Source organism: Microtus pennsylvanicus, chromosome 19 (assembly GCF_037038515.1).
Source record: "Microtus pennsylvanicus isolate mMicPen1 chromosome 19, mMicPen1.hap1, whole genome shotgun sequence".
NCBI lineage: Eukaryota > Metazoa > Chordata > Mammalia > Rodentia > Cricetidae > Microtus > Microtus pennsylvanicus.
Window position 1 is genome coordinate 9,346,918 of NC_134597.1, and position 60,948 is coordinate 9,407,865.

Consider the following 60,948-nt stretch of genomic DNA (forward strand, 5'->3'; position numbering starts at 1 on the left):
GAAGGTACAAGAACAGGATTTAGCATCACCAGTACTTGTCAGAGTCAAAAATGACTTACCGAGGGTTTCAGCTACTTAACCTGTAATCTCCTCTGATAAACCATCAAGTACTAAATGCACAAAATGATTCAAAGAAGGTAGATGGAAAAATTTAAGTATGAACAATCAAAAAGAAATTAATTCAGCAGTAGTATTTTATGGCTTGCATTCACCTTTTATTAAGGAGATGGTGAAGACATGGGCTTCCAGCAATAAGGCCGCCCTACACGAATAGCTTCAATTTGTCTCATTGGTCCTGTAAGACTCTATGGAAATGCTATTAGAAAAGGCAAATTTTTTAGAAAAACATTGTCATTGAGAGGCTACTGGACACAAGTGTGGATGTGACTCCAGGATCTTGGCTCTGAATTTGCCTCTTCAAGAGACAGATATTCAATACCTAGAAACTGGAACCCAATCTCAAGTGAAACATGGCTCAAGATGGGTTAAATACATAGGGCCAGAAGGCCATAGAGGAAGGCTGAGGTCATATGTGGCTAATATTGCAGTGAATTTATGGGGTCATGACCAGCTGCAGCAATGAAATACTCAGATTAACATCCTGCAGTCTCAGAAACTCATATTTTTGGGAAGGACAAGATACTATAAAAAATAACAAGGTCATCAACTCTTCAGGCTGTACAGGATCATGAAACAACTAGCAACTCTTCAAGGTACCAATGGCCCCACCTTTAAAATGGTTAACTGAGAAACCAATATGGGTTAAACAATTGTCTTTAACAGAAGAGAAACTGCAGGATTTAAAACAGCTGGTACAGGAGCAACTAGATGCTCAACATATGGAAAACTCAACCAGCCTTTGGAATTCTCCTGCATTTGTTGTTAAAAAGAAATCTGGAAAATGGAGAATGGTGACAGATCTAAGAGCTATCAACAAGGTTATTCAACCTATAGGCCCGCTACAATGGAATCTGGAATTCCTTTGTCTTCCTTGTGCCTAAAGGATGGCCTCTTATAGTTATTAACTTATAATATTGTTTCTTCACTGTAAGTTTGCAAGAAAATGACAGAGAAAAATTTGTCTTGACAGTGCCTACTTATAATAATTCTCAGCCTACTAGGAGATATCAATGGACTCACACAGGGAATGCTCAATAGACATACCCTGTGTCAATACTTGTAAGTCAGTCAGTAGAAATAATATGTGAACAATTTCCTGAATCTGCAATTTATCATTACATAGATGACATTGTGCTATCTGATTCAAATGGAGATACTTTAGAAAGAATGTTTAAAGAAGTAAAGAAAGTTTTGCCTAAATAGGGGTTATAAATTACTCCAAAAAATACAAAGAGTAGATTCTATCAATAACTTAGGTTATAAGATAGGTTTGCATAAATTTAGAACACAAAAGGCTTAAATCAGGAGAGATTTATTGCAAACTTTTAAAGATTGTTAGGAAATATTTCCAATCTATGGCCTACTGGTTGAAATAATACCTATCTAATTGTTAATTTAAACAAAACCTTAGATGGTGACAAAGGCTAAAATAATCACAGGGAATTAACATCTGAAGCTAAGAATTACTAGCTTTGAAGAGAAATTACAAAAGGCACATGTGGAACAGGTGGATCCAAATCTTAATTGCATTCTAGTCATATGCCCCCCCCCAAATTTGCCCAACAGGAATTTTAATGCAGAGAAAAGATACTATCTTAGAATGGATCTTTTTACTACATAAACTGAGCAAAAAATTAAAAACTTATGTGGAAACTGTCTCTGAATTAATTATAAAAGGAAAATTGAGACTTTGTCAACTAGCAGAAATGGACCCAAAAGAAATTATAGTGCCTTTTTCTACTGATGAAATTAAAAAAAAATATAGGAAGACAATGAACATGGCGAAGGGCTTGTGCTAATTTTTAAAGGGAGATTAATAGCAATTATTCCAAAAGCAATAGAATTAACTTTATAAAGAGAACAACTTAAGTTCTCCCCCACATTATACATGACACACCATTACCTGGAGCCCTTACATTCTATACTGATGCAAATAAATCAGAAAATACAGGATATAAATTTAAAAAATTAAGTAAGGTGCATGAAACAAAACCCTCACAATTCTGTCCAAAAGGCAGAATTATATGCTATTCTCATAGTGCTAAGGGATTTTAGAGAACCTCTAAAAATAGTTACTGATTCACAATGTGCAAAGAGAATTGTTTTGCATATTGAAACCACTAAATTTACACCAGATAATACAGAATTGACTTCATTATTTATTCAGGTTCAAGATATAATCAGGAATAGCCTTTGTCCCATATGTGAAACAAGCGTTTTATCCCATATGGGTCTGCCAGGTCCTCTGGCACAAGGTAATGCTAAAATTGATCAATTACTGATTGGAAGCATGCTGAAGGCCTCAGAATTTCATTAAAAAATCATGTCAACAGCAAAGGTTCAAATAAAGAGTTTTCTATTGCATGACAACAAGCTAAGGGGATTATAAAGAGATGTCCTACTTGCTCTTTCTAAATAGCACTACCTAAAGGGAGTAACTCAAAGTGTACTCAAATGATTGAAATCTAGTGTATGGATGTGTTCCACCTTGCAGGTTTTTTGAAAACTAAAATACGTATTCCACACCATTGACACTTATTCAGGTTTTCAATGAACAACTGCCCTGAGCTCAGAAAAGGCTGATTCAGTAACCACACATTTATTAGAAGTCATGGCCGTCATGGATATACCTATAAAAATAAAGACAGATAATGGTCCAGCAAATGTCTCTAAGAAAATGAAACCATTTTTTTCTTATTATAATATAAAGAATATTTATTATAGGTATACCAAACAATCCTACATTTCTATAAAGTGTATGTTAAACAAACAGAAAAAGATGGAAGATAACCCCATAATTGATTATATGGTGCTTTATTAACCTTGAATTTTCTTAACACTAATAAGAAAAGAACAATGGCAGCAGAGAGACATTGGATAATAGAAAAAAAACTTCTGAATTAAATCAACAGGTATATTTCAAGTATATGTTGACCTTACAATGGAAGCCAGAAAATGTTCTTTATTGGGAAAGGGGTTTTGCTCGTTTCACAGGAGAAGAAAAGCTATGAATACCATCAAAATTAATAAAGATTTGGTTTGAAAAAGAGAAACCTCTTGAGACAGAGAAATGGCAACTCATTCACAGAGGTGACAATCAGAACTTCAGAAAAGCCCTAGTAAAGACTCTTTGCAATTATACCAGACAGTATCTTGAAACTTAACCATCATTTTAGCTTTACAGCATCCCATAGAAAGAACATCACTTCCATGGCAGCTGGAAGTAATTCTAGAAGACAATGTCCCCTCTCCCAACAAAGTTTGTTCTCAGAGTTAAGTTTATCTACTCGGAGTTGATTACAAGTGGTATAGGGTTTGGGAGTTGAGGTAAAAATTATGTAGGCTCAGAGATCTCTTTGAAAAAAAGGAAAATTGGATGGGATAATAGGTAACAGTAATAGCTTATTTATACTAATAATGATAGTGAGTAATAGAGTGAATGCTTGTGAGATATTATTTGTAGACAATTTACATTGGTATAGATTTTTGTATATTAAATTATATTTGTTCAATTATAATTCAAATTATATTTGTTATATTGAATATGCTTCTATTTCTTTTTGTAATATTTCTACACCTAAGCAAAATTATTTTGTCATATTGTATCCTTGCATGCTTCTATCTCTGCTTAAGACATTTTGTATATTGATACAATTTTAGGATACATTTATCATACTGCACTATACATTTCTACCTCTGATTAAGATACTTATACATTGTTTACATTTTGAGGTCATTGTCCTCATTTGCTGTGCAGTTGTTTAAAGATTGTTTATCATCTGATATGAAGTCTTAGTCTTTAAGCTATATAAGTATTAAAAATTATAATTCAATAGTCATATTGAAGTCAATGGTCAATAGTCATTCATATTTATTATACTTCTAGTTAGAGTAATCAAGTTCTTTAGATACATAGAGATTGTATTCCATATAGATAAGTAATCTTGACCCACTTCAAAGATCTGTAGATCATGGCATTTAAATAACTTAGGGTTCTGTTGACATTAGATACAATTGCTCCTGGAAACACCAATCTATTCTTGAGAGAATGTTGGGCACTGAAGACATTCCACTAGGAGCTTGTTTTCTTCTTGTCACAACTGGACTTTGGACAAGAAACTGCCCATGCCTTGATCACTGACAAAATGCACAGTGTCCACACAGGACAAGCAGGACACAAGAAGAAATGCTGCCAAACCTTGCCAATACAGGGTAAAACAGTTTTAAATTTTGTCCTGCCTCTGAAAATGGACTATCAGTTACTTTAGGCCTTAGTTAAAGTTGGTTGCTCCAGCATTGAAAATGAGACTCTGGGTGATGGGTCAATTAGTCAATTGCCTCTGTCAATTATTGCACATTTTGGAAGTTGCTTGATTTTATACTTCCTGTTTACTTAAGTAATATTATTTCCCTTCTCAGGTCTTTAATGGGGTTAAAGACTAGATAGCCATAGTTACTTTCCTCTCATGACTTAATCAAGTCATTTCTAATACAAGACTTAGACTTCTTAGGATAGGATAACTATTAAAACGTTTAGCATTTGTCTCTTGCTTGATATTGTTTATGCTTGCTGTTATTCTAATTTTTATACTTGATATTTTTATTGCATATAGTTTTGTTTTAGGCTTAGAACTCTCTTATTTAGACAAAAGGGAGTAGTGCTGTGGGAGTTCCTTCAGGCAATAACCTTTAAGATACTAGCCCACTTGTATGTCAAGAACTTCAAGTCTTTGAAGAAAAAAATAGAGAAGATATCAGAAGATAAAATTATCTCCTACGCTCACAATTTGGTAGAATTAACATAAAGGACATTTCACCAAAATTAATCTACAGATTCAATGCAATCTTTGTTAAAAAACCTGACACAATTCTTACAGATCTTGCAAGATCTATATTCAACTTCATATGGAGAAACAAAATACCCAGGATAGCTAAAGCAATCCTGTACAATAAAAGAAGTTCTGGAGGTATCACCATCCCTAATTTCAAGCTCTACTACAGAGCTATATTAATAAAAACCACAAGGTATGGAATAAAAACAGACATGTAGATCAATGAAATCAAATCAAAGACTTACACATAAATCCACAAATGCATGATCACCTGATTTTTGACAAAGAAGACATAATTATACAGTGGATATAAGAAAGCATGCTCAACAAATGGTGGTGGTATAACTGAATGTTGGCATGTAGTAGAATACAAATAGAACTTTATCTATTGCCCTGAACAAAACTCAAGTGGCTTACCAGGAAACTTGAATCAATCAACCACATTAACCAGAGGATGTACACATACCCTAAGGATGTACAATTATATCACAAGCACACTTACTTAACTATGTTCATAGCAGCTTTTTTGTAGATAGTCAGAACCTAGAAACTACCAAGCTGTCCCTAGACCAAAGAATAGATTTTTTAAAATGGGGTACATTTATACAATGGAGTATTACTCAGATTTTAAAATCAATAACATCATGAAATTTACAGGTAAAATGGATGGAACTAGAAAAAAATTATCCTGTGTGAGGTAACTCAGACTCAGGAAGAGAAACATGTTTGGTGCCTAGTAATCAAAAATTGTCATCAAAAAGCCTTCATCCTGAAACAGATTGAAACAGCTGCAAAAATTCACAGTCAAACATTAGTTATAGGTTGGAAAATCCTGCAGAAGAGGAGGAGAAAAGATATTAGGAGCCAGTGGAGTCAAGGACACCACAGTAAAATCCATGGAGTCAGCTAGTGTGGGCTCCAGAGGTTCCTAGACACTAAACTGACAACCAGGGAGCCTGCATGGGACTGACCTACATACTCTACATATGCTACAGTTGTGTAGATTGGTCCTCTTCTGCAACTTCTAACAGTGGTAGCCATGAGTGTCTCTGGAATCTTTTAGTAGCTTTTGGGACCCTATACCTCAGACTGAAATGGAGGAGGACTGACTTGGGAATGGAAACAGAGGGAGCATTTGAGAGAGGTACTTGGAGAAGAGGAGGGAGGGGAACATACAGTCAAGATGTAAAATAAAGAAAGAAACAGATTTATACCAATAAACAAAATACAAAAAAAGAAAGAAAATGGGGAGAGATCAAATACTAGCAACTTAACAGCACACACAAAGGCTCTAGAACAAAAAGAACCAAGAGCACTCAAGAAGAGTAGACAGTAGGAAATAATCAGACTGAGGGCTGAAATCAATAAAATAGAACTGAAGAGAGCAACACAATGACTCAATGAAACAAAGAGCTGGTTCTTTGAGAAAATCAATAATGTAGAAGAATCCCTATCCAATCAAAAAGTCAGAGAGAGATTATATTCAAACTATCAAAATCAGAAATAAAAAGGGGACATAACAACAGACACTAAGGAAATCCAATGAATTATTAAGTCATATTTCAAAAACATGTACTCTTCAAAACTATAAAATCTAAAAGAAATGGACAATTTTCTCTATAGATACCACTTACCAAAGTTAAATTAAGATCAGATAATTTACATAGACCTATGGCCCCTAAGGAAATAGAAGCAGTCATTAAAAGTTTCCCAACCAACATAGACCAGTGTCAGATCATTTTAGCACAGAACTCTAAAAGAGTTTCAGAAATACCTCATACCAATACTCCTCAAATTATTCTCAAAAATAAAAAGAGAAGGAAAATTGCCAAATTTTTTTAAAGAGGCCACAGTGTAGGAAAGGTTAGGCCTATGTGGCCCAGTAATGAGTCAAGATGTCTCTCTACAATTGATACCCAAATCACACAAAGACTCGACAAAGAAAAAAATTACAGCCCAAACTCTCATTTACACTGATGCAAAAATACTCAATAAAATGCTGACAAACCAAATCTGAGAACACATCAGAAATATCATCCCACCATAATCAAATAGGCTTCAGCCCAGAGACACAGGCAGGGAGGGTTCAACATATGAAAATCAATCAGTAAAATCCTCACATAAACAAACTGAAAGAAGTAAAAAACACATGATCATGTCATTAGATGCTGAAAAGGCCTTTGACAAAGTCCAGCACCCCTTCGTGATAAAAAATTCTTGGAAATATTAGGGATACAAGGGACATACATGAACATGCTAAAGAGTTTCAGCAAGCGTATAGCCAACAACAAGTTAAATGTAAAGAAACCTCAAAGTTGAGTAATCAACCCAGTCAGAAAAAAAAAACCTTCTACCTACAATCTGTCCTCTTATCTGTCTGCCTTATATGTTTGTGATATAAAGTTTTATTGTAACTTGTTAAACCATGTTTGGTTGATATCCCTGGGAGGCCTGCTTTTTTTTTTGGAAGGGAAATAGAGGAAAAATGGATCTAGGGGAGAGGGTAGGTGGCAGAGAAAACTGGGAAGAATGTAGGGAGGGGAAACTGTGGTCTGGATGTATTATATGAGAGAAGAAGAAAAATAAAAAATAAGATAATGGTGTTTCTGGTTTCTGCTTTTGTAAACATGCTTATCGCTGTGGGACTGGGATGAAGTGGGTTTTTTATTACTATACAACAGGAAAAAAACAACCAAATCAATATTCTTGCCCAGCTGTGGGTTTCCATAAATAATTGTATGTTCACCTTTTTAAATCCTTCCTTAGTACCCTTCAGCTGGGCATACTATTTACCTTTAAGACTGTCATCCTTCTATTAGCAGTGAGAATGAATTCATATAATCTAAATTACAACTAAATTAATTGAAATCTAATTTAGTCTAAATTATTGGTCTTTCCCTTGTATCCCAATGCCACAACAATGAAATCATTTCCTCCATTGAGGTTCTTCTTCCAAAATAACTGTAGCCTTGTGTCAAGTTGACAAAAAACCTCCACAAGACACAAACTAATGATTAGGTCTATTTTAAAGTGGCTAAAGTTTCCTACACACACTAGGATTCTTCCAGATATTCTCCTGAGCTTTGGATGTAAGAAAGCACATTACTCAATGAGAGCACTTACACTCAAGGGAAACTCAATTGTAGAGAGACACCTTAGCACGGGCTTGGAACCTTGACTCATTACTGGGCCACATAGGCCTAACCTTTCCTACCAAGTGGTCTTTGCTGATTTATTACCTCATTTTACCTCTCTGCCTCATTTCTCATCTACAAAGTTTAATAATAATAGTAGTAATAATAATAATAATACCTCTTTTCATAGACTTGTTAAAAGGATTGCAGTAACCTATTCTAAGTGTTTAGTGATGGGATACGTATGACTGGCCGATGCATGCTGGTAATCCCAGCACTAAGGACGGTAAATTTGGAAGATCATTTATATTTACCTCAAAAATGAAAGAAAAAATGGAAATTTTTAAAGAGTTAACCTGTTGTAAATAATGAGCTCCAGGCCAACCTGTGTTACATAAGAAGACTGTATCTCAAAAGCTAAAATAATATGAACATCAGTGAGGTCAACCTGTGTGTTTTACTTAGCTCCAGAAACAACAAAACTAGAGCTCTAACACAATTTGCTACACTGATGATGAGCAGACTTATACAGGGCAGAAGATCAGACTTTATGCAAATTAATAAAAAAAAAAGAAATATATGGAAGCCCCAAAATGTGAATCTATTCCACCTTTTCTGAAGGTTGGAGAGTTTGAGCTTGCTTGACGTTGTTGACAACAATTGGGGCTGCACACCCTGACCTAGGGTGACTTACTGGGTCTTTTTAACATTAAGGTGGTTAAATGGCGAGGTAGATCCCCTCCACCCTGACCAAAGGTCAGAGAATTCAAGCATACTTCTACCCCTTCTTTTTAAATAGGAGGTTTGACCTAGGGAGTAGTGCCTTCAGGATACTTGGGCTAGGTTGGGTTCACTGCCTAAACAACAGAATGCCTTTCTTCAGAAATAATATCTTGATGTCTCAAAGAATTGAAGCAAGTAACTGTTCTGGTTGTCATTTGTAGCATGTTGCCTTTTCCCCCCTATTGTATTGGGATATAAAAGTGTATGGAAAAATAAACATGGGTGAATTCAAGACTCAGAAAAGAAATTCAGCATTTAGTATCCACCGAGTTGACCTCCTGTTACAATAAGTAAATAAATAAATAAATAATGAAATAAACATTTTTTAAAAAAGCTTACTTTCTGGGGGGTGAGAAGGATGGTTCAGCAGTTAAAGGTGTCTGCTGTGAAGACTAGAGACCCAAGTTCAATTCCCAAGGAGAAAACTAGCTCCTGCAAATTGTCCTCTGACAAACACTTTTGCTATCACATGGCACTTGTGCGCCTACACACACGCACAAACATGCACACATACACCCAATAAACTAAATATGTTTTAACTTTTTCTACATATGGTGCTTTTAAAAATTGCTTCCTATTAGAAAGGATTAATTATTCTCAATAATTCTACAAAATTCATTGGGTTGTTTCACATGCCACAGAATTGTCATTTCTAGAATTCCTTTTGAAAACTAGTGTATTTGGCTCATTATGATCTGCTTTGTTTTGACATGCAGCAACTCTCAAATATGTGTCTTTCTGTCCATAATAAATCTGTTGTGATTCAGAAGGCATATCTGTGTATTGCTAGGAACCCACCCTGAAGAGTACCATGGGACTACAGTAAAGGAAAGCAATACGAACTTGCTTTCCAGAAGTATGCTTTGTAGTATGCTGCTGGTTTTTAGGTCACATCAAATAAAGTGGCAATTTTAGCTGGCACATTTGATATTTAATAATTAGTAATTTGCATCACAAAACAACACTGGCTCATCAGCTTTCTGCTTCTCCTCTGTGGATTGTTCTTTGAGAGATGCTTTAAATAGATGATGCAGTGAGCATCATGATGTAACTAGTTCATGTTATTAGGCTTAATTTAAAATGTATATGAAGACCTAGGAGGCTCATAAATAATGAGTCCAAGCATTAAAAATCAACTATTGATGGAATCTATGCATAAAGTTAACAAGTTGATTCATGTTTTCTGGTAACTCTTCATCTCTTGTATGGGATTTTCACCAGAAACAGGGATTCAGATCATTCTGTCCTCATTTATTTTTTTCTTGTGATAACTTTTCTTTCTTCAACGTGTTCTTTTTTAATGGTCTTCAGAGAATCTAAGGTCGCATCACCATTAAATTGCATATTAAGATAATTGCATATTAATCTAGCAATCATTATTAGTACAAACTAGAAACTATTAGGACCTGAGCACGAAAACAAAGAAATAAAATTTAATGTAAAGGGAGTATATATGGATGCACCTGAATATAAATGACCAAAAGGAAACAACCACCATTCTCCCTTTTTCTAGTTTAGACTCCAGAGTTCTCATTTTGTGGTAACTAGATAATGCAATTCTCACTCCTGAAAGAACATTAAAAATAGATCGAATACTTTTAAAAAGCAATATGGTTGGAAGATAACTATGCTCTGTGAGGAATCATAGCCAACACTAGTTTCTTCATGAGAATTCATTAAAAGGAAATTGATTAGCAGGTTTGATATTCTTTAGAATAAGTTAGATTTTATTTTGCACAAATTCTAGCTGGAAATGAAGTTGTAAATTAGAATGTCCCCTAATGTAATTACATTGTCTTCTATTATAAATCATTTTAGAAATGAAAACTCTACTTTTTAATCAAGAAATGAAAGCCTGATTTTAGCAGAATTAAATGGAGAACTAAGCAGAACCTGAAATGCATACACATTGTGGACCACAGATGAGAAAATAGGATGCACAGCCTGGCCATGAATACCTAATATGAGAATGAGGAGATATATCCAGGATATAGGTTAAGTTTAGTGTGTTCATTTTGAAGATATATTTTTATAACTTGAGAAATCTCAATTTTTGCATTTAAAATAAAATAATTTTGTGGCAAAAGGTTTGTCCATCTGTTTCCTCTGGATAATTAAGAACTTAGGATATATTTGGGCATGACTAAACTGAACGGTATTGAATGCACAATTGCTCCAGTGGGATGTGTTGTGTTTCTGGGTGATATAGATCTGGTTTGAATGCATGTTTTTTTCACTTACTCTCAGAACAGTATTAGGCAAACCTTACCTCTAAATAGGGGCCTCAAAATCTACCATGAAAGTTCCTGTGAGCACCAAAGGACATTATGAATACAGATTTTTCTTCCAGATTCTTAGTAACTAAAGTGTGTGCAAAGTAGCCTCCTTTGAAATGCTATTCAGGAAAACTTATTGTAAAGAACTCCTTAAGACAAAACAAAGTGAATGCTTGTCTGTAATTCTTTTTCTTTGTTGTTTTAAATAAGACAGGCTGTCAAGGTACATTTTACCTCTTTGAATACAAACTCTTCTGAGTTAAAAAAAAAATTGTGGTTACTTTAGGCCTTTGTCTTTTCTAGTTTCACCTTACCTTAAGCTTGTGTGTGTGTATTCTTTCTAGAAGTAAAGATTTTATATATTCATATATATAATATATATATAATTTTAGAAAGTCAATGTTTATTTAGATGTACCTACTTATGAGTCTTTGTTGTTGTTATTCTTTCCTAACTGATATATATGCATAAATATGTATATATACATATATGTATATATATGTATAAATGTCATCCTTGCCACTCTCTGTTATCTCTTTGGACATATAAGTGAATTTAGAAGTTCATTCCTAGTTGTTAACATTGTATTTATACACAAAACAACAAAAACAAAAGCCTAAGAAATGGTCACACTATGGCTTCAACACTGGTTATGCCTACATACTGGTTATGCATACACACACAAAAAAAAAACAAATTTCAGTACTTATGGAATATAAAAACACCAAGTTCTTTATTTTATATCTCCCAAATAATAAAAGGTACTTGGTACTTGTTTTAATTTTCCATTCCTGCAGGTGTAAGTAAAAAAGGAGGGATTGTAGGAGCCAGCAGGATGAGTTTGTGATGGAGGAACTCATAGAGACAGTTGACCTGAGCTAATGGGAGAACATGGACACTAGACCAACAGTTAGGGAGCCTGCATGGAACCAACCTAGACTTTTTACATGTATGTGACAGTTGGGTAGTTTGGGCTATATGAAAGGCACCTAGAAGTGAGATCAGGACCTGTCTCTGGCACTTAGCTGGCATTTGGAAACCCATTCCCCATGCTGAATTATCTTGCCCCATCTTTATGTGTGGTGAGGAGGGAGCTTGACCCTACCTCAACTAGATATACCATGTTTTGTTCAAATACATGGAAGGCCTGCCCCTTTCTGAATAGAGATGGAGGAGGAGTGGATGGGGAGGGGAGGCAGATGGGAGTGGGAATGAAGAGAACATTTCTCCTTTTAAATTGTTGGATATTTTGTTGCACTGGTGGAAAACAACTAAAATGACCTGAATTGGGCTTTCCTGAGAAATAGGTTCATGGCTGATTACAGCACAGTGATTTGTTTTGGTTTATGTCCGAGAAATCTGAACTAGAGCAGGAATGGGTAGGCATAGGAGAATGTGCTGACAGGTAGCTTCAGATTTGTATGCATGCCTAGACTTGTCAGGGCAAGATTGTGAAGGGTTTTACTTTGACCAAAGGATGGCCCTGAACACAGGTTTAAGATGTGATTATATAGGTCATTACTTTAAGTGTATAAACCACAAGAGCAAACAGACCTGATAGATGCTATGATGTCTGATGAGTTCCCAAGGGAAGAGTAAGTAAAACAGATGAGTGAACACAGGTAGGAGATTTCCAGTAAAGGAGGATAAATACTGTCCAGAGGCACAGAGCTAGAGTCATGTTACCATGTTAGAGAGATCCAAATCTTTTCTGACCTTCTCACTTATACCTTACTTCACCCTACCCAACATCCTTCAAAGCTGAAAATTGAAGTTGATAAAAAAAATAAAGATTATGAAAACATTCATATTATTTCCTCACCTAACTAAAGAAGGTAGGTCTAACTAGAATTTTGATGAGGCTGGAATCTTTGATCATTATTTCATGACTATAGTGAAACTCTATTATTAAATTATGCCTAGAAAAACCAATAAATAATAACACATGCAATTACTTGGTGCAGGATAATTGTATTCTGTCAATCATGTTTTAAATAAATGCTGATTGGCCAGGCAGGAAGTATAGGCGGGTCAACCAGACAGCAAGTAGAGGCGCGAAGATGAGAACAGGAGAATTCTGGGAAGAAGGAAGCCCATTCCTTGCAGTCCTGCCCAGACCACAAAAGAAGCAGAATGTGACCTACCCCACTGAAAAAGGTACTGAGCCATGTGGCTAACATAGATAAGAATAATGGGTTAATATAAGCTACAAGAGCTAATAAGAAGCTTGAGCTAATGAGCCAATCAATTTGTTATCTGCTGTAGACTTCTGTGTGGTTCTTTGGGGCTAAAAGGCTGTGGGAACTGGGCAGGACAGAAACTCCAACAGCAGGCCCTCATGTTACAATTACTGAAATTTTCATCTTGCCACCCAGGATAAATTAGGCCTATCAAAAAACTTTAGGAAGACAGTGAAGAAACAAAGTTGTAGATATATTAGGCATTGAATCCACGGGGTAGAAGAAGGCAAGTCATGGCTTCAGTGTGAAGTCTTCTAGAAAAATATGCAGGCATCTCTGAATTTTTCAAGCTCCTGGCAGACTTGAACTTCAAATATGCTAGGAAGAAACTGCTAGCGCCGTTAGAAGTCATGCTGTGGCAGGACTCCCTTCTTTGTGGAGTTGGGTTATTTCTTGACTACATTGTATGTCTCTGGCCTGTGATACGCTTCTTAAAGGGTCTAGAGTGAGAATAAGGACTAGATCTTCTACTCTGGAGTTTGAGATCTAGTTACTAGATAACATTGAGTGGGAAGAATCCCACTTAACTTGCACATACCCTGAATCTCTGGGTTTTATGAACTGATGAGTCTCACCTTGCATGTATGTGGCCATGTGAGAATTATTTCATACCTTCCAGATGCTGGCCATCTTTTTCCACCTCATTCTTTGCTAAACATCGCTGTGTCCAGATGCCGAAGAAAAATCTCCAAGCAAAGTTTTGCAAGTAAGCTATTTTCATCCATGGTCTTGGTGGTTATTATCCAGCTTTCCACAATCTGAATAACAGATATTACCAAATGTTTTAATAAAGTTCAGGTGGAATATGTTCTTGTCTCTAGTAAAATGGAACTTGTGGTGAGGAATAGCATTGTAGACCAAGTTTAAATCTAGACCTAGTTCTCCAGAAGATCTAAGGCCTTCCCCTTCCCAGCTATGATCATTCCATCGCTAACATGCCATGGGTACTAATGGTCCTACATTTATCTTTCAAACTGCTATCCTCAAGAACTTCTATTCATGCCTATCTGTTGACTGAAGTTTCTGTCCCACCCAGTCCTGCAGTCATTCAGTCCCAAAGAAATATACAGAGGCCCACATTAACAATTATAAACTGATTGGTGTAGTTGCTCAGTCATCTTATTAATTACTTCTTACATCTTATGTTAACCCATTATTCTTATCTGTGTGAGCCATGTGGCTTGGTACCTTTTTTGGCAAGACTGTCACATCTTGCATCCTTAGCATCTGGGTGACCACTACAGACTGCAACTTCCCTCTTCCCAGGTTTCTTGTTGCCCCACCTTTACTTCCTGCCTGGCTACTGACCAATCAGTGTTTATTTAAAATTAAGTGACAGGGTACAGACCATTGTCACAGCACCCGTCATCTACTCTGACAACCTCTACAATCTGAATTCATAACTGTGATTCATACAGAGTATGGGAAAAACCATCTTGTACCAGATTTAAGTCAAAAGAACTCTGTCTGCTCTGCCAAGGTAGCTACTGTGACAAATATCCATAGCATGGAAATGTTTTTAATTGCATGAATTTTCTGAAGATTTGCAAATAGTTCTTGATAAAAATGAGGAATGGCTAGAAGCCAGAAACTGCCCCCTGGTAAAACCTAGTCTGGTTATCTTAAGAGCAGAGGTTCTCAACCTTCCTAATGTTGTAATTTTTTAATATAGTTCTTTAGTTATGGTGACCATCAATCATAAAAATATTTGTTGCTACTTCATAACTATAATTATCCTACTGTTATGAATTATAATGTAAATGTCTATGTTTTCTGACAGCCTTAGACAATCCCTGTGAAAGGGTTATTCGACCCACTCTGTCACCAACCCCACAAAGGGATCACAACTCATATGTTGACAATCAGTGTCTTAGAGTAACAACAATGTATATACTATTGCTTATATAAAGAATGTCACAGTTTTTTCTCCAATTTTCTAACTTTCACTACATATTTTTTATACTCATGGCATCCTGAGTCCCACAGCCCTCTGGTGACAATATCTCTTGGAACTCACCAATCCTCTCCCTATTGTCAGTTGAGTAGATATTATTCATTGATCTCCACAGCATTTATTAACTATGTCCCCTCCTTATGGTTGGTTTCTATAATACTATTAATTTTCTGTAACAAGCCATTTTCTGTATTGCCAGCCAGCTCCCTAATCATGACACAGAGTCTTATAATTAATTTTGAAAGCTTGGTCTTTGCTTAAGCTTGTTTTAAACTAGCTTTTGTAACAAATTAACCATTATTTTGCATCTGGATTCTGTCATGTTCAGCCAATCCTGCTTCTTCCATGTCTCCTAGCATCTCTGTCAAACCTCAGTTCATCTCCTACTTCCTCTTTCTCTGCCCAGAAGTCCCACTTATGCCCCCTGCCTAGCCACTAGCTGTTCAGCTCTTTATTAAATAAATCACAGCAATATATCTTCACACAGTATACAAATATCTCACAACAATTTTCTTACTACCTCTCAGGATGATCCTTGGTATGCCGATATATTTTCCAACCTTTCTCTGCATAGTTAGTATATTAATCTGAAGATTTCACTGCGTGTTCTATCAGCTCTGTTCAGAAGCCTTAGCCACATGTGAGAGTTCAGCTGTAACCCACTGATTATCCTCAAGTGTCTCCCTTAGTCAGTTGTCTCAGCAATGTGCTACAAATACATCTGCTCTCAGCACATGTATTTAGCATTTGTGTGCTGAGCACTGCCTTTCGTAGACCACTTAAATTCCTCATGTGCCAGTCAGAGTACTCTTTTCCCTCCACATTGCTTTATTCCCTTACTGATACATATGGATGGGACTACTCTTCTAATTACTCAAAGCTTTATCCTTGATTTTCCTACTTCCTTATTCTCATAACATATTAGACTCTTAAGTCTTATCAATACTTTCTTACTATTTGTAAAACCATTTTTCATTCCTACAAAACTGGCCCATATATGCAGAGAGCCTAGGTCAGTCCCATGCAGGCTCCCTGGCTGTCAATTCAGTCTCTGTGAGCCCCTATGAGCCCAGGTTAGTTGATTCTGTGGGGTTTCTTGTATTTTCCTTGACCCCTCTGACTCCTACAATCCTTCCTTCCTATTTCACAGGTTTCTCAGAAAACTCTGCCTAATGTTTGGCTGTGGGTCTCTGCATCTGTATCCATCAGTTACTGGGTGAAGCACCAATCTATGAGTATAACAGAATATCATTAGGAATCATTTCATTGATTGTTTTTTCAGGTCCTGTTTGGTTCTATCCTAGGTCTCTAGATGATCCTACTTCTGGGTCCTGGTCGTCCAGGCAGTGTCAGGGTGAGCTTATTCTCAGGGTATGTATAGACAAACATAGTATGTACTTATAAGTGGATAATAGCCATAAAGTAAAGGACAACCACGCTGCAACCTACATACCCCAGAAAGCTAAGAAACAAGGAGGGCTCAAGGAGGATGCATGAATTTCACTGTGAAGGGGAAATAAAATAGATATCATGGGTGGTGGTAGGGTTGCAAAAGGGCAAGCATGGGAACAGGAGGAATCAGGTCGCAGGGAGGATGAAGGCAGAGAACACTGGGAGACAGCTGGAATCTGCGAGCACATCTAGGAAGAGCTAGAAACCTACTGCAATGGAATGATTCTAGCTAAACCTCCTAGCAATGGGATATAGGAAGCCTAAACCAGCGAGGGCTGTAACCAGGAAGACTTCCAGTGGAGGGATTAGGACACCAACCCACACACAAACCCTTTTGTCCTGCCTACAAGATGTGCTGGGGTAAAAGTGGCACAGAAACTGTGCAAGTGGCCAACTAATGACTAGTCTAGCTTAAAAATGTTTTAAAGGGGAAGCACTTTTGCGATTTCAGCAGGTACGCAAATATTATGACAAACTGTGTTGAAAACGATCCCCATATTATCAGTGTTTTGTGTAATTGTCTTTTCATTCCAAATAACAACTTCACATCATCACATGGAAAATGGCAATCCTGTGGCTCTATTGTTGATCTATTCTTTCAAAATTTTAGATCATAGTAAGCAAATATTTTATCCTTCTTAAAAAGTTTCTTCTTTGCACTGTGGATCACTGATTTAGATTCAGTAGCTTTCATTTAGAATTTTATCCCAGAATTATTTAAGTTGTTTTTATTTGGGGGGCAGAAATATCAACCTAAGTGGGCAGACAATAAATTTTTATTAAGTCACATTTGTATTCCAAAGATTTTTTGTTGCTCTTACACTACACTACACTACACTACACACACACACACACACACACAGCTTATGGTTTTAAATAGCTGCCATCTTTTGAATGTAACTCTAGTGCCATTTAAATGCTACTACTTTATAAGAAATGAAGAATATACTTTTACATTTGGCTTTCTCAGTAAAAACTATGCTTTACTTAAAACTAACTTGCTTGCTGCTGGATGAGAAACGTGAGAAGGAAATTCTGCTTAGTGTTAACTGTTTTAAGAAGCCAAGTACTAAAGAAATTCGGCTCATAGCTTTTCTACATCATTTTTCAACAGAACAATGATGACACCTCACACTAGTGCATTTAGATTATACAAATGTAAACAACACAATGCTATACAAATGTAAACAACACATCAACCTGCCACCAAACATGAAACAGGCATTTTGCATAACTTCCACCTTTAATATAGTAAAATATTCAGGCACTCTTAATTTCACATTAAATGAAAATTTAATCTTTAACAAAATTTTATTCAAAGTATTAGGAATACAATATTCCAAACATAGAAATAGTCACGCTGTAGCAATGCTGCATAGATAGTGGTATATAAGTTCCCTGGTGCTCTGACTTCTTCCTATAGAACTTCAGTTTTCAAGTTGGTAGAAAATGGTAGCTTCATTAACTCCTCTTTCTGGGGATGGAAAATGGCTTCAATGGAGAGAAGTCACATCACTTTAACAAAACTAATCTCCCAATTTATTTATAATTCCCTCTTTCAAAGATGAAAATTTAGAATGTAAGTATTATTGGAAGGAAACAAGAAGTAAACTACCTCTTAAGGTGATATCCTGATCAGTGCCTACTTTACTTCAACAAAACACTGAATTAAAGTTTAAAAATTACAACCACACCATTATGCTTACCTAAAATTGCCAACATGAATACTTTTTTTTACATAATACAATACAGGAATACAAAGAAAAATGATCTGTTCCCATCCTTTGACCTTCAGCAGAAAAGTTTACAATAGGATCTGAAAAATAATTTTCATGGCAGAGCACTAACTCCACAGAGATACTTAAAACAGAATGAACTGGTCAATGAGAAATTGCTACATTTATTCTATAATAGTACTTTCTAAAAAGAATGGCAATTTACTCGGAAGGAATTGTATTGGAAATACTACTCATTACGAAAACATAAGTTACCCTGAGAAAGACTCTTTAAAATACCAGTATTTTCAGTCCCTTACTAACATATGAAGAAACAGTTTGTAGGCTCTAAACTCTTATTATTACCTACATCAACAATGTTTTCATCTCAAAGGCATTTTGGCCTTCTCTGCTGTACTGGTAGAGGTCATAGCCAAGACATTTGGGTATGATGGAGGAAGGGCACGTAGCAGTCATTATGAGCAGGTCTCTTCCTGCCCCAAGAGTTTATTCTTTTGCAAACAGTCTTGGGGTCAAACCTATGAGTCACGCACACGAAGGAATCATCTATTAAGTAAATTGGTAGTTTTCTTAAAATAGTAAACACATTAGTCTATGTTCTCTAATGTATGCCTAGAAAATAAGGCAATAAGAATTCTTCATTGGCCAGTGCAGAGAACAGACAACGGTTTTTCTTTTCATTGGAGAGAAACGAAAACATATTTGAAAGTGCACTGCTATTTTTAACATCTCTTACACATTTACATTCAGCATTTTTATGGCCCTCTGTATACTTTTAGTACAAAATCATGCTTACCCCCAATATCTTACATATCCCATAATTACTTAAGAAAAGACAGTGAGAGCAGCTACAAAAGTAGCAAGATATTTTCCACAAATAAAAATACAGTATACAAAAAATGGCAAGTTAGTGATGAATGGTAACACGAACACTCAATAGTATCTTTCCTTGGTGTCCAAACTAAGATTTGACAAGCTTAAAGCCTTGTCCCGTGTCCAGCACTGTGGGAAGAAACCAACTCATTTTCAATCTTTTCAAGCATCTAAAACAAGTTTTGCAGATCCAAAACAGGTTCAGACCACATAACCAGTTTGCCAAATGCACTAACGGATATGTAATCCGAGGGAAATGTAACATCCAGTGCTTGGCTACATCACTTCCTGTTGGCAGGTGCAGCGTGTAGTCACTCCAGCGCTTGGACACGCCATACACGGCTCTCACTGTGCGGCCCTTCTCGGTCCAGCAGATGTTGTTGCTGGGGTTGCAGTTGTACTCTACCCAGTCTTTTGTGAAGTCACCCAGCTGTGGGGGGTCGGCTTCTTCGATATCTACTGTCTTTGCCAGCTCAGCTCCCTGAACTGCAATATACTGGTCATTAATCTTTCTCACTTCTTTCACCCACGGGGTTGAGTTCTCACTGTCTAAGATGATAATAAGCCGGGAGCAGAAGGAACCATTCTTTTCTCTCCACCATTCTAAAAGCGTATCAAGGCGAAGTATGTCTCCACCTGTGAACAAGAAAAATCCAGTTCAGTGGTGATTTCTGAAGTCTATTGTTCCTTTAAATTTTTAGAATACTAAACAACACAAATGGATTAAAGACCTCAATATCAGTCTGAACACACTGAACCTGATAGAAGAGAAAGTGGGAAGTACTCTACAGCACATGGGCACAGGAGACCACTTCCTACGTATAACCCCAGCAGCACAGACACTAAGGGCATCATTGAATAAATGGGACCTCCTGAGACTGAGAAGCTTCTGCAAAGCAAAGGACACTGTCACTAAGACAAAAAGGCAACCCACTGACTGGGAGAAGATCTTCACCAACCCCACAACTGACAAAGGTCTGATCTCCAAAATATATAAAGAACTCAAGAAACTAGACTGTAAAATGCTAATCAACCCAAATATAAAATGGGGCACTGAGCTGAACAGAGAATTCTCAACAGAAGAAGTTCAAATGGCCAAAAGACACTTAAGGTCATGCTCAACTTCCTTAGCGATCAGGGAAATGCAAATCAAGACAACTTTAAGATACCATCTTACACCTGTCAGAATGGCTAAAATCAAAAACACCAATGATAGCCTTTGCTGGAGAGGTTGTGGAGAAAGGGGTACCCTCATCCATTGCTGGTGGGAATGCAAACTTGTGCAACCACTTTGGAAAGCGGTGTGGCAGTTTCTCAGGAAATTCGGGATCAACCTACCCCTGGACCCAACAATACCACTCTTGTGAATATACCCAAGAGATGCCCTATCATACAACAAAAGTATATGCTCAACTATGTTCATGGCAGCATTGTTTGTAATAGCCAGAACCTGGAAACAACCTAGATGCCCTTCAATGGAAGAATGGATGAAGAAAGTATGGAATATATACATATTAGAGTACTACTCAGCAGTAAAAAAACAATAACTTCTTAAATTTTGCATGCAAATAGACAAAATAAAAAGCACTATCCTGAGTGAGGTAAGTCAGACCCAAAAAGAGGAACATGGGATGTACTCACTCATAATTGGTTTCTAGCCATAAATAAAGGACACTGAGCCTATAATTCGTGATCCTAGAGAAGCTAAATTAGAAGGTGAACCCAAAGAAATACATATAGTCATCCTCCTGGATATTAACTTTCGTCAGGCGATGACAGGAGACAGACATAGAGACCCACATTGGAGCACCAGACTGAAATCTCTAGGTCTAAATCAGGAGCAGAAGGAGAGAGAGCATGAGCAAGGAACTCAGGACAGCGAGGGGTGCACCCACACACTGAGACAATGGGGATGTTCTATTGGGAACTCACCAAGGCCAGCTGGACTGGGTCTGAAAAAGCATGGGATAAAATCGGACTAGCTGAACATAGCGGACAATGAGGACTGCTGAGAAGTCAATGGCACTGGGTTTTGATCCTACTGCACGTACTGGCTTTGTTGGAGCCTAGGCTGTTTGGATGCTCACCTTACTAGACCTGGAAGGAGGTGGGAGGTCCTTGGACTTCCCACAGGGCAGGGAACCCTGATTGCTCTTTGGGCTGATCAGGGAGAGGGAGTTGATTTGGGGAGGGGGAGGGAAATGGGAGGCGGTGGCGGGGAGGACACAGAAATCTTTAATAAACAAATAAATTTTAAAAAAAGAATATTAAACAACAATAAAAAAATGAAAGATACTTTCAAAGTGTCTTTTCAGAAGATACTTTTATTTTTTTAAAGATTTATTTATTATACATACAATATTCTCCCTTCATGTATCCCTGTAGGCCAGAAGAAGGCACCAGATCTCATTATAGATGGTTATGAGTTACCATGTGGTTGCTGGAAATTGAACTCAGTATCTCTGGAAGAGCAGTCAGTGCTCTTATCCTCTGAGCCATCTCACCAGCACCCAGAAGATACTTTTAAAAACATACATTTAGACCTATAACTTACATAAAAATATGCTATGGTAACTAGAGGAAATTGATTTCTATACCTATGTTCCTTGATTTACAATAGGGTTACATACAGATGAAAATCATTCTAAAATGAAAACAATATAAGTTGAAACAGTATTCAATATACGGCATCTTCTAAACACAAACACCAAAGCCTACTAACACACTACGTTCAAGCATTAGCTGTCCACCATTGTGACCGTGGCTGCTGACACTGCCTAGCATTCCGGGATTACCACATTGCTGATATGGTAAAGTATATAAACAAAAGTATGCTTACAGTGACTGCATCTACGTTTTACACTACTGTAAAATGATGAAGATGAACTACTATAAGTTAGAGACTATAGATAAATTTAGTAAAAGTAAAATTATACAGAAACGCAAACATTCTACAGTTGCCTAGTAAAAGACAGCTCATAATCTTCATGAAAACTGCCACTTGGCTTTTATGATGATCATTCATATTATGTTTTTACATAGTAGAAAGTCAAAGGAAGACTTTGTGAAACTTTAAATTAATAGAAAATTCAATTTTGTTAAATTATTAATATTGCTAATTAATTAATAACTCTCAATAATTATTTACACAAATAACACTTAATGCGAACAAATCCACACTTTTTCAGTTTTTATCTCTGGTTGCTTGCACAGCTACTGTGGTTACAGGGGTCCTACAGCTCAAACAGTAACAGAATAGTTCATCCAGATTCTGAAGTCACCTGAATAAAAAGTACAGACTCATCCAGAATACTCCACTAAGAGAAAAGAATGTGATAACGAAAGAAATAAAGAAAGGAAGAAAAGATGGGGAGGGAAGAAGAGAGGTGAGGAAGAGACACATGGGCTGCTAAAGAAAAACAGTAAGTTCTGTTTACTGCTGTGTCCGGGCTCAATCACTAGAAGGAAAGTGCCACAGAAAAGAAACTCTAAAAAGCACTGGAAAAGTAGAGTGACTACTCTACATATAGAGCTAGTGTCCATTCCCAGCACCTACACTATATACATATAGAGCTAGTGTCCATTCCCAGCACCTACACTATATACATATAGAGCTAGTGTCCATTCCCAGCACCTACACTATATACATATAGAGCTAGTGTCCATTCCCAGCACCTACACTATACACATATAGAGCTAGTGTCCATTCCCAGCACCTACACTATACACATATAGAGCTAGTGTCCATTCCCAGCACCTACACTATATACATATAGAGCTAGTGTCCATTCCCAGCACCTACACTGTATACATATAGAGCTAGTGTCCATTCCCAGCACCTACACTATATACATATAGAGCTAGTGTCCATTCCCAGCACCTACACTATATACATATAGAGCTAGTGTCCATTCCCAGCACCTACACTATATACATATAGAGCTAGTGTCCATTCCCAGCACCTACACTATATACATATAGAGCTAGTGTCCATTCCCAGCACCTACACTATACACATATAGAGCTAGTGTCCATTCCCAGCACCTACACTATACACATATAGAGCTAGTGTCCATTCCCAGCACCTACACTATATACATATAGAGCTAGTGTCCATTCCCAGCACCTACACTGTATACATATAGAGCTAGTGTCCATTCCCAGCACCTACACTATACACATATAGAGCTAGTGTCCATTCCCAGCACCTACACTATATACATATAGAGCTAGTGTCCATTCCCAGCACCTACACTATACACATATAGAGCTAGTGTCCATTCCCAGCACCTACACTATATACATATAGAGCTAGTGTCCATTCCCAGCACCTACACTATACACATATAGAGCTAGTGTCCATTCCCAGCACCTACACTGTATACATATAGAGCTAGTGTCCATTCCCAGCACCTACACTATATACATATAGAGCTAGTGTCCATTCCCAGCACCTACACTATATACATATAGAGCTAGTGTCCATTCCCAGCACCTACACTATATACATATAGAGCTAGTGTCCATTCCCAGCACCTACACTATACACATATAGAGCTAGTGTCCATTCCCAGCACCTACACTATATACATATAGAGCTAGTGTCCATTCCCAGCACCTACACTATACACATATAGAGCTAGTGTCCATTCCCAGCACCTACACTATACACATATAGAGCTAGTGTCCATTCCCAGCACCTACACTATACACATATAGAGCTAGTGTCCATTCCCAGCACCTACACTATACACATATAGAGCTAGTGTCCATTCCCAGCACCTACACTATACACATATAGAGCTAGTGTCCATTCCCAGCACCTACACTATATACATATAGAGCTAGTGTCCATTCCCAGCACCTACACTATATACATATAGAGCTAGTGTCCATTCCCAGCACCTACACTGTATACATATAGAGCTAGTGTCCATTCCCAGCACCTACACTATATACATATAGAGCTAGTGTCCATTCCCAGCACCTACACTGTATACATATAGAGCTAGTGTCCATTCCCAGCACCTACACTATATACATATAGAGCTAGTGTCCATTCCCAGCACCTACACTATATACATATAGAGCTAGTGTCCATTCCCAGCACCTACACTATATACATATAGAGCTAGAGCCCATTCCCAGCACCTACACTATATACATATAGAGCTAGTGTCCATTCCCAGCACCTACACTATATACATATAGAGCTAGTGTCCATTCCCAGCACCTACACTATACACATATAGAGCTAGTGTCCATTCCCAGCACCTACACTATACACATATAGAGCTAGTGTCCATTCCCAGCACCTACACTATATACATATAGAGCTAGTGTCCATTCCCAGCACCTACACTATATACATATAGAGCTAGTGTCCATTCCCAGCACCTACACTATATACATATAGAGCTAGTGCCCATTCCCAGCACCTACACTATATACATATAGAGCTAGTGTCCATTCCCAGCACCTACACTATATACATATAGAGCTAGTGTCCATTCCCAGCACCTACACTATACACATATAGAGCTAGTGTCCATTCCCAGCACCTACACTATATACATATAGAGCTAGTGTCCATTCCCAGCACCTACACTATACACATATAGAGCTAGTGTCCATTCCCAGCACCTACACTGTATACATATAGAGCTAGTGTCCATTCCCAGCACCTACACTATATACATATAGAGCTAGTGTCCATTCCCAGCACCTACACTATACACATATAGAGCTAGTGTCCATTCCCAGCACCTACACTATACACATATAGAGCTAGTGTCCATTCCCAGCACCTACACTGTATACATATAGAGCTAGTGTCCATTCCCAGCACCTACACTATATACATATAGAGCTAGTGTCCATTCCCAGCACCTACACTGTATACATATAGAGCTAGTGTCCATTCCCAGCACCTACACTATATACATATAGAGCTAGTGTCCATTCCCAGCACCTACACTATATACATATAGAGCTAGTGTCCATTCCCAGCACCTACACTATACACATATAGAGCTAGTGTCCATTCCCAGCACCTACACTATACACATATAGAGCTAGTGTCCATTCCCAGCACCTACACTATATACATATAGAGCTAGTGTCCATTCCCAGCACCTACACTATACACATATAGAGCTAGTGTCCATTCCCAGCACCTACACTATACACATATAGAGCTAGTGTCCATTCCCAGCACCTACACTATATACATATAGAGCTAGTGTCCATTCCCAGCACCTACACTATACACATATAGAGCTAGTGTCCATTCCCAGCACCTACACTATACACATATAGAGCTAGTGTCCATTCCCAGCACCTACACTATATACATATAGAGCTAGTGTCCATTCCCAGCACCTACACTATATACATATAGAGCTAGTGTCCATTCCCAGCACCTACACTATACACATATAGAGCTAGTGTCCATTCCCAGCACCTACACTGTATACATATAGAGCTAGTGTCCATTCCCAGCACCTACACTATATACATATAGAGCTAGTGTCCATTCCCAGCACCTACACTATATACATATAGAGCTAGTGTCCATTCCCAGCACCTACACTATACACATATAGAGCTAGTGTCCATTCCCAGCACCTACACTATACACATATAGAGCTAGTGTCCATTCCCAGCACCTACACTATATACATATAGAGCTAGTGTCCATTCCCAGCACCTACACTATATACATATAGAGCTAGTGTCCATTCCCAGCACCTACACTATATACATATAGAGCTAGTGTCCATTCCCAGCACCTACACTATACACATATAGAGCTAGTGTCCATTCCCAGCACCTACACTATACACATATAGAGCTAGTGTCCATTCCCAGCACCTACACTATATACATATAGAGCTAGTGTCCATTCCCAGCACCTACACTATATACATATAGAGCTAGTGTCCATTCCCAGCACCTACACTATATACATATAGAGCTAGTGTCCATTCCCAGCACCTACACTATATACATATAGAGCTAGTGTCCATTCCCAGCACCTACACTATACACATATAGAGCTAGTGTCCATTCCCAGCACCTACACTATACACATATAGAGCTAGTGTCCATTCCCAGCACCTACACTATATACATATAGAGCTAGTGTCCATTCCCAGCACCTACACTATACACATATAGAGCTAGTGTCCATTCCCAGCACCTACACTATACACATATAGAGCTAGTGTCCATTCCCAGCACCTACACTATATACATATAGAGCTAGTGTCCATTCCCAGCACCTACACTATATACATATAGAGCTAGTGCCCATTCCAAGCACCTACACTATATACATATAGAGCTAGTGTCCATTCCCAGCACCTACACTATATACATATAGAGCTAGTGTCCATTCCCAGCACCTACACTATATACATATAGAGCTAGTGTCCATTCCCAGCACCTACACTATATACATATAGAGCTAGTGTCCATTCCCAGCACCTACACTATATACATATAGAGCTAGTGTCCATTCCCAGCACCTACACTATATACATATAGAGCTAGTGTCCATTCCCAGCACCTACACTATACTAGAGGCACTGCACTGTTTGCTCAGCCTGCTTGGTTATTCAAAGCTTTCATGTCTTCACATGAATTTTGTTAGGTCCAAAGCAGGCCCCCAAAACAAAAGTGCTGCTGACAATGTCCTGAATGACAGACTGGACATCTCAGGCTGGACTTTGATCAGGCAAACAGAAAAATTGCTACCAGACAAACAAAACCTAAAGTCAGCATTCATCAGAAATCTTGCAAAGTGGGTTTCTGTTTGCCAGGAAAAGTCATTACTTCCCTTATCCTTTACTGCCCCAACCCCCACTAGGCAACTGCCTCAAACAAGGGCATGTAGTTCCTGATTAACTCAAATAAGACTGTAACAGACCAAATGCCCAGCTAGCTCCCAGGTTGTGCTAGCTCCCAGCTCACTTGTAGCTACTCAAAATCCCAGACTGTTCTGACTCACAAGCACCATCCACTACCTGCTCTGCACAGAACTCGCAAGGCTTCCTGCCATTTGCTGTGTCTCTGCCCACCCTCAAGAGCCTGGCAGGCTGGGTGCCTCAACAAACCTTTATTTTTACTAGCAAAACCTTTCTGTGGCTTCATCCAGAGTGCTCGCTTACAGACTTCGGGATGTTTCTCTTATTTGTAAAGAATTTCATTAGTATTTAAGAGGGATTGCATTAAAATCTGTAGATTTTCTTGCAATATGGCAGTTTAACAATATTCTTGTCCCACAATATGACCATGGGAGAATTTTTCCTTCTTTTGCTCTCTTCAATTGCTTTCTTAGGTGTTTTATAATTTTCACTATAGTGGTCTTTGTCTTCTTCAATAGAAATATTCCCAGATTTTCATTTTGTTCTTTTTTTTCTTTGAGTCTATTATGAGTGCGAATGCTTTCTTGATTGAATTCACTGCTGATATATAAAACCGAAACTTTGTATGCTTGTATCCTGCTATTATTTTAAATTTTTGTCAGGTCTATGAGTCTTGTGGTAGTCTTTCGTCTTTCTAAATACAGAAAATGAAGGTACTGTACACTTCCTTCTTCAGTTTTGCGCCCGAGGCAACTGTCGAAAACTCAATCCACCCCTGGCTCTGTCTCAATGACCAAAGGTTACAATCCTGTTAATTCTAGGAAACTACCCCCAAGAAAACAATAAGAGTAGAGGGAAACTTATAAATATTTCTTACCACCAAAGTCTACGCTAATACAAAATCTGAAACAAGGGGAACAGAAATAAACTGTAGAATAATCAGAATATTTTATAAAAATAAAACTTACAACAATTTGAGAGACACAGAGAAACCCTGTCACAAAAAGCCAAAAAAAACAAAAACAAAACAAAAACAACAACAACAATTTTATGAGGGAATGTTTAAATCATGAGGACAAGCACAACACAGAAGCTTATCTACAGAAATTATTGTGGTAGTGATTACTGGGTATTTAGAAATCTGTTTCCTTTCCAAGCAGAAAAATACTTTTTTCTATTTTCCAAAATTTTTAGGTAGAGCAACTGTAGGTGACAAAAGGGCTGTGGACACAGATGACACTGGAGAGGCCTGGAAAGCTAAACTCACAGCATTCTTCAAGGAAAGGAGATGTTTAATGTGTCCTGGAGTGCTGAGAATGGATGCAGTTTACAGCCTGGTGATCTTCTGCTGCCTAAGGACCCAGGCTCCGCCCAGATCTTCTAGAATTTATGTTTTACTTCCTGTAGTCCCTTTCCTCCTAAAACCTGGAACATTATTTCTAGACCATAAAACTCATCCCTGTGAGTGACATTATTTGAACTTTCCAACAGCCTAATTGACTTCCATGTTATTTTAGGAGCAGGCCAAATCCTGACTCCATGGGGATTTTTACTTCAGTCATTTTCCCTAGATGTACACTGCAAATATATATTACTCTCACTGGTGAAGAAAGAGTTGACCAGCTGATGGCTGGGCACACAGATGAATAGGAATAGGTTATTTTTTCTAAAATTTAAGTTATAATAAGTAGCTAAAAATAAGCCTACAGCTATTAGCTGAGATTTCTTAATTAATAAGAAGTTTCCATGGGGTTATTTGGGAGCTGGCAATTAGGACAGAAAAGTCCCACTACACTTTAACTTTATCATTGTTAAATATTACAATTCATAATAACAACAAAATTAATTTATGAAGTAGCAACAAAGATAATCTTATGGTGGGGGATCACCACAACACGAGGAACTGTATTAAAGGGTGGCAACATTAGGAATACTGAGAACCACTGCCCTAAAGCAAGGAGACAAAATTATCTGTTTTAATACTAAAACTCCAAAAATCTACAAAGACTGCATATTCTAAGTAGTGTGTGTTAACGTAAGGAACAAAGGCATACTGAGATTCTCCTTCCCAATGTAGCATTGTCGTAAACTTCATGTTAATTTGTTAACCCAAGTAAAATCTAGTGTTAATGGGTCATACTTCAAGGCTGCCAAGGAGATAGGTATTAAATTATCAGAGTTTAAAGCTCCTTGTCATTTGATTTGGAACAAATTAGAGCATTTTCCACAGGGCAGGCGTGTTCTACTCAATTTCAAGGCAAAATCAGTGTTGCAAGGTTTGAGTCAGGCAGGTCTGAAGAGCGTTCATGGCCCCAGCTCAACCTGACTACTTTCAAATGAGGCAGGCTGCCCAAGCCAGGGCCCCATGGCAGTTTGTATCCATGAACTATAAGACAGGGTAGTGTCATACTATACTATGGGATACCCACCATCCATTCTCTTTTGTAATTTACTTTCTTATTTTGTATAATAAACTCTATAACCGTTACAAAATCACAAAACTTTTTGGCTAACAAAGAAATTTCATAATGGCGAATTTACTGATAGTATATTTCAAAGACTATAAAGATATTACTCTAGAATATTACATCTAGATATTTATAAAAATTATAATTTTATCTTAAAATTAAGTTTACATAAATTGTTCCTAAGTCTTCATGAAACTTAATACCAAATTTAGATACTATCTATTATTATCTTTTTTTCCAGAAAAGAGAAAGGTGGTATAAGTATTAGTAAGCTGAATGAGTAGGATTTACTTTTTAAAAAGGCTTGCTATAAATTTCAAAATATTTAAGAAGAAAATATAAAGATTCTGAAAAACATTTATATTAGGTATAATTCCTTAATGGAAGTATACATACAAGAGTTAGGCCAAAAATTATTTTCTTAACTAGCTGAGTGCTAGGCTGTAGACCTGCAGTCCCAGGCTCCACTTAGGAGGCAGTAAGGAGGAGTGCTTGAGTCCAGGTGTTAAAGACAAGCCTGAGCAACACAGAAAAATCCCATTCCTAATACTGTCTTGTAATATTTTTAAATTACAATATTATTAAATAATCTAATAAAATTATACCCCCTTCCACACAGGGCTTGCAAAGTTACTTCACTCAGCCCTGCAGACCATTGCATCGCACACCTATATTCAGGGAAGTTCTCCCCAGTTCCAGGAATAATTCTATCTGGAAATGCCAGAGAGCATACCCAGAAGTCTGCTTTACTAGTCTCCTGGTTACCACTAAATCAAAACAATTGTCAATAAATATCGAGCATTACAGCATTTACACTTACATTTTATGACAACTCCATTACTGTCTTCATCTGAATTTAAAACTAGGGAGGATATAATTAAATCTATATGGATTATTTTCAAGCTAAAATAGGAAAATTACCTTACTTTTTCATAATATATTCCATGATTTTCTTTAACGTAGGCATTACTTAAGGCTTCTCCTACCAGGTTCCAAGTTCTTTTATGTCCTGGGCATATACTAATCCACAAAATAAAGCCCAAAACTAAAAATCTTTACTACAGTTAGGAAGACTTACAAATCCACGTACTACTATAAGAGCTCACTTCTCTGGAACTTCTCTTGGGGAAAAGCTGTTTTCTTTTCCTATATGCAGGTAAACTTAAGCTTTTCCCTTTCAGGACTCTAAAAGTATAAATGCATCAACAATCTAAACTAACACTAAAGAGTTTAAGGCTTACAATGAAACTGCTCATTCCCTACTTTCCCTTGTTTTATGGACGTGTTTACAACACTTAAAGACTTAAAGTTAAGTTCGTCAGCTTCTAAAAGACACTATTGGTATGGGACGATTCTGAAGACATTTTAAAAGGAGACTGATCATAAGTCTCAAATCAAACACATATTTTCCTCTCTAAATACTAAAAGATTTTCAAATCCTTGTTACAGTTTACTAAAATGAAATAGGTAATCTCAAAGAAATCAAAAGTAATCATATCGCCTTGGCCATCTGTGAAGCAGTGATCTGAGAACGTTATTGCCTCTGTGTGATTGCACAACAGTGAAACTGACAAGGTGAACTTACCTGCTAGTGCCCACTCTCCTGAGCCATGGGTGTGCCCGCTGTAATACAAAACGTATGTATCGTGTCTAGGTCCATCGACTGTCCGAAGTTCAAGGAAGGCTTTCAGTTTGGAATGTAGAGTATCAAAAGACAGTCCACTCGTGGAATAGTCACATCCATAGGTCTCAATCATATGATATGCAAAAAATCTTTGGATGGCATTGAGCATGCCAGTAGACCTCAAATTTAACTCTTGCACATGCTCTGGTGGGAGCAGTGTTGGCTGACCATCAGGACTGCAAAAGGAGAGGGAAAAATTATCCTGATTATTCTGGTTTTAGAAAGTATTAATTATTCTATGTTACATTCTCATTTGCCATCTATAATTGATTACCTAAAAAACATAATCAGGCAGGCTAACTAAATGGCAACTTTCTCTTCTATAGCTCCTTTCAAGCTAACAATTAAGTTTAGAAAACCCAAAACCCAGTTTCTAAAACTTGTATTTCTTCTCAGTAAAAGAGTAAAGGCTGAAATAGTATCTCATGAAATATATAGCACTATTCTTTGTCCCTATGCTTACTTTCTTATAAGTAAACAATATTGAATAATAACATTTAAAAGCAAGATTGTACTAAATATTTCAAGAACACCCAAGTAGGAACTAAAAGGAAAGATCACTGTATTGTTGAGAAAATTAAACTCACATGTAAAACATGGGAAGCAAGAATGTGATTATATATTTAATTTCTGTGGTGTAAAACAGGATCTTTGTAATGTGTTCAAAATCTACTAACTTAAGGTACAGTTTAAAAACAGAAGAAATCATCTGTTAACAAATATGACTTTAAAGTAGTTATTACGACTTAACACTGACTGAAGACTTTGACCTGATTCTGGAACAAACGGTACCCTGGGGAACACACTAAACTATGTTTTATAACTACCAGAAATGAAAACTTTTAATATTAAGGAACAAAATTCATCACTACTCTCTTCTCCAAAATGAAATTTCCATCAGAAAATGGAAAAACTATAAATTTCACTTCTTGTACTATCAATCCTATCCCAGTAATTCTTCAGTGTTTATTAAAATAAAATATTTTGTATATTTCTGACTTTTAACAGTAACCAGGGCAAAAATTAACTGTGCAAATTACTATTTCCACAAATTCTTTCTGTAGAACTGTCATGCCTTCCTTTCTGAGACTTTCCTGAAACACATGCATTTCTTATGAGTCCCTTTTAGTTCCAGTAAGCCTTTGATAAAAATGCACTATTAAAATTTAGGCCGAGCTCCAGGAAACCAGTCCAAGAGAGGACGGGGCAACTACATGAGCAAGGGAGGTCAAACCCACAGAGACAGCTGACCCAAACTTGTGGGAGAATAATAGGAATTGAAGAAGGAGAAGAACTCCAGCTCAAAGGCAGAGAAAAAAATATTCAAAAGAAAAAATAATAGAAGAAAACTTTCCCAACCTAAAGAAAAATATCTCTATGAAGGTACAAGAAGCTTACAGAACACCAAATAGACTGGACAAAAACAAAAGTCCCCTTGCCATATAATAATCAAAATGCAAAGCATATAGAACAAAGAATATTAAGAGCTGAAAAAGAAAAAGGTCAAGTAACATACAAAGGTAGACCCATCAGAATTACACCCAACTCCTCAATCGAAACCATGAATGCCAGAAGGTGGGCAGATGTGCTGCAGACACTAAGAGACTGGATGGATGCAAGCCCAGACTACAACACCCAGCATAGCTGTCAATCACCATCAATGGAGAAAATAAGATGTTCCATGACAAAACCAGATTTAAACAATACATATCCACAAACCCAGGCCTACAGAAAGTACTAGAAGGAAAACACCAACCCAAGGAACCCAACTGCATGCACAAAAACATAGGCAACAGATAACCTTACACCAACAAAACCCAAAGAAGGGAAACACACAACCACTACTACCAAACAATAACCCCAGTAGAACAGACACTAAGAGCAACAATAAATAAATAGGACCTCCTGAAACTGATAAGCCTGTAAAGCAAAGGACACGGTCAATAAGACAAAAAGGCAGCTTACTGAATGGAAAAAGATCATCACCAACCTCACATCAGACAAAGGATTGATCTTCAAAATATATAACATTACTAAAGCTTAAATCATACATCAAACCCCACACACTAATAGTAGGAGACTTCAACACTCCACTCTCGACAACAGACAGAAACTTAACAGTGAAATAAGAGAACAGATATCACAACTCAAATGGACCTATCAGACATCTATAGAACAGTCCACCCAAACACAAAAGAATATATCTTCTTCTCAGCACCTTATGGAACCTTTTCTAAAATTGACTGCATACTCGGTAACAAAGCAAACCTCCACAGATGCAAAAAAATTGGAGTAATCCCCTGTATTTTATAGGATCACCATGGTTTAAAGTTAGAATTTAACAACAACACTAATTGCAAAAAGCCTACAAACTCATGGAAATTGAACAGTGAACTACTGAACCATCCCTGGGTCAAGGAAGAAATAAAGACAGACATTAAAAACATACTAAAATTCAACGAAAATCAAGGCACAATGTACCCAAACCTATGGGACATTGTGAAAGCAGTGCTAAGAGGAAAGAAAGTTCATAGCACTAAGTGCCAACATAAAGGAAGTGGGGAAATCTCACACTAGTGGCTTAACAGCACACCTGAAAGCTCTAGAACAAAAAGACGCAAACTCACCCAGGAGGAGTAGAACACAGGAAATAATCAAATTGAGGGCTGAAATCAATAAAATAGAAACAAAGAAACAATACAAAGAATCAATGAGACAAAGAGCTGGTTCTTTGAGAAAAATCAACGGCATGCACAAACACGTATCCAAAGTAATCAAAAGGCAAGAGAGAACATCAAATTTAGCAAAATCAGAAATGAATGGGGAATATAACACTGTGGAAATCCAGAGAATCATTACATCATACTCAAAAATCTGTACTCCACAAAATTGGAAACGTAAAAGAAATTGACAATTTTCTGGATAGATACCATATACCAAAATTAAATGAAGACCAGGTGAACAACTTAAATAAACCTATAACCTGCAAGGAAACAGAAGCTGTCATCAAAAAATCCTTTTTTTAAGGAAGGCCCTTTCTTTTAAAAGCTCGTCCAGATTTCCTGATTCTAGCTAAAAAACAGCTAAACATATCTATCAAAATATATTTAATCCTGAAAATAACACTATCACTTAAGTTTTATACACAAGGATGAAGTGCAAGAGCACTCCATTTTGGAAGTAAAGGTGGGGAAAAATAATCTAAGAGAACTTTACCAGCCAAGTTGTTACTAAAGTCCAGCATACCACCGTACCTGCAAAAGTTGGTCGGGATCACGATCGCATAGCCAACAGAGGTTCCTCCTAAACAGTTACCAAGTTCATGGAAGAGCCCATGAGCCAGGGACTCCAGGGGCAAAACAATAAGAAACATGCTCAAGAAGATTCCATTTGTGGGCTAAAAAGGTAAAACAAAACAATGTTTATATAGTTTGTGTATATTTACGTACATATGTATTGACTCAGTTTTTACCACTACATTCAAAGACACAAATAACTGGTAATCTGAAAACAATAAGAAAATGTACACATTTGTAGACCCGGATAAATTACTGGAGAAAAGAATCTTAAACAGATCTCTAAGTCTTTTGGAAGTTGTAGCAAAACACGGCACATATTTTTAAAAATTTGTTAAATAACATTCCATTCAAACTTAAAACAAAAATATAACAACTCTGATGTGAAAGAATACAAAACAAAACCATCTCTTCATGTTCAAGCAACATATGCATCTTTTTTCCAAATACTACTACTACTTTATCAAAGAGTATGCTTGAGAAAGGACTCACTATCCCCATTCCATGTGGAGCCCACAGAATCCACAAACTATGAGAATAAAACCTAAAGGAAAATCAATACCTTAAGGCTAAAAGATCAATTTCACTTTTACATAATAGTTTACCTTTTAAAAACCCCAAACTCAAGTTGTCTAAATTGAAGATCACAACGGAAAAAAAATATGTACATTTAAATACCTTTAAAGCAGCACATAAAAGACAGAAAAAATTTAAAAAGCCATGTTTAAATATTAACTGAAACTAAAAAGCAGGAAAAACAAGTGCTCATTTAAGTTGAAATAAAATATAAAGATGATAATTAATCCCACACTGTTGCTTTTTAATATTGGCACTATATCAGATTCTTGTATTGCTGCTGCATAAGTAATGGCCTATATACAGGAGCAAATGTCAACATTAAGGAGTGGTTCATCTGGTCAAAAGTAGAAAATTTACCCATAATGAAAGAACAGATATGCTGTTAATTTGGTACACTCTCAATTATATAAAATATAGCAAGTTATAATTATTTAGTATAAAGACTCGATTTATGAATATTGAAAAATATAAAAATGTATAAGTGATTAAAATCACTTCAAGTAGTCTTTTTTAATATTGCCACATTTCGTATTATATATATATGTATGTATGTATGTATACACACACATATATCTAAAGTCACAAATATTGGGGTTAGGCAGATGGCTTAACAGTTAAGAGCACTTATTCTTGTAGAGGAACCTATTTCGATTCACAGCACCCATTCAGCAGCTCACAATAGTCTATAACTCCAGTTTCAGGGGATCTGATGCCTTCATCTGTCTTCTGCAGGTACCAGAAACACATGTGGTACACAAACATGCAAGCAGACAAAACATAAATAAATCTTTAAAAATGTTTTTTCATCATGAATATGTATTTGTGTGTATACATAAGTCTATTCTTTACTAAAAGATGTGATATATAACATTTCTGGAAGGCCATTAATTTGTATATAATTTACATTCCCATTTGCCAGCTTAATGGTATCTAAAACCCTTTCAATGTAAATATGCTACACCTTACATAACTGATATATAACTTATAGATATTTCTTATGTAATGCTTGTCACATAATTTCTAAAGACCTTATGTTTGTGTTTATTGAAACGTTTATGCTTGTTGAATTAAAAACAACTAAATGGAAGATTCAACTTTTTACATTTTTTAGTTTATGTGTACCTGTATCTGTGTGTGTATATGTGAACTTGTGTGTGCAATTACATATACTGTATGTAAAAGGCAAGGAGAATGAGTCAGATCCCTAGAAGCCGGAGTTAGAGGGGGAACTAGAGTTTGTGAGACATTATATTTATTATGTGGATGTTGGGACCAGAACTCTGGTCTTCATGGTTGCATAGTAACCATTTTTAATAGCTATGTCATATCTCTCCAGCCTCCAACAAAACACATAAAGTCATCAGAAGTAAAAGAATAGAAATCTAGAGAACTTTTAAAAAATCTAAGTGTTTAAATATTACTTAAGAGATCTTGTTGTATAGTGATATTTCATTTGTATTTTAATAAATAAAACTTGTCTGAAGGTCAGAGAGTAAAACAGCCCCACTGGTCAGCCTTCCAGACCAGGCACCTTTAATCCCAGCAGTCACACTAGTTTTCCATAGACACTGGCCAGTAGTGGTGCACGCCTTTAATCCCAGGAGTAGAGAGAAGTATAAGACAGGAAGAAACAGCTCTCACACACAGTCTATCACTCTGAGATTCCTGGAGGCAGGATCGCCATTTTGGACAGAGGAAGAGGTAAGAGCCAGTGACTGTTTGCTTTTCTAACCTTCAGATTGAACCCCAATTTCAGTCTTTGGGTTTTTAGTAATCATGCTACACTGATATATAGTCATCAAAGTCTTAATAGAAGTATTAAAATCTTGGAGCTGGAGAGATGGCTCAGTGGTTAAGAACACTGGTTGCTTCTCCAGAGGTCCAGAGTTCAATTCCCAGAAACCACATGGAGGCTCAAAACTATCCATAATGAGGTCTGGTGCCCTCTTTTGGCCTGTCGGCATACATGCAGACAGAACACTATATACATAATAAATAAATAAATCTTTTCTAAAAGAGAGAAGTGTTAGAAATCTATACTGCCACTGTGTACTTTCAAAAAAGACAAAAACCACAAAAAATTAAAGTCACAACCCTTATAAGTGTAAAAACAGTTATAAAAATGAACTCAGGCAAGTCTACTAACTTACGCTTTGCTATAATCAACAAAAGAGGTGGAAGTAAGTAAATTCTATGGTCCTGCCAAGTCTAAAAGCATATGAAACTGTACAGTGGTCAATTACAGAGTGCAGGCTGTGAGTGGAGGCTTCGTAGAAGCCAAGCATCCTACTCTCTCAAGAGCATGTCTGACCTGCAAAGAAGAACAGCAATAAGAGAAATATATTGTAAGGACTCAGTATATTTTATACATGCATAGTACAGAGTGGAGCTGACACAGGGAACAGTTTGGAAATGCTAGCTCTTGTTAAAATGTAAAGGATAAGCTCATAGTTTTTCCTTATTGTTTAGTGGTTTTTTTTTAATTTTTGTCTTTGTTTTTTTGAAGCAGGGTCTCTAGATGAAGTTTTAGCTTGACTTTATTATTTGGGTAAGCTGGTATTGAACTCTCAGAGATCCACCTGCCTCTGCCTCCCGAGTTTAAGAACTAACAGCATGCACCACAACATGTTACTCATTTAAAGGCTGGAAATCCAGATGAAGAAGAAAAGACAGTTATGCACAATGTAACAATATTTCATTCAACTATGGACCATATGCACCATTTGTGTGCATGGGAACAACTTATCCATTCACGGTCCCATAAAATCATAAAGGAACTGAAAATGTCCTACTGTCTAGTAACATTGTATGATACACTGATGCACTGTTGTGCAACATGTAACCAAGTCTGCACTGTCAGGCATATAATCAATAATAACTGACTATTAGTGGCTCGCATATTTACTACCTGTATTTCCTCCATATTAAAAAGTATGCTGCAAAGTTTACCCAGCAACAGGCCCACATTCTGTGCCCGCTGACTGCATCCACAGCCCAGATGGAGTGATTGAAATATAATCTAGATTTCTGAAAGTATACGCTATGGCGTTCATGATGCACTGCTCAGGATTTATTTGTTAGAAAATGTACCAAATCCATACTTCAGAAGAAAATACTCTTCAGACCATTGTTTTTGGTGTTTTGGTGGGAAAAGAGCATCAACTTCTCTCAAGGATTTCAATGTTTCCCCAAAGAATGCTCTGGAAATTTAACTCTCAATATAACAATCTTAGGAAATGGAGTCTAATGGGAAGTTTATTGGGCATAAGGACACAAAACTGAAATGACCTTCACAAATAAAATAATTATTATTCTATAAGGATCCAAAGCAGTGAAACATGCCCTTTACCTACATTCATCCACCATCCATTTATCCGTCTGTCTGTCCGTCTCTCTATCTATGTATCTACCTATCTCAACTTTCACTATTGAAATTGAGCTTCCCAACCTTCATACTATGAAAACATGAATGTCATTTCTTTATAAATTACCTGCTCCATATTACTGTCACAGCAACACACAATGTACCAGGCCATCACATTTTGTAGTGTTCTGAGAAAAGTGATAACATTTTCGCATCGAGCTAAAATAATGCTCCCCTTTGTAAGGTAGACTAAATGGCTCTAAACTGGGGCAAACAAATGAAACAAAACAAAACAAAAAACGTGAATACTGTGCATTTGTAATTCAGCAGCAGTCTGCAAAGCTCCCTGGTGCCTGTGCCAAATGAAGGAAAAGCTGGTCCTTCCATCTTGCTAGAAGTGAACAGCTCATCTCTTCTTTGAATGTGAGGCTGACATTGAAACTTCTATCATACCAGGGATTGTCCCTCTTTCACATACAGTGAAATTAACTGTATAGTGGCTTTTCTGGTTTGCCTTAAAAGGGCTTCTACAAAAGCAGCACCAAATCTCCACGGAATCTTCAAATTACAATGGTTAGCAAGGAAGGGCATATAAGACTGAAAGATTTCAGAGAGAATGTCTAACTATAAAAAAAAAATGCCATGAAGTATGCTTGTAAGTGGGATGCAGTCTCTCTTTAGCCTTCTGTTGAACTGCCAATTCCCTTCAAAGTAACACAAGCTATACTATGATGCTGTTGACTTATTTAAAGGAAAAGTTTAAAAGACAGAGGCAAATGGCAAGCAGTAAACATAATACAATCTATGGGAAAGAACGGCTGTAGTGGTTGGTGCACTTTAAAGGCAGAATGAGATTATGAGTAAGCCACAACAGAAGTTAACGTGAAATTCCAGCTCTTTAGTGAAAGTAACTGTGAACGGAACTATTGATTCATTCTGACAATATTACAGTAGAAGAACTAACAAGAAGTAAAGCTACTTAAAAACTTCACTTTTGTGAAGATTCCTTAGCTATGACATAAAAACTGATAAAAGAAAAATAATCATGGGCTATGCCATATCTATTTTCATCTGTCCTGACTATGACTGACAAACTAGACTGTTTAAGTTTCTGTAATTTCTTGTCTTTCCTTGTCATGTTAGGTCTGTACCCACTCAATGAATAGGAAAGCTTTCCAGTTGAAATTAGCTCAAGGAAAAGTTAATGAGACACAAAAAAAGAAGTTTAACATTCGGTATCATTCTTATAGAGAGAGAATTAGGAACACTATTTAGAAATTTTAGGTAAAAATATCTCTATTTAGAAATATATTAAAATATAATTTAAAGAATTTGAGATAGCTGAGAATGAACTTGGATTGGTAATGTCATTCTCTCCAATATAGTCTTAGCCAACAAAGACCTCTACTGTTTCCATTTTACTATATAATTTTCTATTCTAAATCACTTGAAATCATTGGAAATTGGATAGATCCAGTAGAAGCCTCCCAAATTATATTTCATATGAATGTTACATTTGCTTTTCTGCAAAAGTCCAAGGAGAGATCACACACAGACATCAAGGGTGTATGAGCTGGGGAGGAGGGTAGCAGGACCAATGAGGGTTAGAGGAAACCATTTCATAAGCAGATAAATACAGAAGAGCTGCTCTGTACTGTTTTCCCTCCGAGTATACTCATTTACATTTCACACAACACTGGGTAGAATAAAGATTCTGAAAGCTTTCTATGCCAATTAAAAGAAAATTGAGCTGAAAAGTCTAATTTCCCACAAGGAACAGTTCCAACATCATTGACAACAGTTATCAAGTAGCATATAAATATAAATACATTCAGGTGGATTTACATTAGTTTTGAACAGCTAAATTAATAAACCACTTAACAGGTATATTGCTGATAAGGACTGCCTCAAGACTTTAGCAAAGCGTTTTCTTAGGCTCTTCCTTAAATTACTGAATTCCAGTCTCCAGAACTTTATTTAACAAACTCCACAAGACTCAGAGACATAGGGGTTAGGAACAAGGCTTGGCAAGCTTTTTCTATAGTTAATAGTTTAAGCTTCGGAAGCAGGTAATAGGATTTTTATTGAAACTACTGAACTATGTCATCTACAATGACAAAAATCAAGGACCAGAAGTTCTAAAATATATTCCTACATTTAGGAACAGGTCTTGAATATACAAAGCCAAAAAATAAACAAATAAGAAGAAACCACTAAGGGGCTGCAGTTAAGAGTGCTTACTGCTCTTGCAGAAAATCAAAATTCAGTTCCTGGCACCCATGTCAGGCGGCTCACAACAGCTGCAAATCCAGCTCCACGAAATCTAACACCCCTCTGTGGCACCTACACACACATACAATTTCTTAAATGAGGAAATGCACATTTTAATATATCTTAATATTGATAGAATTAGACAGAAAATCATCAATGATATTGATACAAGAACAAAATCACTACCCAGCTCGCCTTAGCTCAACAGTACTGGAATCTTTTTCAGATTATTTTCAAATGAAGAGAGACTAAAACACTCCAGGTCATAAACAGGTCTTCATCTCAACACTAAAATCATAAAATTTTGTCCTCCAACCATAAAGAGAAATCATAAATAAAAAAAAGACTAATGTTGGGAAATTCACAAATATTAGGATTTTAAACAATAAAAATATAAATAACTCACAGGTCAAAGAAAAAATTACAAGAAAAAGTAGAAAATACCTTGAAAGACAGTGTAACTCTATCAGAAAGACAGACACAGATAAAAATAAAAAAAAAATAGGTCATGTGGGAAATCTCATATTCACATTTAATTGTGGTAGACATACATGCAAAGGCAATTCAGTTAGGCAAATGTCAGTCTCCAGTCTTCAGGAAGCAATTGGATATTCATAAACTAAACAAAATTAAGGTCTTTATACTATAAACAAGAAATTAAAAAGAAGCATAGATCAAATGTGAAGGATAAATTGGTAAAGCCTCTGGAATAAAATAAAGGAGAAAAAACTTCGAAGACCTAAAATTGAGCAGATTCTTGAATAAAATACTAAATACATAGTCCATAAGAATTGATAACCTGATTTTATAAAGATAAAAGTGTTTATTCATCAAAAAGTATCAATAAGAAAGTTAAAACGTAAGCCAGAGTGAAAAGAACATTTCTAAATCCTTAATCTTTTAATAAAAGACTGTACCAAATAAATACACAAAGACCTCTTAAACTTAAGACAAATAACCCAACTCAAAACTGGGAGCAAAATGTGATTTATTTAAATATACCCATTAAATGAAATAGGTCTTCATTGGGGATCTGGAAATTTACAGATCAGATGAGATACTGTTTGCAGGCTAACTTGAGTGATTTTGTCGTGCAGGTCAACCTTAGGAGACACTGCCATCGAAAGTTAAACCTGGAGACTGATTCTCCTAACATTACCTTTCTGAAAGATTCCTAAGAAAGTGTTTGTGTTCTCCCATTGGTGTGCACACTTTACTTGCAGACCACCGGTATACGCAAAACAGAAAAATCTAGTGACCAAGAAAGTATCTGGTTAACAGAACTGCATGACCTCGAAAGGCATCATGAATGAATGAGGCTAACCTGGCAATAAAAAAGGTAGTTAAGACTGGGAAAGTGGCCAATAGAGTGAGGAGGGGAAGAGAAAGGAAAACTCTTGCTAGAGTTCTGACATCATTACAGTTCTGAAAGTCCCTCACTCTGGCAAGTGGGCAAGCTACCCTAAGAAAACATCCAAGATGTTTTTCACCACTTATTGACCCCCTCACAGGCTCCTTGAAGCCCACACTGAATAGAAGCACCATGCCCAGGCAAGCGCTTATATCTAATGCCCTTTAACACTCACAGCTGTAAACCAAGCAGCAACAACAAACTGATGCAAAGCAACTGAACCAAGAAGAGTTGCTCTTGTATGCCCACCTCCCAGCCTGAGGTAGAAATTATACAGTGTTTCACATCATGAACATTTATAATCAAACTCTTTTTCATGTTAGCTTCTCCCTCCGTTTTTAATGGCAAAGCTGCCTTGAACTCTATCTACAGCATTAGCACCATGTCTAGTGAACGTCAATAAATACTCAGAAGAAAAGACAGACTCATGACTAATGTAGACAAAAGAGCTGAGGAGATGGGGAACCCGTGGAAAAAGTCAGGTGTGGTGGCACATGTCTACAACCCTAGTACTGGGAAGATAGAGACAGGAGGAAGCCTGGAATCGTTGGCCAGCTAGAATAGCCAGATCAGTAAAAGACTCTTTCCAGGAGGGGGAAAGAAAAGGAGAAGGAAAAAGAAAAGGTGAAAGTGACTGAGCAAGCATATGACCACATGCATGCACATAGGCACACGCATATGCATGTGCATAGACACACACACATAAATCACACAGGTATAACTTTAAAAATTACTACAAACACAAACTCTTAAATGCATAGTTTGAATGTCCACAAGCATATTTTTATAAAACATTTTTTGACAACAAATACACCATAAAATCTATTTTTCTCTTGTCTAGAATTCAGATTCTCTAATCTTTATTTCAGAAGTTGATATGGTACTACACATATAATTTCTTTTCAAATAAAATCTTAAGAAAAAAGCTATGCCATAAATATGCTATACATAAACCACAGAAGGCAGGTACGGGTTTAGGCTAGTACCAGTAACTCTGACTATCTCTTTAAAGTATAATCTTCAGTATGTCTTTAAGTATAATCTAAGAATGTTTTTAAGAATAATCTCCTATTGGCATTAACACAAGAAAATAAACAAAGAACAACAACAAAACACAAGATCTTACCTGCCAGGAGACTGCTCCCAAAATTGCTGTTGCAAGAAGACTAAAAAAAACTAACTGCTCTGAAATTAAGCAAAAATGACGCATCCCTTTGGATGCCATGATTCTATCAAGGCTATTGTTATCTGCCCTGTGATTGATATATACTTTATGGCAGTCATTTAATTTGGTATGAAATCCCCAAAGAGTTAAAAGAAAAATAATATGGCAAATCATCCAAAAAATTCCAAAAATGGAAAAACCTGGTATCACAAAATACCAGAGATGAGTGTCTCTGAGTTTAAATGCTGAAAGAATGAAGAACATAAGCTCAATCATTCCAATGAAGACCACCGAAAGTCTCCTGCAAATTCTTCCACGGTACAGAAAAGGTTTCCACCTTTCGGTTACTGAAAGTCCACTAAAATAAATGTCAAGGAAAGGATCAGTTATTAAGCAAATAAAAAAGCATGCAAAAGCAATTGGATTCTGGGGAGTTTCCAATGAAGAGAAAAATAGCAATACTGAGAAAAGTATTAAGTTTGGAATAGCTAGAAAAGACTTCATTCTCAGATCTATAATGAGCATGGCCAAAGCCACGACAAGCAAAATAACACTCAGAGATTTCTCCACCAGCATAGTTGTGCTGGCGATGGCAAAGCCAACAAGTTCCAGAAACTCTACTGTGGTGAGTAAAGTGGGTCGATGGCGGACATAGCCAGAAATTCTCTCCACCAAAGCACACAATATCCTTAATACTATAGACGTCAGCAGCAGGTATTTGGTGGACTCTTCTTTCACATCATTTTTAAAGGATGAGTTATCAAGAAAACATAGAAGGCCAAGCAAAAATCCGAACCAGAGATTGGACAGACTTAAACTTGCCGCTTCCATTGAAAAGTAATAGTAGAGTATGCTGGCAATCCCGAGAACAAAGAGGCCGAGAATAAAAATCACCAAAATCAAAGAATTGGCTGTTTTTTCCCATCTAACATAAAGACCTAAACAGATAGCCACTAGTAAGTTGATCCTGGCTAAATAGCCAAGATATCGCACGGAGGAATGCATGTTCACTTCTCTGTTTGCTTCTTCCAGCCTTGTCATTGCTAGATAGAGACAATGACTGAAGCAGTAACGCAGTGATTTACACATGTAATCTGGCAATGCAGGGGTGTCCCACACGTCACAAAATTCACTTCTTGTACTTCATTCAACAAATCACATGTGGTGGTAGCTTCTATGCCAACATTTTCTCTGGTTTGCTTTATAGTGACCTAAGGAGAAGAAAAAATATTTCAGTTAATTTCATACATTATTTTGTGTCATCTTCTTTATACTAGATAAATGCCCCCCCCCATCTTGTTTTTTCTGAGATCTGCCTGCCTCTGCCTCCCCAGTGGTGACAGGCATTAAGGGTATGTCCCACCACTGCTGGGCCATACTACATTAACAAATAAGACAAAAATAGAGGTTTTTCTGAAAACCAGTTCAAAGCCTTATTGCATATATCTTAACAATAATGTTTTATGGCTTACAAATTCTGAAAGTTACACAAGGAAAATGCCCATGATTTCTACTCATATTGTTAAGACTGCATCACTAAGTATCAGAGGAGTCTTTCTGTCAATGTTAATGCTGAGTTTGCCTAATCTTTTCCTATATAAATATTCAATTTGGCTTATATCATAGCACTTGGCTATGACACAACAAAATGCATTTCAGCTTTTAAATGGAGTGGAGGGCTTCACTGGTCCTTCTCATCTGAAAACACTAGTACAGAGATGCCAGCCACTACTGCTGTCTTAATCTCCTACATCTCTTTACAAGACAGCTCTAAAATACTATAAAATTTTAGTCCTTATATGGTTCAGCTAATAAACTGAGCTAAAAGTAAAATTTAACTCTATTAAAGTTGCTCAGTCCCTAAAGCTGTGCCCTTATTCTAGTACTTTTGCTCCTACCAAAATAAAAATAAATTACTTGGATTATCACTTATTATTCAAATCTAAATACTATCTATGTAGTAAATCAATTGCTAAACTTATTACTCAAAACCCATATACCGGAATACTTACCAAGTCATGGTAAGGAAAATAGAGAACTTCAAGTCTACTTTTTCAAAACGTCACTACACTACAGCAATTATTTGTTAGGACCCAAATAACTATTTCAAACTTAAGGGCTTCCGTAAGTTTCACTTAAAATACAATAATAGCTAATATATATATATATATATATAATTAAGCAAATGAGATAAGCTCAATTATGAAGATTTACATGAGTTCAGTTTCCGAGATTCATAATGCCGAGAGAACCAACTCCTACAAGTTATCCTCTGATACACGCACACACATTGACCACACACACACACACACACACACACACACACACAAATACATATAAAAAAGAATTACTACTGAACTATCCACTAGGTAGCTTTTCAATGTTTTCCAGTGTACTGTAAGAACTGGACTATTGCAATAGCTTATGGTCATACAATACTCAAAATATTCAGAAAACAAATAGTTCAGGGTCTGGGGTGGGTATCAGTACTATGGGACTTTCCTAAAATGTGCAAGGCATTAGGCTTGAATCACAGCAACAAGCACACACGCATCCTAAGAGGGGTACACTAAAAGACACACTCAAACAGAACCATGAGATAACTTAGAATTAACCCCCAAGAAGCATTTGGACGGAGCAAAATGTTTTTGGAACAATCTTAGGACCACTAGCATATTTCAAATGCCATTACTTTTTCTACTTTTTTTTAGGTTCAAAAACATATTTTTATTTCAAAATCTAATTATTAGGTATTCAAACCAACTTTCCTCTATAATGTATTCATGTAAACACTTCTTACTATGTGAAATTAATGAAAATGTTTTTTGTATATTGTGGATTTTTAAATTATTAAGGAACTGATAAAATCTAGACTGCAAAAAAGTTTTATAAAATATAACTCCTATATACTATACCACACACATGGGGGAGAGGAAGGGAAGGGGGAAGAGAAGGTAGGGAGAAAAAGACTCAAAATATTGATGGTATAATATGGGGTAAGTATAAGCACTACTAGAGAGAAAACCACACACTGTGCTAAAAGGTTCCACTCCCCAACCATGAGACACCTCTGTGTTTCCCAGTCGATACTCTTCTATGTTTGGTTCTTAGGCTAGCTTTAACGGTGGAGTCATCTCTCCAGCCCTGGTCAATAATCTTTCTCACTCTGTGACTATTCAAACCTCTTTGTTCTCAACTCTCAACACCTACATCTTGAAGTGAGATTGCCCTCTACATGCTGTGACTACCATTGGTTAATAAAGAAACTGTCTTGGGCCTGCGCAGAGCAGAATAGAAGTACATAAGGAAAACTAAACTGAATACTGGGAGAAAGAAGGTGACGTTAGAGAGAAACCATGTAGCCCCACCAGAGACAGACGCCCAAACTTTACCTGGTAAGCCATAGCCTCAGGTTAACAGAAATGGGTTAAATTAAGATGTAAAAGTTAGCCAATAAGAAGCTAGAGCTAATGGGACAAGCAATGAATTAATTAATATAGTTTCTGCCTGGTTATTTCAGAAGTCTGAGCAGCTGGGAAACAAACAAGAGGCCAAGCAGCCTCCCACAACAAATTGGTGCAAACGTGGCCAACTAAAATCCACTTAGAACCTGAGAGAGCTTGCTTGACACTGTTCAGCACAATTTCTTGGTAGCCACAATTTTTTTTTTTTCTAGATGAGCTTGTGGCAAGCAGGGGCACCACAGCTACTTTTAGAAAGGTGCAGTAAAAACGGTGCAGCTTCTTTTTTTAAAAAAAAAAAGTGCTGGCTTCCTGGTTCACCAGCACAAACAACTCTCTTTCTCGGGAGACCCGGCTATGAGACAGCAAACATGCCAAGATGGATGGGGCAGAGCCAACAGCCAGTACCACAGAGTCAGTCCCAGCCACACCCACATAGCAAAAAGAAGAAGTAGAAGGAGAAGAAGCAGCAGCAGCAGCAGCACTTCTGGTCAGAAAATGATTACAGATTACAATAAAGGCAAATTCATCTGCAAAAGGCCTCTAAATGAGTCACAGTGTTGGGTAAACGTACGTAGGCTTGGGAGAAAAAGAGTATAGAAAATTATAAAAAAATATATATATAAATCATTTTAAAAATGAAACAAAGTCTTTAAAGAAACTGAGTACAGAAGTCATAGATTAAAGGAATAAAGATGATAAAATAAATACTAAAGAGAAATAAAGTAAAGACTAATGTGGTTTAATGAACAAAGACCTTCCCTGAAAAGTCACCATAAACACTCCCAAAAATTATTTCACCCAATAAACAGCAGAAAGCAATTTGTAGAGAACTACACCCAAATTTCCAAATATTGATTATAAATGTTTCTTTACATAAATGTAAAGGGGGGATATGCTATAGAGATACGCATTGGCATGGATCTTGTTCTATTCATACAAATTTTAGGTCAATTTTGTTATATATATATTTCTGCTCTGATTAAGGTATTCTGCCTGCGCAGCTCATTTAAAAATGTAATGCATAATTAAGAAATACAGATTAATACATAATCATCTATAATAGTCAATCGTGTCATGTTAATTAGGTTTTCTGGATATATAGAGATATATTTCAGTTAGTTAGGTACTCTTCAAACCTTTCAGAGACTTCCAGAATATGGCATTTAAAATGTTTTAAGAACGTAGGACTTTTTTAAATTGATTTTTATTAAGGTCTACTTTTCTCGCTGCTCCCCTCTCTGCCTCTCCCATGCCCTTCAACCCTCTCCCAAGATCGTCATGTTCCCAATTTACTCAGGAGATCTTGTCTTTTTCTACTTCCCATGTAGATTAGATATCTGTATGTCTCTCTTCAGGTCCTCATTGTTGTCTAGGATCTCTGGGAGTGTGATTTGTGAGCTGGTTTTCTTTGTTTTATGTTTAAGAACTATTTATGAGTACATATGATAATTGTCTTTCTGTGTCTAGGTTACCTCATTCAAAATGATGTTTTCTAGCTTCATCCACTTGCCTGCAAATTTCAAGATGTCATTATTTTTTTCTGCTGTGTAGTACTCCATTGTGTAAATGTACCACATTTTCCTTATCCATTCTTTGGTTGAGGGGCATTTAAGTTGTTTCCAGTTTCTGGCTATGACAAACAATGCTGCTATGAACATAGTTGAGCACATATCCTTGTGGTATGGTTGAGCATCCTTTGAATATATACCCAAAAATGGTATTACTGGGTCTTGAAAAAAGGTTGTTTCCTAATTTTCTGAGAAACCACCACACTGATATCCAAGAGGTGTACCAGTTTGCATTCCCATCAGCAATGCAGGAGTGTGTTCCTTTACCCCACAACCTCTCCAGCATAAGTTGTCATCACTGTTTTTGATACTGGCCATTCTTACAGGTGTATGATGGAATCTCAGAGTGTTGGAAGTTGCTTACAATGCACTTTTTGTTTACTTAGGTAATATATCCTTCTGGAGTCTTTGATGGAGTTGAAGAATACATAGTTATAATTATAGTTTTCCTTAGTTATGCTAAATGATAAAGTAGTTATAAATATTATAATTGTAATTCTTGCTTGATACCTTCCTTGTTACATGCAATTTTACTATGTTAAAAGTTAAAACCTTCCTTTTTATTTAAACAAAAGGGGAAGTGATGTGGTATTCCCCTCTGTATGCTGTGACTACCATTGGTTAATAAAGAAACTGTCTTGGGCCTGCACAAAGGAGAATAGAGGTAGGCAGAGAAAACCAAACTGAATGCTGGGAGAAAGAAGGTCGAGTTAGAGAGAAGCCATGTAGCCTCACAGGAGACAGATACCCAAGCTTTACCTGGTAAGCCACAGCCTCGTGGGGATACACAGATTAATAGAAATGGAATGGGTTAAATTAAGATGTAAAAGTTAGTCAATAAGAAGCTAGATAGAGCTAATGAGCCAAGCGGTGATTTAATTAATACAGTTTCTGTGTGGATATTTCAGGAGTCTGAGTGGCTGGGAAATGAACAAGCGGCCAAGCAGCCTCCTACAACAACATCTCACTGGATTTTTACTACACGACTGCTTCCTACAAGGTCATCAAATGAGAACTTAAGTTTCAAATAAATCCACCACTATCTGTATGCCAGTCAAAACGAGAACCTCTCCTTTGTTAAATTCCTGCCATAGAATTTCATTTTCTCCAAACTCTCACTTATCCTTTATTCATTAGTATTAACGCATTTGTAGGTCAGCTTTTTAAAAACTACTGCACAAGGGGGTAAAGAGGAAAAAGTAATCTTTGTTCTCCCCATCTCTTCTGCCATATTCAATTTCCTTCCTTCTTGACAGTTACGTTTGGATGTTTAATACACTCATTTCAAAACACTGAACGGTATAATTCTCTCAGTGTAACTGCTCTGCCAACTTCTGGAATGATCAGCAAATTCCTGAATACAATAGAACCTTTGCAAGATCCTGCACATTTTGTTTAAAACCTTGAAAGTGTTGAGTACTACCATCTGAAAACCTCCTTTCCTTGGCTTCTAAAGTCTAAGGATCCAAATTTTCTTCCTAAGTCAGTGGTTTCTCCTTGGTTGTCATCTAAGCTCTTCACCTTCAACCCATCTTTTGGATACTCAAATCCCAACCCTAGGCTTTGACCAATCTCAATTACTTCCGTATCTTAATAATATAATTAAATCAAAGACAATATGGCTGCATCACAGAATATTATATAATCACATTCTTATGGCACTTATTTTTAAAAGTCTTTGCCCTTTCTGACTTTCTTTAAATGATAGCCGGAACTAGAAATTAAAACAAATTAAAATAAAAAAACCGGCAGTAAATTCCTTTCAGTTGAGCTGCCTTTCCTATTGATTTCATGGAATATTCCAGAAGCAAATAAAAACAAAACACAATGGAGTCAATTAGTAAGTCACTGCTAAAGTTCATTTTTAAGAATGCTCAAGCTCAGGATATAGCTCAGGAAGCAGGCTTGTTAATTGGGAGGCCTGGGTTTGAACCCCAACCTTCAATCTTGTATACTACTTTCACCTTATTTCACACTTCCTCTTCCACTATTTAATCTTGAGGGGCTCTTGATTCTTCTTTCTCCTTAGCATCTCTCTCACACTACTTTTACTTCTTATCCCCAAAGTCACCACCTCAATTTTGGCCACCATGCTCTCATGCTTGAATGTCTTCCTTCTTTGGTTTTCAATCTACTCTTGCCCTTCTTATAGAACGTGTGTTTTTTGTTTGACTTGGGTTTTGGTTTTATGAGAAAGGGTTTCTCTGTATAACAGCCCAGGCTGTCCTGGAACTCAATTTGTAGACCAGGCTGGCCTTGAACTCACAGAGAACCCCAGACTCCCACTGGGATCATAGGCATTCACTTCCATGACCCAGCTGGAAAACGTGTTTTTAGAACCAAATTTTACCATGTTACTACGCTATGTAAAATTCTCAAATGGCTTTTCATCCCTCATAGTACTATAGTCTAGACTCCTTCAGTGACTTTGAAAAGTACTCTACATAGGGTAAGAATAATGTTCCCACACCCTCTTACTGCTCTTCCTCTTACGTTGTATTCCAAACAAATGACATTTCGATTATGAACGAAATAAATACCCATGCCCTCTCTGGACACAATTCTTTTTCCTCCTCCTAGTACTAACTGCCTTCATTTGTCAAACTCTTCAGGTCTGGGCTTAAATAATTTTCTTAGAAGAATCACCTCTCACTAGTCAGATGGTTCCTGCATGCCCTCTGAAATAGAAAAAAATAAAAATTTGTTTAATGTCTGCATTCCTCACTAGGTCACAAGGTGTCCGGTGAGATTCGACTTCCACAATGCACGCTCAGTGATGACAAGTGTGCAATCAAGTTACATTCAATTTGTATATGTAAATAAAAAGGACTAATACAGAAATCACTACTTAACTAATGCGGATAAAATCATGTTTACTAATACGCCACGACTGATTTCAGCTTTACTCCTGCCTTCACTTAATTCACTACAGTTCTTCCAAAACACAAAGTGCCCTCCCGGTGCCCTCTCTAAGGCACTGGGCTTCAAGACACATTGTATCCCTTGCATGAGCTTGGAGTGGAAATCCATTTCCGTGCCATCAAGAGGAAGTATCAAAACCTGAAAGAACCACGCTGAGGAGTCAGGGTTGGAGAACTACGATCTTGCTTTTCTGAGTTCCTGCCAACAACTCTTTAGACCGACCTCTTAACCAGAAGAAAGGCAGCTCAGAGTCTAACTTCCTCCCTTCTGAGCAGTGAGAGTAACTTGGCTCCTCAGGCCTCGACCGAGCGAGACGGGGAGAGATGGGGCCGGGACGCTGGCCCTTCGCCCCTAGGCTCCGAGAGACGACACAACGCGTGGCCCGGGTGGGGTGACGAGGGACACGCAGGGTCACTCTCCCTGACGACCGCCTGCTCACGGCGCTCCCGCCCGGAGGTCGGCGGGGCGGGGCGGGGCCTGGCCGGGGCGGCGGGGCCCGGGGCGGCGCCCAAGCCCTGGCTCCGAAGCCACTTACCAGACCGGCGATCGCCCCGACCCTCGCTCCGTCCGCGGCGAAGCTTGCAAAGCAACAGGGCGTAGGGGGTCTGACTGCGAATCGGCACCCGGCGGGGGTCAGCGGCGGGGACGAGAGACCGAGACCGCCCTCACTCGCACTGCACGGCCTCGGGAGAAACTTTCTCTAGGACGAGCGCGACCGCCATGTTGCCGCCGACGACTCCGGGCGGTACGGATCGCCACCAGGGTCAAGCCGCGTCGCGCGCTTCCTTTTTTCCCTGGCCCGGCCTCCCAGCGGCTCTCCACGCCCCGCCGCGAGCCTCAGCCAGGCAGGTGCGCCCAGAGCTGCACGGAAGCCAGCGGCCCCAGCCTGGATCCTGCTTTACCTACCATCGGGGGTTAGCAGCAAGAGTAGGAAACTAGAAGACCACCGGAGAACAGGCCCCTAAAGCCGCTAGGTCACCGCCTGGAGTGGACCGAGAGTGGACCAGCTTGGGTGGGACAGTTGCAAGTTGACTGCAAATATAGACAGAAGGCGTTGCTGCTCTTTCATATAGATGGTATAATTTATGGCTTTGCATATGATAACCAACCTGCCTTTTAAATTAAGCCCGCCCCGTTGATCCACATCCTGAACATCTTTGTTCTACAGCCCTATCTTTCCCAGGCTCTGAAGGACTTTCAAACTCCACTGATGATTTTAATTTGCACTCTGATGTCCTTGAATTTCCATGGTCGAGCTGTTGGGAGCCACATTTCACACACAGTTGCTGTGGTGACCGGTATTCTTAGGGGTTGAAATCTGCTTACAATTTTGGTTTCTCTGTCTATAAAATGGTAACAAAATCTTCCTCACAAGATTGTAAACATTCAGGGAAACAATGTGTTCATATAATGAGTTTTTTTTTCTTTTCTTTTCTTGGTTTTTCGAGACAAGGTTTCTTTGTAGTTTTGGTGACTGTCCTGGAACTAGCTCTTGTAGACCACGTTAAAGTTTTTAAAAAATATATCCAAAACCTGTAAGAACACCTTGTTAGGAGGGCTTTATTTAAAACAATGGCCATAAAGTACAATGACCAGTACAATTCCATCTTGAAGTGGAAGGGGAGATAATGGTTTCTAATCAAAATCCAGATTGTAAAAGTGGGAATTTAAAGATGAGAAGCAGAGTATAGGAAGGCGTGGGTGGATAGAGAATCCCAAAGAGAAAACGGCGTTAGAGAACAACTCAGTGACTAAGGTCTACAGCATTCTTGCTGAAAGAGCAAGGGTTACCTAGAAGATGGGAAGATGAGAAAGAATGCTCTAGCGAAACTGGCTACAAAGCATTCTTGGCTAAAAACTAGATTTTACAAGGGAATGCACAGTTGGCCCTGAAGACCAGGTTCTGAATGAAGCAAGAATAAAGCTGGGCCAAGCTAAAAAGCACGAAGCCTCCTTTCCTTTCCAAGAGCTCCTCCTTTCTGCCTGCCTTCTGTTTCCATTTCCTATGGCTTGCAGCTCTCAGTGAGGTCAAACCATTTCAAAGCCCCAGCCTTCTCAAAGGTAAACAAATACTGATAACATCTAGCCTACACGTTCTTCTATGGATTTAGGGAGAATATACGCTTTAAAAATACCTTACAACCTTTAGAAGGCTTAGCCTTTCAGATAAAGCTCAAAATCCTTAAATAGGGCAAGTGGGTGTTATCTGAGTGGTAGAGTGCTTGCCTTGCTTGCCTGGTGTTCTGGCCTGGAGGAAGCACTGCGGGGAAAGGGGGTTGTTAAATCAATGCAGACAAATTGTGTACTCTTCACCTTCATCTTAAACTCCCCTGCTCTGCACTCTAGCCTGCTTTCTCTCATTTCCTCAATGTAGGGCCAAGTCCAGTTTTGCTCACTATTACATCAGCTTAGTTCCTGATACAGAGTTAGAGTTGTAATGTTTTTAAAACAAACCAATCAAATACTATTGCCCCTCACTAGTTCTCACCACTTAATTTATATTAGTGTTATCTTTGTATTCTTTCCCCCTCTGTCCCTTAAAGTTACATTAGCCTTGAGACCATTGAGGATAATAGGGCTCTGTTGAGACACATTTAGGGAACACTATTTCCTCCTGGTCAAAAGAATAGAATCTACATCTGGCCCTGATTGGAGACTTAAGATTCTGATTGCCTTCAAAGGTTGGAGGATTCCATACCACGTCTTCTCCCTTTGGAGTCAACAGAGCTAGGCCTGTCTATTATTATCTGGCCAAAATCCATCCCTCAGGAAAGCTGCCATGCTAAGGAGAGAGGAGGAATAATTATCCTCTTAGTGACATAATGCATTTTTCCCTCCCAGAAATCTCAGCTGCTTGCACAGCCTCTGCCATGTAGCTTGCCTGCTCTTCTGAGTTAGGACTTTTCCTCTCTTTTCTACCTTTTTTTTTTTTTTTTGATACATTTGAGGCTTTCACTCATTCTCTGAAGCCATGCTCCTATGGCCATGGAACTGTTTGCTCTCATGTGGCTGTATGCTGACCTCCATTCCTGAGCATGTCCTCCTAACTTAAATGACATGACTTTCTCTCTTCATCTTGCCCATACCCTTCCTCCTAGTAACCACCAAGATGCACAGACTCCCTGCCTGTTGTTTTCTCTCAAATGCTAACAAAATTGTCCTTGAGCTCCTGAATCCACTTTTCCACCCTTTTATTGACAAGACTAAGAACCAAAAATGGAACCCCAATTTCCCTGGTAACAAATGGCACCCTACATGAAGTCCTCCAAAATGTCTAACAACACTAATAAAGTGTAAATTTCATTGTTTCCATTTAATAAGTCTAGGAGCTTGTGACATTCACTACATCTATAGAGCTGAACCGCATTCTGATTCATATTTCACACATGAAAATAAAAAGATTGACTTAGAATCCCTTTGGACTCTAATTCTACCTGACTACCAAATCCATAACTTTTGACCCTGCTCCTCAGAGACATTCTTTACTTCCAATTCTGCATGCCTTTTGTGGATGCTTCAAATGTTTTTCATTTGAAACCACTTTAGAGAAACTTCCACCAGAAGCTGAAATGACAAATACTTGTGCTTCAACCTGGATTTCAGACTTGACCCTATGTGGGTGATCACAGAGTAAAGAAAGGACAGACACACAGATACACTTATAGAAAAGCTGGGATCAGGTAGGGCATACATTCTTATGGAAACACATGTCAGCCTGGAAACTCAGGGCTTTTATACCTCTGAACAAGGAGGTAGACTTATTGTATACTTACTTTATGCTGGAGTGATGTGGGATTCCTCTCTGTATGCTGTGAATACCATTGGTTAATAAAGAAACTGGTTTGGCCTGATAGGGTTGATAGGCAGGGGAGACTAAACTGAATGCTGTGAGAAAGGAAGCAGAGTCAAGGAGAAGCCATGGAGCCACCACCAGAGACAGACATGCTGAAACCTTGCTGGTAGGCCACTAACCTTGAGGTAAAATATAAAATAATTGAAATGGGTTAAAGTACGATGTAAGACCTAGCCAATAAGAAGCTAGAGCTTATAGGCCAAGCATGTGATTTAATTAACACAGTTTCTGAGTGATTATTTCCAGAGTCTGGGCAGCCGGGAAACAAACAAGTGGCCTCCTTATAAACAATGGAGGAGTTAATTAATCTAGGTAGGTGGTGTCTGAAGATGAAAAGTTTCATGCTATAGTCATCCAAGAAGAGGAAGCTGTGGCTGGTAATTTTTGTATGCATTTGTTTTAGTTAGAGGTCAAAGTTCTTAGTCATCTGTACTTGAACTGGAGAAAGACTTTGTCATTCCTCTGGGCCTGATTTACTGAATGTCCATCCTTTCCCATGGGTCTGAAGCACTGGGATTCTTGACATGATCATGCCCATTTTAACAAATACACATTCACTCAGGACTTTGTCCCCCACGAAACTGTTCATCTAATCATGAGTACCACCAGGGGGAGGCCGATGACTTAGAAAAGTTCAGCTGCAGGAGTGGAGTGGACAGCAGTGAGCAAGTTGACTGTTATGGCAGCTGGCATTCATTATAAGTTATGTCACAATGCAAGATGCCCGTCCTTGAAAAGTAAAACCCTGGTCTTGCTTTCAATCAATTTTATGGGCTATTAAATCATTTGTGAATAGTTTCATGGCCAATTATAGACCTCATGTACTAATTATCCATTTGTAGTTTCTATCCATGGAAATTCGGGATCAACCTACCCCTGGACCCAGCAATACCACTCTTGGGAATATATCCAAGAGAGGCCCTATCATACAACAAAAGTATATGCTCAACTATGTTCATAGCAGCATTGTTTGTAATAGCCAGAACCTGGAAACAACCTGGATGCCCTTTAATGGAAGAATGGATGAAGAAAGTATGGAATATGTACATATTAGAGTACTACTCAGCAATAAAAAAACAATGACTTTTGAATTGAATTTTGCATACAAATGGATGGAAATAGAAACCACTATCCTGAGTGAGGTAAGCCAGACCCAAAAAGAGGAACATGGGATGTACTCACTCATAATTGGTTTCTAGCCATAAATAAGGGTCACGGAGTCTACAATAGGTGAACCTAAAGAAGCTAAGTAAGAAGGTGAACCCAAGGAAAAACATATAGGCATCCTCCTGAATATTAACCTTCACCAGGTGATGAAAGGAGACAGAGACAGAGACCCACATTGGAGCACCGGACTGAAATCTCAAGGTCCCAATGAGGAGCAGACAGAGGGAGAACATGAGCAAGGAAGTCAGGACCGTGAGGGTACAATGGGGATGTTCTATTGGGAACTCACCAAGGCCAGCTGCCCTGGGTCTGAAAAAGCCTGGGATAAAACCGGACTTGCTGAACATAGCAGACAATGAGGACTACTGAGAACTCAAGAACAATGGCAATGGGTTTCTGATCCTACTGCACGTACTGACTTTGTGGGAGCCTAGGCAGTTTGGATGCTCACCTTACTAGACCTGGATGGAGGTGGGTGGTCCTTGGACTTCCCACAGGTCAGGGGACCCTGATTGCTCTTCAGGCTGATGAGGGAGGGTGACTTGATCGGGGGAGGGGGAGGGAAATGGGAGGCGGTGGCGGGGAGGAGGCAGAAATCTTTAATAAATAAATTTTTTTTTAGGGAAAGCTAGGCTGTATGCTGGGAGGAAGAAGGGTGGAGTCAGAGGGAGACACCATGGAGCCACCAGAGTCAGACATGCTGAATCTTTGCTGGTAAGTCACTGCCACGTGGCAATATACGGATTGATAGAAATGGGTCAAAATAGCTAGGCAGTGGTGGTGCATGCCTTTAATCCCAGCACGCAGGAGGCAGAGGCAGGTGGATCTCTGAGTCCAGCCTGGTCTACAAGAGCTAGTTCCAGAACAGCCAGGGTTACACAGAGAAACCTTGTTTCAAAAAAAAAAAAAAAAAAAGAAAGAAAAAAGAAAAGAAATGGGTTAAATTAAGAGTTAGCCAATAAAAAGCTAGAGATAGTGGGCTAAGCAGTGTTTTAATTAATACAGTTTCTGTGTGGTTATTTCAGGGCTAAGCTAGTAGGGCAGCCAGGACAACTTATGTCTCTCTCTGGTTTTTCAAGATAGGGTTACTCTGTGTCACCCTAACCGTCCCAGAACTCTGTAGACTAGGATGACTTCAAACTCACAGAGAACAGCCTGCCTCTGCCTCCTGAGTGCTGGGATTAAAGACTTGTGCCACCACTGCTCAGCCTTGTCTCTTCTTGATATTAAAGGAAATACTGTTTTACCCATTTAGCATAGCATTGGCTATAGGATTGTCATATACAGTATTATTTTGAGGTATGCTCCATCTATTCCTAATGTGTCCAGGACTTTTATGATGAAGGTATGTTGAACTTTGTCAAAAGCTTTCTGTGTATCTATTGAGATACTTATGCAATTTATGTCCTTAAGTTTACGTACAGGATTATTTATTGATTTGCATATTCTGAACTAATCTTTTATCTCTATGATGGAGCCCACTTCCAATCTGTCCATAAATTTAGTTTGCAAGTAGTTTTGAGTTTTCATTTTTATACATGAGTGTGTATGTTTGTGTTTGTGTGCGAGCATGTACACCTGGGGAGTCCAGAAGAGGGTGTTGGGTCCTTGGAGCTGGAGTCACAAGTGGTTGTGAACGATCCGATGTAACTTCTGGGAATGAAATTTATGTCCCCTTAAAAAGCAGGAGCTATTCTTAACCACCACCACTAAATCACCTTTTCATCTACTTATTGGCGATTTTTGCACCAATGGTCATCAGGAAAAGTGGTTGGTAGTTTTCTTTTTGGTTATAAGAATAATACTGGCTTTATATAATGAATTTGGTAATTTCTTTCCATTCAATTTTATGGAACAAATTGAATAATGCATTAAATCTTCCTTAAAAGTTTGATAGACGCCAGATTTGTGAATACTTCATCAGAGTATCAGGAGGCAGAGACAGAGGTAGAGGCAGAGGCAGGTAGATCTCTATGAGTTTGAGGCCAGCCTGGTCTATATAGAAAGGCAAGTTCCAGGCCAGTGGGATTCTGTCAAAAAAAAAAAAAACTGTTTGATAGATTTCAACAGTGAGCCAGCCAGGCAGGCAGTGGTGGCACACACCTTTAATACCAGCACTTGTGTGGCAGATGAAGGATAATGACCAGTTAGAAGCCAGCCTGGTCTACAGAATGAGTTCCAAGGCTGCCAGTGCTACAGAGAGAAACCCTATCTTGGGGGAAAAAAAAAACAGAAAAAATTACAACTGTGAATTCATCTGCTTCCAGTTTTTTCTTTTTGAGGAGACTTACAACCTTCATCTGATTGTTCTAACGGACTGGCTTATTTACATCATCTGGCTTTAATTATGATAGGTCTTATGTGTTTCAAATTTCACACACTTTTCATAGGTTTTTCCAGCTTTTTGGTGTGTAAGTTTTCAAAGCATTCCATAAAGATATCTTGAATTTAAAAGGAGTCCATTGTAGCAATACCCTTTTTTACCTATAACTTCAATTTTACTTTCTCCTTTTTTTAGCCAGTTTGGCTAAGGTTTCGTCAATCTTTCACCTTTTTCAAATAACCAAAGCTTTAGACTTTGGTTGACCTTGTCTATTGATTTTTATCTATTTGATTAATTTCTTCACTGATTTATATCATCATCATCATCATCATCATCATCATCATCATCATCATCATCATCTACTTTGCCATCCACTGGGTTTGGGACTGGCTTCTTGTTTTCCAGAGCCTTGATGTGCCTCATTAGTGTGCACACTTGAAATGTCCTTCTGGCATAAATGCATACAGCTATAAACTGTCTTTTTTGTTTGTTTCCAGTTTTGATTTTTTGAGACAAGTTTTCTTTGTGAAATAGCTCTAGCTGTCTCAGAATCCATTTTGTAGTCCAGGCTGGCTTTGAACTCAAGAGATCTCCCTGCCTCTGCCACTTGAGTGCTGGGATCAACAGTGTGCACCACCACAACTAGCCTTAAATTGTCTTCTTAGGACTGCCTTGTCCATGTCCTAGTGAGTTTGGCTGATGGAGGTGGGTCTTGTATCTTATCTGTTGCTTTCATTGGTTAACTAATAAAGAAAACTGCTTGGCCTGATAGGACAGAAAATTAGGTAGGTGAACTAAACAGAACAGAATGCTGGGAGAAAGAAGCCGAGTCAGGCAGTTGCCATGATTCTTCCACTCCAGACAGACGCAGGTTAAGATCTTTCCTGGTAAGCCACCTTGAGATGCTACACAGAATATTAGAAATGGGTTAGATCAATATGTAAGAGCTAGCCAATAAGAGGTTAAAACTAATGGGCCAAGCAGTGTTTAAAAGAATACAGTTTCCGTGTAATTATTTTGGGGCATAAGCTAGCCAGGCGGCCGTGAGCCAGGGTGGCAGGAACGCAGCCCGCCGCTCCGCTCCTTTCAACATCTGGTAAGTTATATTTTTCTTTTTATTTGACACTAGGAATGTTAGATTGTCTCAGATTTCTTTAATGACCCACTATTGATTCAAAGCTATATGTTTAACCTTGATTTATTGCCTATGACATGAACAATTTTGGAGAAGGTGCTATATGTCACTTAGAAAAATGTGTATATCTTGTCTGTTGGGTAGAGTATCGGCTTAGTTGATTGATGTTGCACCTAATCCTTTTATAAAAATAATTTTTTTTGATAATAATTACATCATCTTCCCCTTTCCTTTCCTCCACCACCACACACATACCCTTTGCTGTCTTTCAAATTCACGGCCTTATTTTTCTTTAAATGTTGTAACACAATATATGTGTACCTTGCAGAATCACTTTACTAAGCCCTAACTATGTCCTTAGCCATCAAGGAAGCATCTCTTTGCAACAGATGGAGACTATTATAGAAAATTACAACCAATCAAAATGAAGAACTGTGGAGCCTAGTACCCAACTGATACATCTACCACACAGTTCCGCCTATTCTCTGGGCACTGCACAATATAGACCAAGACTGATACTGTGTGTGTGTCTGTGTGTGGGTCAGTGTTCACAGTGGATCACGGGATTTTTCTCCATTGACTATTACAGATGACACTATAAGAGTAAAATGATAGAGAAAAATAAATTACTGTTTCCACCTCTGTTATCTCACAATGCGAAACATTGAGAAGAACAAGCTTTTTATTAATGGAGTGCATGAGACTGAAGCCAGGGCCTTGCCCACGCTAAGCACATTCTCTCTCCCTGAGCTATCTCTGCAGCCCAAACCTTAACTCTACTCTCTGCTGACTGCTTACTGAGTTCAGGAAAGTGTGGAAAAGGGAAAACACTCCGGTGCATTCTGTTTCTCACAATCAGAACATTTCTACTTAGCTTGTGCTTTTCTGGTGTGCTTAGCAGCCACTGCTGAACAGCTTTTGTGTTTGTGTGCATATGTATGTACGCGTTTAAAACCTTCTGCCCCACAACTCCTTTTCAGTTCTGGGAAACAGAAAAAAAAAAGGATTCT

At 37.9% G+C, this 60,948-nt stretch overlaps 1 protein-coding gene across 2 annotated transcripts; it reads right to left on the reverse strand.

Moving 5' to 3' along the window:
- Positions 1 to 18,083: 18,083 nt before the first annotated feature.
- On the reverse strand, positions 18,084 to 52,085 carry Tmem168 (transmembrane protein 168). Of its 2 annotated transcripts, none has more exons than XM_075953504.1 (5): positions 51,996 to 52,085; positions 43,468 to 44,717; positions 34,675 to 34,817; positions 31,322 to 31,596; positions 18,084 to 20,036 (listed from the first exon to the last, which is right to left on the reverse strand). In XM_075953504.1, exons 2-5 carry the CDS (start codon positions 44,593 to 44,595, stop codon positions 19,489 to 19,491), a joined length of 2,094 nt encoding a protein of 697 aa, XP_075809619.1. In that variant the 5' UTR covers positions 44,596 to 44,717; positions 51,996 to 52,085; the 3' UTR covers positions 18,084 to 19,488. The 2 variants fall into 2 exon arrangements, with proteins under 2 accessions (XP_075809619.1, XP_075809620.1); XM_075953505.1 differs by lacking the exon at positions 51,996 to 52,085 and adding an exon at positions 51,683 to 51,948.
- Positions 52,086 to 60,948: the final 8,863 nt, after the last annotated feature.

Bases quoted from the DNA above. Each gene is read 5' to 3' on its own strand.
- Tmem168 (XM_075953504.1), bottom strand. From the start codon at position 44,595: ATGTGTAAATCACTGCGTTACTGCTTCAGTCATTGTCTCTATCTAGCA. The intron at 34,818-43,467 runs GTAAGATCTTGT...TTACCTTTTTAG, and splicing joins TGGGAGCAGTCTCCTGGCAG to CCCACAAATGGAATCTTCTT. The intron at 20,037-31,321 runs GTAAGTTCACCT...TCTTGTTCACAG, and splicing joins AGGAGAGTGGGCACTAGCAG to GTGGAGACATACTTCGCCTT.